The sequence below is a fragment of the Acomys minous genome (assembly GCF_964271855.1).
Source record: "Acomys minous genome assembly, chromosome: 15".
In the NCBI taxonomy this organism is placed as follows: domain Eukaryota; kingdom Metazoa; phylum Chordata; class Mammalia; order Rodentia; family Muridae; genus Acomys; species Acomys minous.
The window spans coordinates 14,416,717-14,488,481 of record NC_140497.1 but is presented as its reverse complement, the minus strand read 5'-3'; the positions used below and the strand labels follow the sequence as shown (position 1 = coordinate 14,488,481).

General features: G+C 47.4%; 1 protein-coding gene across 1 annotated transcript; it reads right to left on the bottom strand.

The window, feature by feature from the left end:
• Window positions 1-29,443: 29,443 nt before the first annotated feature.
• Window positions 29,444-70,492, bottom strand: SFRP1 (secreted frizzled related protein 1). The gene is made up of 3 exons (XM_084760035.1): window positions 69,627-70,492; window positions 64,707-64,784; window positions 29,444-32,873 (listed from the first exon to the last, which is right to left on the bottom strand). The coding sequence occupies exons 1-3, from the start codon at window positions 70,168-70,170 to the stop codon at window positions 32,551-32,553; spliced, it is 945 nt and encodes a 314-aa protein (XP_084616161.1). The 5' UTR covers window positions 70,171-70,492; the 3' UTR covers window positions 29,444-32,550.
• Window positions 70,493-71,765: the final 1,273 nt, after the last annotated feature.

The window sequence follows — 71,765 nt, the reverse complement described above, 5'->3', positions numbered from 1 at the left end:
AGATATGGCCACCACAGCAGGCTGTGCCATTTCCTCTGCTTATAAACTCATTCTGCGTTCCTGGACTTTTTGCCACCTCCACCCCAGGAGTAACCCCCAGGCTCCCCATTAAACAACTCAGAAGTGGCTGCCAGCACCCACACTGCCCTTCTGTTAGACTTTAGAGTCAGCCAGCATCCTGCACTTTGCTCCCTCTCCATCATCCTTTGCCAAGCTCCAGCTTTTCTCCCCCAAGATGACCTTTGCAAGCCATCCCACCCTTTAATGCTCTTTTCCACTCCTGTCTTGCCCTCTCCAGGCCCAGGGAATATCTGTCCCCTGAATCCTTCCAGCATTTTCAAGTCTACAGCTTGACTTCATCCTCTTGTGCCAAGTCAGATTCATTACTTAGACCCTTGGTCCCGGATACAGAGACCACAGCTGTTCTTCTTTGCCACCTGGCACACAGTGTGTTAGCTTGCCAGGAAGGGAACATGTGGCCTTTGAAAATAAAGTCAGACAAACAGAAATCATTACCAGTGGGCTGGCAGTGGTTGACTCTTTCTGGAAAGGGCTGTTCCAAAGATGCAGTGAACCAGAGGCCCAGAGACTTCATCCAAACCCCAGCACCTGCCCGAACCTGCAACTGATTCAAGCCCAACCTCAGAAGTCAGATTGACCTTCCTGTGTTGTGCTGAGGTAAATTCTAGGGACATAGGAAAAAGGAAAGAGAAATTAGTAAGACTTTGTTGCTACATACTGAACCAGTTAGGAACTTCCACAAACAAGGCTCAGTCTTCTCCACATTGAAGCTATTTTTATAGTATAGTCTAAAAAAAAAAAAATCACCATTTGTGCAATTGCAAGTGCTGGCAGGTCCTATCTGAAGCCTCCAGCGTGTGGATTTACTTACATGAGCTAAGATTTTTAACTTTGTTTTGTTGTAATTTCGCATTTTATGTGTATGCCTTCTTTCTCAATAGTCAGAAGTTCTTGTGTGGAGAAATGAGTTCCAAAAAGCACCAGAGAGCACAAAGAAAGAGGACACAACAGATAGGGAGGCCACGCATCTGACGTACTCCCATCCCCCACTGGGTTCTGCAGGCAGCAGGTGGCCCTACAGCAAGAGGTGGAAGCTCCAGGCCTGTCACCACGTTAAGTCAGCTTAGTGTTGCGATAACAAAATATCAGAGGTAACTTGAAAAGACCGTCTTAGTTAAGGCTCCTATTGCTGGGATGAAACACCATGACTAAAATAGCAAGCTGGGGACGAAAGGACTGTTCATCAGCAAAGACAGTCAGAAACAGGGGCCCTTTGTAAAGTCCCCCACTACTTCACAATAGTGCCACCCTGAGAACCGATCCAAACTACAGCAAGTGCCCAGATGTGTGAGCCATTAGGCATGTGACTGGCTTTGTGGAGGAGGGCCTATGTGTTTTAGCTGATGCACACAGAGAGTCAGTTTCCAGAGATCCATGTTAATACATGCACAGATCATGGAATGCTTAAATTGGGCGGGACACGTCTATCTTCTCACCATTTCCTTACAGTGGAAACATCCATAATCTTTTCCTCTGGCTCTTTGAAACACACAGGCAAAATTTGGAGAACATGCTCTCAATTTGGGAGATGACTTAGTTGCTGGTCCTGTCAGCCATGCAAAAACCAGGTCCAGTGGCAAGTGATGGTGGGAAATCTGGCAGGCCTGTCCATTTTCCACTGCTGCCCCCATGCCTACAGTGCAAGCCCAACAGCAATTCTGCTGCTAAATTCTGTCTTCAGAAGAGCCAAGTTATTCCTGGAGCTGAACCTACTGTCATGGCATCAAGAATGCGACGGTCCTGGTTTCAGCTGATGGGCAGAGCGCAGTTTGTTGTCCAGAGTCCAACAGGAGCTTAGCTTTAAATACATAGTAGAGTGGCCCCCACTTTAATATCACCACACAGTTTAAGTCTATTTATCTTGACTTAATGCTGGCATGTTATGACAAGTACATGGTGTGTCAGCTGGGCAAAGGCGAGTGGTAGAGTAGCTACCTCCTGGGACCGTTGAATCCCACAGAGAAACAGTCCCTTTTCACAGGGGACAGTGAGAATTAGCACTTGTATACCACCCCACCCTTTCCCACCTCAAAAACCCATGTCTAGAGACAGAGCAAAGCTCTCTCCAGCAATCGTGTTCAAGTAGTCCCTCGGTCGCTTGTTGGAGAGCCTCAGGGTTTGTGAGGTTGTTGGTTTCCAAGCCACTGAGGAAATATGCTATATGAGCTGGTTGCCGGTTCTGCATGTTATAGATCAAGCTACCAAGTACATAAGGCATAATAGTAAAATGGCTATTATTCCTAATAAAGGGTCTCTGAAAGAAAACAAAACAGAACAATAAGCCAGAGTCCCCGAATCAAATCTGCCATGTGCCTTTGCCCCTTTGGGTCAGAATTTGCACTACTCTAAGCCCCATCACCTTTAGTGTCTGTGAGAACCTAGTGAGACAAAACAAGTGAAGCCATTACATGTTTGCAGCACTGGGGGTTGAACACGGAGCTTTGCTAACCGTGGGTGAATACGCTGTCACCAAGCTAGCTTTGCTAACCGTGGGTGAGTACGCTGTCACCAAGCTAAGTGCTCAGCCCTGTCAAGGCCCTTTCTGAAGTCTTCACAACTGGACCAATGAGATGAAGCATCAGGTAAAGGCGCTTGCCTAGCAAACCTGGTAGTCTGATTTGGATCCCTGTAACACAAATAAGGCTAGAAGGAGACAAGCAAACAATTGTTTGTTCTCTGACCTCCACATGTGTTCTGTTCTGTAAGCCCACACACACACACACACACACACACACACACACACACACACACACACACATACAAATAATAATAATAGTAGTAGTAGCAATAACAATAATAAACAAAATATTTAAAGTCTTTAAAGTTTAAACAAATATCACAGAATTTTTATGTGGTCTGATAGTTCATCTTTATTGTCAACTGGACTGATTTACATTGCGGGGTGGGACAAGGTTTCTCTGTGTAGCCCTGGCTGTAAACCAGGCTGGCTTCAACCTGCCTCTGCCTCCCAGCAGTGGGATTAAAGGTGTACACCACCACCATTATCCAGTTTGGATTGATTTAAAATCCCATAGGAGATTAGTAAAATATACCTGAGATAGAGGAATTTTATAGAAAGAATTGACTGAAGATGGAAGCCACACCCTGAAAACAGCATCATCCTGTGGGTTGGAGACAAGGACAGAATAAAAAGAGAGAAGGAAAAGACCCCTAATGCCAGAACCGCCCCTTTCTGTATACCTTGCTTACAGAGATGCTTACAGAGATGCTTCTGCCACACTCACCCATTACCCTAGTCTGTGCAAGCACAGGGAGTGGAGGCAGAGCAAGTGCTTTGTCAGAGTTCCTATTGCTGTGATGAAATACCGTGACTGAAAATTCAAGCTGCGGAGGAAAGGGTTTATTTGGCTTACAACTTCTCAGCCTGCTTTCTTATAGAACCCAGGACCGCAGCCCAGGGATAACACCACCCACAATAGGTGAGTCCTCCCCCCACCAATCACTAATTAAGCAAATGCCCTATAGCTGGATCCTGAAATACTAAATTGGAAGGTGACATAAAACCAGCCAGCATATCACTCTGGTTTTGGAGTCTTCAGCACTGATGTGCTGGCTGGTTTTATGTCACCTTCCAATTTAGTATTTCAGGAGGCATCTGAAACTAGAGCCATCTGAAAAGAGGGAAACTCAATTGAGAAGATGCCTCCATAAGATCCAGTATGTGTGGTACAGGGGGTTGAACCTGCAGCCTTTTGCATGCTAGGCAAACAGGGTTCCTTTAAACAACAGAAAGTCATCTCACAGTTCTGGAAGCTACACATTTACACCCAACAGCATCACACTCTCAGAGGCCCATGGGAGAGACACCTTCTTGCCCCTCCTCGCCTGCAAGGCTGTTTTCTGGGCCTCTAGACATATCATTCTAATCCAGTGGTTCTCAACTTTCCTAATGCTGTGACCCTCTAATACAGATCCTCATGTTGTGGTGACCCCCCAACCATAAAATTATTTCATTGCCACTTTATAATTGTAATGTTGCTACTGTTGTGAACTGTAATGTACATATCTGATATGCAACCCTAGCGGGGTTGTGGACTCACAGGTTGAAAACCACTGGTCCAGTCTCTACTGCCACTTTCACTCACCACTCTCTCCTGTGTCTCTATGTTTGTGTCTTATTCATTGTAAGCCTTATCTACTGGCCAAGATGGTAAATTGTGGTATAAGGTAGAACCTGGTTAGAGGAAGTGGGCCTTGGAGACCTTGGACTCTTCCCTTTTTTTCACCTCCTCTCATGTGTTTCTTCTCTAGTGTGAGGTGATGAGCTTGGCTTGGCCGTGATGCTGCTCCACAAACAATGCAGCCAACAGGCCATGGACTGAAGCCTCTCAAAACATAAGCCAAAGTAACTCTTCCCCAGACGTTTAATTTCCTCATGTACTGTCACGGTCACATACTTTACACACTTCACTTAAATAAAGTCATATTCTGACAGTAATTGTTCAAGAGGCTGAAGGTGATTTTCAGGATAGAGATTTGCAAACGATGTGGACTGCCAAATTGGTGGCAACGCAGTCCAAGAAAGAGAGACATACAATCACTAGAGCCACCCTGATGAACACTGAATGTGAAGACACGTGTCCTTTGTGAAGGCTTTTGATAGAAAAGGGGCTTCCTAACACCATAGAATGTCCCTCCCCTGGGTAAAATGAGTTGGCGTCATCTCCCCAAACCTCGGTCCTTACTCAATGGCCTCAAGAGCAAAGTTCCCATGGAAGCCTGGACAGAAGATGTTTGCAGTCTTGGTTGGAACCATGGCAACTGGAAGCCCACCATGGGTGACTGAGTTGTGTTCCCTTTGCCCACCATAGAGTCCAGCAACGAGCTCTCAGTAAGGCACCGCTCCCCGGGGGCTCAGCCACTTCCATCATGGAAAGAGCAGCCAGTGTGCTTTCACTGAATTATCAATGACTCCATAGTTCTGTTTTCCCCACCATCAGTAGATTTTGCCTGGTTGTCACTGTATGTCGCCAGCATTGTGCTTTAGCATGTGTCATGGTTAACTGTGGCTGCCAACTTGACTGGGTTGAAAGATATTTAGAAAATGGGTCGAGTACACTTCTAGGCATGTCTTTTTGGTGTTTGTAGAGAGACTGGCTTGTGGGCCAGCAAATGGGTGAGAAAGCTTGGGCTAGGAAGTAGGATAAAGTGAAAAAAGGTAGGAGCAGAGCTAGAGAAATGGCTCAGTGGTTATAAGCACGTCCCTATTCTTGCAGAGGACCCAGGTTCAAGTTCCTAGCACCCACATAGAGCCTCAAAAACGCCAACACCCCAGCTCCATGGGCATATGCATACATGTGATGCCCAAGCAGACAAGCAGGCACACATAAAATAGGAGAGGAAAGAAGGGGAAGAAAAAGGAAGGGAGAAGAGGGAAGGGGAGGGAATAGTAAGGGAAGAAAAAGAGAAAGAGGAAGAAAGAGAAAGGAAAAAAAGAAAAGGCGGAAGCTCATAGGCACAGGCCCGATCTTTACTGAATAGGTGAGTTTCTTTGTGAAAGTCACCTGTGGATATCAGACTCCAGACTCAGCCTTTGCACTGGCCTTGCATCAGCAACTCTCAGATTACTCCCAGGTTTTCAGCTTTGCTGTGGACTGCATCATTAGCCTCTCCTTTTGGGGGATTCCTGCTTCTCAACTGAACAGTTACTGGTTTCCCAGCTCTCCAGCCTGCAGACGCCATTTGGGGGATTATTCTGATCACATGATAATCTAGCAAATCTAACTCTGTAATAGTATCTATATTCTATTTGTTCTGCTCTCTAGAGAACCTTGAGTGGAGCCCAGGAACTAAGCTGGCAGCAAATCCCACGCCTTGCTGCGCTCAGGCTCATGCAATCCAGTCATCATTCATCCCCAAAGTGCTGCAGAAGCTAACCCTGACACATAATGGAGTAGCCTTCTTCAAGCTTAGGGACCAATGGCAGCTGGAAGTAACACCAAAGAGAAAAGCATTCTCCAAGTAGATGGTGGTGCCAGAGTCAGGTAGGAAGACAATGGTGTGAGATTAAGTATAAGGGTAGATCCTCTCTCTATGAGCTCTAATAGTCCCCTAGAGAAAGTCTACATACTGTTCCTGTCTTTTGGGGGGACAGCTGGTCTAGTAGTCTTAATCCCCTGGAGTGAAGAAGGCCAGAGTACAGAACCTCAGTGAACTGCTAATAGGTGTAGACACCTAGCTTTGCAGCCTCCTCCTGACAGTAGATCAGTAGACCAAGGAAGAGTTAATAACTTGATGTAGAGGTCCTCAGAGGCAGGTGGTCAGTGCAGGAGGCAGCTGGCACACGTGGCTTCCAGTTTGCTCTAACAGGCTCTGGTGTCTTTACCTCTTCTGTATCATGAACATTGTCTCAGTTCTGCAGCCTGCACCATGACTTCAGGCTGCGCGCTAAGGTAGCTACAACCTTCCTCAACCCCACCAACCAGTGCTTATGAGTGCTTAGTTCCATGACACCACGGCCCAGAGCTTATTACACACCCTGGCAATCCTGCCACTCTGGCAGATGTTTGCTCTGATACTGCTGCCCGAGACCTTTGACCTTGTCAGCCCAAAATAGGCACAACAGGCAGTCCTGAAAGATCTGGTTGGCATCAAACCTGCAAGCATCAGCAAGTTGGATCTGAAACAGCGTGGTCCACAATATATTCGTGCCAAAACGTGTCTGCTAATGTTACCTCCCTTGGATAAGATCGTTATGTGTACCCAGGCATGTTTCATTAAGAGCCCATTGGCTTTTTCCCCATGGCCTGTGACTAGCAAATAATCAGAATTGTTCATCAGCCAAGAAAGCCAAAACTTCCATCCAGCCATGAAACAATCCATCAAAACGCAAAGAAAGTTGGCCTGCAATTCAAAGTCACAAAAGAAGAATAATTGTCACATCTTTAAATTTCCCTCAGACACAACAGGGAATCAGCCAGGTGTGGTACTTCTTGCCTGTAATCCCAGCATTCTGGGAGGCAGAGGTAGATCTCTGTGAGTTCGGAGGCTAGCCTGGTCTACAAAGTGAGTCCAAGACAGTCAAGGCTACACAGAGAAACCCTGTATCAAAAAACAAAGAACAAAATAAAACAAAAGGTCAGGGAATTATGGTGACCTGCAGGTGAAGATTCATGACAAATGTCTCCTGTGTGTGCCATGAAGAAATGGACTAGTGAGGGGATGATGTGGGAGGAAAATGAAGGCAGGCATAAGCAAGGAATGAAATACATGCACATGGAAATGCCATAGTGAAACAAACCAAAAATTAGAAATGAGGGGCCTGGAGAGATGGCTCAACAGTTAAGAACACCACTCGCTCTTCCAGAGGACCTGAGTTCAATTCCCAGCAATCACATGGTGGCTCCCAACCATCTATAGTGAGATCTGGCACCCTCTTCTGGCCTCCCGCTGTATATGCAGGCAGAGCACTGTACACATAATAATAAATACATTTTTTTAAAATTAGAAATGAAGATTCTGCTATTGTTAAGTTTGCCTAAATAAATAGACTCGCCATTCTTGAGTCAGTTTTGTCTCTAAACAGAAGGACAATGAACCCAGAGAGTCTTTTGGGAGTAATGTCACATGTCCATCGGGGACCTGGATGACAAATGGAAGTTGCCTGGGCAACCTTGAAAGACAAATAACCAGAGCGTCATCCAGCATGCCTACGTGGTCACCTACAGCACTTGGCTTGAGTGAAAAATAATCTTTATTGTGTCCAACCAGTGAAATGATACGATCTGTCCATCAACATAGCTAGAACCAATGGCAAGCAAACCTCAAACCCTGTGTTTATACCCAAGTCCTCAATCCTTTCTTTACATTTTTTCCTGTTTGCTTAAATTTGTCTTTAAAAATGATACCATGTAAAATGGATTGGTTTGATATTTTCCTCACCTTATAAATGAAGACTGGGAATTTTGAAAGGAAAGAGAGAAGGAGGGAAGGAAGGATGGAGGGAGGGAGGGAGGAAGGGAAAAGGGAGGGGGAATATCACACTGGTTTTGACCAAGTACAACTACTAGACCCCATCAGACTGTCCCAGCTGGTCACCGAAGTAGCACCCACAACAAGACTGTTGAACTTGAGAAAACTGGACTGGGGTCACACTAGCTACATTCTAAATCCAGAGTCATGAAAGTTATGGTTAGCAGTCTGCACCCCAATCAATAGCAGAGTGGAGGGGTGCAAGCTATGCATAGGTTCTCAAGGGGCCTTGGTTTACATACACTCATGTCCTTCCCTTTTCAACCCTACGCTCCAATCTAGAAGTACATATAGGTATGTCTTGGTCAAATACAAGGGAGCCTCAGCCTTCTACTGGGGACAGCCAACTTCAGAACTCTGTCTAGGACACTGGTAACATTTCCTGGCTGGCCAGTGGAGTGTGTCAGCAACAGACAGGGCTGCACCTGGCAGGGCTGCCAGGAAAGAGTAAGGCCACAGCCCCACTAGTTGGTTTCATATAAGCTTCTTGTAGCCAGAATGGGTGGGAGTGAGGAGGAGAGAGCGATAATTATCTTGTTCTTTGTCTATGCAAGTAATGATAGCTCTTCACTAAAACTGTTCGTGTTATTGTAGAAAATTTAGAGGTAGAAGTAGTCTTAGAAATTTAAAAGAGCCAGGTGTGGTGCACGCCTTTAATCCCAGCACTCAGTGAGGCAGAGGCAGGCAGATCTATGTGAGTTCAAGGGTAGCCTGGTCTACAAATCAAGTCCAAGACAGCCAAGGGTACATAGAGAAAAGAGAAGCCTTGTCTCAAAAAGCCAAAAAAGAAAAGAGAAAACTATTGACTCCCAAGATTTCTTCTTTCCCCAGATATGCTCTAAGCCTTTTTGAATGTCGCTTTCTACGTATAGATCCCTTTGGATCTATAAATGTAAGTTGTATTTTTAAATAAAGCCAGATCATGTGTTATGTTTATCAGTCTGATTTGTTCTCTGAACATTTTGCAATAAACTTTTTTGTCTCAAATGCTCCTTCCAAGCTCTATATTTATAGATGGGTGATTATCTTTTGGATATTTGAGCCATTTGTAGCATCTCATCATGATAATACCACAATAGACATGCATAAGTGTCACTCTCTAGGGTCCAGATAGCTCAGTCAACAGACATGAGACTCTTTCATAGAACTTTTTTAAATCATATTTTGGATTTGTTGGGTTTTTTTAAAAACATGATTTCTTTAAATGTAAGATCATTGTGATAAATGATATAAACATTCTAAAGAAAATTCTTACTAATGAATTATTTACAGAAGTATTGGACAAAGTTGTGGTTCTATCAACAGTATGCTGGGTAAAGCACTGCAAAAAACAGCCCATGTTTTAAAGTATTTTTCTGATTAATGGGAGCAAGTGGCATCTGGTGATTTTGGCTCACGTCTCTTGGCTGACAGTTCCGTTGGCCAGTTTTTGGGTCTCCCGGTCATGAACAGCTTTTCATTTTAGTTGGTCTTTTTTTCAGCTGAGATATTAGTATACTCATTAGCTTCACACAATTAAGGCTGTGTGTTCTTTGCCATGTTTTACTTTCAGGTAACAGTTTTATCAGAAGAGAATCTCAAAATGCAGATGTTTGGGGGATTGCTCATTTGTGTTGTATTCCTAAGTCTAAGGAAGAACAGCTGCCTTTGCAATCCACCCCTGGCTTCCGGGTTGTTCTAATTACTGTCAAGTAGTCAATTCAGAAATTTATTATATTGAAAACTGCCAGGAGGCCTCCATTTCCCGGTCCCTATGAGGCGATGGTCATCCGTTAAGGCGAAAGTCTACTCCTATCTACAAAGTGAGCTGGGGACGATGACACGTCACTTTCTGAATACCTATACCTGTGACCTAAAAAGTCCTGGCTGCCTCTGGGTCCAGGATTGCCGGGCTCAGCATACACCACTATCTAATATCTGGCCTCAGCCTGTCTGTCCTCGTCTTGGGTGTCAACCAAATTGACCAAGACGCCATTAGCAGAGCCACTCCCTGATGCTCCAGCCTGCATACAATTTAAGGTGTGGCTTCAGAGTGCTGCTGGAGAAACACCTTCCCAGCCTCAAGTAGTGTGAACACATGTAGGTATAGTTGTGTGGGAAATACTAAAGCGAGATGTGGGCTGACTGACTTGGGACCAAGTTATGTGGAAACATTGTCTATAGCGGAGCCGCAACTGCCTTCATCGGAGCAGGAATTTGGGGAGGTTTATCCATCCGATATTTACCAGAGCCACTCTGTCAGACCCTATTAGAGACACTGTGGATGCATTTGTGCACAGACAAACCCTTGTGTCACTTGAGTTCTTGTTACACTGCACCCCTGTGAGGCAGAAGAGCTTGTTTTCCAGCAGCCCAGCCAACAGCTGGCCACGGCCCAGGGCCTATGGTACAGGGGGAGACTGTGGGACAGGTTGTATCAAACACATGAACTAAGCCCAAAGACTGGGGTCCCCTACCTGGAAATGAGATGTAGGACAAGGAAGCAAAAAAAAAAAAAAAAACCAAAACAAAACAAAAAAAAACCAACTCTTGCTCTATGCCCAACTCCAGGGCACAGCCCAAACTCTGTGAAAGAGACAGCATGTTCCCTGCCCCCAAGGAGCTCACAAATGAGTTCTGACAACCATTCACCCAGTGGCTCACTCAGCAAACACTCCCTGAATGGGTGTGTGGAAATCGCAGCAGCTAGCTTTTCATCCTAGCAAGCTGGTGCAAATGGGATGCCCAGGCTCAGCAGGAGCAGAGCAGGAGGAGGCCTGGTGCGCAGCCAAGGCGCCCTGCCTAGGCTGGCCTGGATAAACCGGGAGAGTTACGACCACACTTGTCTCTCCTTCAGCCCAAGTTCTGCACTGTCTCCTCTTAAACACTGTTAATTCCCCCCCAGTTCCTGGCCTCCTGGCTGGCCCAAAGCCCCGGCCCAGCAGGCTTTAGCCATAACTTTCCAAATTCAAAACATCCACTCAAGGCAGATAAATCTCTGCTGCAGAAGCAGGGAAAGGAGTAGTTGGAAGGTACACATGACTCATCCTGTGGATGGGGATGGCTTGATGAAGCAGAAAGTGCCTGTCAGTGAGTCAGAAACCCGGGTATATTAGTTCCACCACTAATCGGTGGGTGAGCTCGTGAAGCCACCTGCCCCGTGGGACTCCCTTGCTTTGCTGGTATGTGTGCAGGCCTGAATCTCCTACGAGGGGCTCCAGCTGTCCCTATCACATTCAGTTTCCTAGAGCTGGAAGATTTAGTACCCAGAACTATTGTCTTAGACAACGGGAGTGTATTACATCACATCTCTGGAGGGTGACAGCCTGCAGTCAAGGTGTCTACTCTATGGGCCATGGGGAAGAGTCTGGTGCAGGCCTCTCCAGCGTCCACTGGTTGCCTGGCAACCTGTGATAGTCTTTGGCTTAGGAACACATCACTTGGCTCTCTGGCTGGCTTCAGGGTCAGTGCTATCATGTCTCCCATAAAAGCTGTTCACGCTCTCTGGTGAAGCCATTTGAGCCTTGGTTATTCTTTATAGAAAAAGTTTGAATTCTAAATGTAGTATTTTATTTTTTTAAAATTACTTCCATAATTTTAATCTCTCGAGTCAGTTTTGGGTGATTTTTTTATTATTTAGTGGCACTTTTGGCTTAGTTTTTCCCATACCTATAATGTACCATTAATGCTCTGTGATTCATGACTTCTTTTGTTTCGTCCTAGATAGTGGTAATGCTTGTCTTTTTTTCTTATGTTCTCGCTTGACCCAGACAAGAGCATATCAGCATCCACTGTGCTGGGCAAAGAACTAAGCCTGGGAATCATTGGCAGTTCACCAAATTTCATCCTCCTAGTTCACCAATAAGCTTTAACATTTTTCCCTTTTATGTTCTTTAAATTTAATTTTCTCTTTTACAGATTCACAAAGTAGGAATTTAGATCACGGATTTTTCTTTCTTTATATAAATACTTAAAACTATAGCCTTTCCCTCTTAACTACATACTATAGCTGCACACTTGAACTCCTGGTTTCCCATGGCTTATGAATTCAGTTCTCTCTCTCTCTCTCTCTCTCTCTCTCTCTCTCTCTCTCTCTCTCTCTCTCTCTCACACACACACACACACACACACACACACACACACACACACACACACACACCCTCCTCGGTTTACCATGGAGTTCCTTTCAGGTGCATCTCTGATGTACAGCGTCGCTGGTTCACACCCTCTGACCACATCGGCATTTTCATCCATGTCTTTGCACAGTGCACGCTGCCTGCAATGAGAAGACTCACTACCAGGCAGACAATCCTCTTGTCTGTCTGTTTCTCCGTGTCGCACTCTGTGTTTTGGACCTTTGTTCGTCCTCATTTCCTGCTTTCTTTTTAGACGGCTAGTAGCTTTATGCATCCTCCCTTTGCTTATGGTTTAAGTGGTCCACCTTCACGTGACACAGTGCATTACTAAAGGTTCAGGCTTTACAAGGCACGCTTGAGTTTTTTTTTTTTTTTTTTTGCTATTGTGGTCACACACATTCCACTTACATATGTACTGTAGATTTCACAATGCATGATTATGAAAGCGCCCATAATTTTTAAAGAATGAAAGCAATGGCTTTTGTGTGTAATCATGCATTTCCGCTCCTGGCACTTCCTAACTCCAGGCACATCTGAACCCAGTCGGCTATCAGATTCCTTCTGCCTGACAGGGCAGGTCTCTTACAGAAAACTACTCTGTGGTTTTGTCTGGAAGGTTTGGTTTCACTTTCCAGGGGACAACACTTTCACCTAGGCTAACATGCTTCTGTACACCTCGCAACTCTGACAGTGAAATAGCCTAACGTTCCTCCACATGTCATCTTGCCTTGATGTATAGAGATGTATTTTGATCACACTCACTCTATTATATTCTCTTGTTCACTTCTGACTCCTACTCTCTCCATCCCCAATTAGTTTTCCTTCTACTTTTACTGTGCGTGTGTATGTGTGTGTGCGTGCACAAACACACACGTGCACCCTAATGAGTTTAATTAGGAACATTGGTAAGGGTTTATTTATAGGTACGTCAAAAACGTACTAGTACCTACCCATGGAAGAAAATGCCATCCCCTCTCTTAGCAAACATTAGCTACCTAAAGGTGCCCAGGAAGGGGCACATGGATGATTTCCATTATCCATGAGTCAGTGGCCATCTAGGCTGACTTCATCTCCTAGCTATTGTGACTAGAACAGCAATGAATGAGTATGTGCATGCGTTATTGTAAGAGGATGTGGACTCTGGAGTCCTTCGGGTATAGCTGGGTCACATAATACTTCTATTCTCAGCTCTTTCTTTTTTGGAACCTTGTTATGAATCACTGAGTCAAATGACCAACATCTTGGATAGTTCGGCTGCCCACCTCCTTGCAACAAATGGGCCTGTTAACACTTTACACTGCTTCTTAGAAGCAAGGAGTAGGGCACCAGATTATTATTTCATTATCCAACTGCTCCTTACCACCTGGCAACTCTGCAAGTGATTGTGGGGGGGTGGGGTGGGGTGGGGTGGGGTGGGGTGGAGTGGGGTGGGCTAAAGTATTCAGAGGCTGGGAGGACTAGGGTATGGGTAAGGCTTTTCAGGTGCACCTGACTGGGGAGGAGTACCCACACCCCTGTAAGCAACCGCTCACCTATGCTCTGCATGGAAGCCTGATAAATTAATTGGTTCCCCCAGAGTGAACTTTGGTGAACATGTGCCTCAGTTTGTCCTTAGGACCTCGGGAGGAGGGAACGATGTCGCTCCCATAGATGTGCCTTAAGATTGTTTTTTTTTTTCTGTTTCTATGGAGAATAGTATTGGGATCCTGACTGCACTGGATCTATAGACTGCTTTTGGGAACACAGACATTTTCACAATACTAATTCTTCCAGCCCACAAGCAGAGGAGATTTTTTTCTGGTGTGTTCTCTTTCTCTCTTGAGTGTTATAAAGTTTTCATTATAGTGCTCTTCAACTTCCCTAGGTTTATTCTGAGGTTGATTTTGCTTTTTGTGCCAATTTTCAATGAGATTATTTCTCTAACATTTTCTCAGTTGGTTTGTCATTGACTTTTTGTTTGTTTGTTTTTCTTTTTGTTGGTTTTTTTTCTGTCCTTGAGTCCATTTTTGTGATGAATTACAGTAATTTATTTGCATCCTATATATCTGGAATTAAACTAAATTGATCTCAGGGAATAATCATATTGGTGCATTTTTAAACTCTAGTTTGAAAGTATTTTGTTGACATTTTTTGCATCTATGTTTATCAGGAATATTGGTCTACATTTGTTGCTGTTGTTGTGTGTTGATCTGATTTGGGTATCAAGGTAATACTATCTTCATAAAAAGAGTTTTTACAGTATTCCTTCTCTTTCTACTTAATGGAGTATCTTGAGAAGAATTGGTGTTAGTTCCCTAAAGGTCTGAGAAAATCACCAGTGAATCCATCTGTGCCTGGGGATTTTTTTAGGCAGAACTTTGTTTATTACCGATTCAATCTCTCTGCTTGCCAAAGGTCTGCTAAGATTATTTATGTCATTTTGTTTTAATTTTGTTAGGTCACATGTGCCTAGAAATCCACCCGTTTCTTTTAGGTTTTCAGATTTGCTAGGCTTTCTGTTGCTAGTGTATGCCCTGCTGACTTCCTGAATTCTATTGGCATCCTTAGTGGTCTTTTCCCTTTCACCTCTACTTACACTAAGTTGGGTTGTCTGTCTCTTTCACGGTTAGTCTGTCTAAGGATTTGTTTTTAATGTCTTCAAAGAACCAGTCCTTTGTTTTGTTGGTGCTTGTATTTCATGTTTCCATTTCATTAATTCCTGTCCTTCTCTTAATTATTTTTCCAACCACTAATTTTGATTTTGGCTTCTTCTTGTTTTTCCATGGCCTTAAGGTGTATCATTAGTTATTTATTTAGCTTTTTTTTTAATGATTTCTTAATGTAGGCACTTAGAATGATAGACTCCTCCCTTGGGACTAATTTCATTGTGTTCCATATGGGTTGGTTTTGAGTTTTCATTTTCATTGAATTCTAGGAACTTATTTTTCTACTTTCCGGATTTTCTCAATGGCCTTCAATGATTTTTTTTTTCAATCTATAGTATTACTCTCCATGTGTTTTTACACACACTATAGCTTCTCTTGCTGTTAAGTTGTAGCTTTATACTGTTGTGATCAGATAGGAAGGACGCAAGGAACTATTCCACTTTTCCTATGTTTGTTAGGATCTGCTTTGCGCCCAAATACATGACTGACTGACGAGACCATTTCATGGAAGTATAAGAAGGATACATATTCTGTAGTGCCATTTAACCCAGATGTTTCTTTACCTGGAGTTAATACTGAAAGGTATATGTTAATTCCTATAAATTTTGTTGGCTTAAGTTTTTGGTTTTTTTCTGATTTTCTCTTTCTTGAGTACCTACTACCATGGACAGTTTACATAGCCTTTTCTGTGGCCTCATGATTAGGTATTTTTGCTTTCTTTTTTCTTTCTTTCTTTCTTTCTTTCTTTCTTTCTTTCTTTCTTTCTTTCTTTCAGTCCTAAGTTTTCCTTCAAGTATGTTCTGTAGAAGTAGATGAGTGGTCATAATTTGGAACACTTTCCTTTCTCCTATTATGACAGATAGCTTTGCCCTGATATAGTTAGTAGTCTGGGTTGGAGGTTGTTGCTTTTAGAACTTGAAGTTCATCATTCCAAGGCCCTGTGGCCTTCAAAGTTGAATCTGTTACTGATCCGATGGACCTGCCTTTATGTGTGGCTTGGTGCTTCCCTCCTGCTCTTTTCAGTATACTTTCTTTGTTCTCTGTGTTTGGTGGCTTAATTATTATTTAACCAACGGGAAAGTCTTCTCTTGTTTTCTGTTTGATCTTCTAAATGGCTCTTGTATCTGTGCTAGTGTTTTCCCTCTGATTTGGGGGAATTTCTTCTATGACTTTATTGATTTGGTTTTCCATACCTGTAGAATAATACTCTATGCTTATTCCTCTGTTCACAGTTTATAGAGTCCATCCATAGTGTCCCCCATACGTCTTGAAAGGTCACGCTCTACAGGACAGCAGGATGTGTCTCTTCACCCCTCAGCTTTTGGACATTAGATGAGGGATGGAGGAGCTGGACCTGGAATTTCCCTCCATCCACTGGGAAGTACAGGACTGAGGAGGGTCAGTTGTTCCTTTTCTCCAGTCCACGGCAGCTCCAATACGATCCTGGAAGGAGAGTCCGTCCCTCCCAAGTTTCTCCTGAGAAGAAAACCTTGTTAAGGGAGCTGCTCCGTATTTCACAAGGTTTTCTTCTCTCCTTATTTTTGCCACATCTTGTTGCTGCTGCTGCTGCTGTAGCAAAACACCCTATAGAAACAAGGAGGGTTGACTTCTTTCACCCAGGGGTAGACCTGCCCATCTCACCCAGGGCAGAGATAGAAACCGGAAGTCACACTTTTTCAGATACATTTTTTTTTTCAGTTGTACAAGTTTGGTTTAGTCCCTTTTTGTATCTTCTGTTTACCTCTTCATTATCTTCACTTTTGCCAAGGTCTCTGAGAATATTTAGCACACTCTGAGAATATTTAGGTGGATCCTCCTTCCTTATCTTTATTGTTTAAGAATTTCACAGATACATATCATGTATTTCGATCAAATCCACCCCCATTTCTTCCGCTACAGTTTTCCTCTGTCACTCCCACCATTTTTCTCTCTCAACTTCATGTTCTATTTTTTTTTTTTAATCCACTGAGTCCACTTAGTGCTGCAATTATGTGAATGGATAGATGACCCTGGATTGGAGCCTGGGTGGCATCTCGTGTCTACATTCCTAAGGAAAGCTGACTCTCTCTCCCTCAACAGCCATCAACTGGGATAGGACTTGATGGCACCTTCTCCCTTCACTCTAGGACTGTGTGTGGCCTTAATCGTATGTGTGTCTTGTACATGCTATCACATGTACATGGGTTCATCTAGCTCAACTGCTCCGCTGTGCCCAGAGAATACTGTTTCTCTGTAAATGGGTTCTCTAATAAATTTTTATATTCAGGTTTATAGAAAAGTTGCCAGCTGACACACACATTCTGATAATGATTCTCCTCCTGTCATTGTGTCTAACTATGCCACATTTCCTAAAAGCAAGTGTTGTGGGTTGAACGAAAATTTCCCCCAAAGAGACACACTCAAGTCCTAACTGTTGGTGCTTGTAAACATGACCCTGTTTGGAAATGGAATCTCTGCCGATGTAATTGGGTTGCGATGAAGTCACACTGGAATGCAGTAGACCCTAACTCCAGAATAGCTGGACTCCTTATACAAGAACCAGAAAAGAATGTCACATTGTAAGGGAGGAAAAGATGGTGTCTCCGCACCTACATGACTTCCTGGTGGCCACCAGCAGGTACAGGGAGGGGTGGGGAGAGTTTCTCCCTTACACATTCCCTAAGAAGCATATCCCTGACAGCATCTTGCTTTCAAGACGGCTAGCTTTCAAAGTCATGAGTCAACAGATTTCTAGTGGGATAAGTGGTGTAAACCATGCAGACTGTGGTACTTCATACCACAGCCTTAGACAATCAGTACACTCCGGGCTAGATTCAAACTTCACCACTTTTTCCATCAATTCCCTTTTATTGTCCCAGACTCTAAACCAGGACATTCATTGCCTGGCAATTAGGCCTTGCATTTCTCCCCAGTCTTTTCTGCATAGTAGCCCAGTCCAAGTTTTTCCTGTTTTTTCGTGATCTTGAAAGTACTACTGCACCTTTTATAAACGTTCATCAGCGAGTTTTTCCTCTATCATTTTCCTTCACCATAGTCCTGGACTGATGTGAGACATTGACCATTCAAATGAAATGTGGGCCGGGCATGGTGGCACACGCCTTTAATCCCAGCACTTGGGAGGCAGAGGCAGGTGGATCGCTGTGAGTTCGAGGCCAGCCTGGTCTACAAAGTGAGTCTAGGACAGCCAAGGTTACACAGAGAAACCCTGGAAAAAAAAAGAAGAAGAAGAAGAAGAAAGAAAGAAAAGAAAATGAAATGTGGTCTCATCGTACGGTTTTGATGGATAATTGAGGCTAATGTCCTGGTGGTACCCTGCTGAGGGAGTCTGTGAATGTCTTTCTCTACAGGTCCCATTGTGTCCCTGCATATCCTGTCCCCTGCAAGCTACTGAATCCAGATAGCATCAAAGAGGAGAGAAAGAAGATGATGTTAAGGTTTTCTGATTTTGTCGTGTATGTCATTTCTGGGTAAGTTTTTCTAAGTCACATTTCCTTGCTTTGTAAATCCAATAATGTTGTGAATTTTATCACCCTGGGTGTTAAAGCTTGTGTTGCATTTCTCTGAAGAGTACTGAATTTTTATTCTGTCACTGGGTGAGATTTTTTTTTTTTTTTTTTTTTTTTTTTTGCTTACCAACAAAGTTTAATCTTTGTGACTTTTTTTTATCTTTTTTTTTTTTCTTGGCTGTTTTGGAGAAGTTGCCAAGCATTGTTCATGTAAGCACTTCACAGTGTGGATCTGAGCTCCTCTACATCGTCTGCCGGAATCATGTGTGAGAGTTACTTTTCTGTTGCTGCGATGAAACGCTGTGACCAAGCCAACTTAAGGAAAAGAGTTTATTTTGGTTCCACAGGGACGTGAGTCTGTGCTGGCGTTGTGGAGGAGGCATGGCATCTGGAACAGCAAACTGACAGCTCACATCTTGAACTGCAAGCAGGAAGCAGAGAGCAACTGGAAACAGCACAGGCCTTTAAGCTCTCAAGCCCACCTCCAATGGCATATGTCTTCCAACAAGGCCACACCTCCTAATCCTTCCTAAACAGTGCCACTAGCCAGAAGAGCAAGTATTCAAATGAATGAGCTTCCGAGAGACAGTTTCATTCAAACCACAATAAATGAGATGGTTCCTCGGCCTGCATGAGTCAGCAGCTCCTCAGTGTTGCTATTTTTCCTTTGAGTTACTTTTTGCTCAGTTTCAGTTGTCATCCGACACAATCAACCATTTAAGGTGACTTCTAAACACACTCCTGGGGCTTCTTCCCAGTGTAGCTCATGTTCAATCCCCCTCGAAAAAAAATCCCAGCTACATCAGCCTCCAGAATCCCAGTCGCTTCTCCTGAACCCCTGGGGCCAGCTGGGGTCTGCCTGCCTCCATTCACTCTGCTTGTACATGGTTTTGAAATTCATACCTTGCCAACAGCCAGAGCAACCAGGCAGTCTTTTCTTCTTTCTTGGGCTTCCGATACCACATGTCTGACAATACTTACTGCACATGTTTTCTCCCTATTTTGGTTATTTGTGGCAGAAGAGCAATCGCAGACACTGTTAGCACTTGCTGGGCAGGAGTCCAAGGTTTCCTAAGCCTAGCTTTCCTCTGCTCTTTGAGAGAGCACCCACTCGCTATAATTCCTAGTCAATCAGACTTAGGCAGCCTGTTGTGTCTTCTCAGTTCCCCCACATGGTTGTTGGGAGGCTTGTAGTGTTCACAATTATTTAGATTGTCCCTATTAAGATAACATGTGTTTTCTATCTCCTGTCAGGACTGGTCATTTTTTTTGTTGTTGTTGCTTAAAAGAGGTGAAAAAGAAAGCTGAATAGAGAGGGATATGAGGAAGTCCTTCTTAGAAAGAGGTTGGGAGTTAGTAGAAGTCTGTATACATGTCTCTCTTCCTTGATTCATCAAGGAAAAGGGGCCCTGGGACCAGGGCAGAAGCAAGGAAGAGACTTCCTAGTGGATCCTAAAAGACATTCCACAGCTGGAAGATGAGTACCTCCAAGCAAGACAACCAGAGGCCAGAGTGTAGACAGTTGCTTAGAAGGCCCAAGGGGGACAGCTGCTCTGGGAGGGCTCTGGAGTGGCCATGGGGCCAGAAACAGCAGCTAGACTAAACCAACCTGAAAAGCCACACTCTTAGACATGGGTACCAGAGCAAAACAAAAGGGGCACCTCTATGTCCCCTGGAGTATGGGAAATCTGCCCAGGCAGGGGAGGGGTGTTTAGAATTCACGCACATCCCAAAGACAAGAAGCAATGAGTTTTAGCACATCTGCGGGTATCCATCAGGATGAATTTAAGGCAGATACAGTTAAGGGGGAGAGTTTCAGATACCCCCCCACACACAAACCTTCCCATCATCCGCTCAACCCTACCCCCACCAGCAAGTAGGAGAACCAGTGAGAGAAGCTGCAGGAATGTTCACTTGCTCTTGCCCATTGGCTGGGGAGGGGAAATTTGCCTTTAGTGAGAGCTGGTTTTGTGTGTTTGTTGTTTGTTTGTTTGTTTTTAATCTTTTCAAAAGATTAGCTGAAGTATTTGGTCCACAAACATGAGAGAGTACCTACTGACTGGAAGGGACCATAAAGCTGTGGAAAACACAACATCCTCCCACTATTTCAGCCCAGTTCATGCAATAAGCCAGTTGCACAGTACACATGTGTGAATAGTTGTTCTAGAAAGAGATGGGACCCACCATGGTCACAAAAGCAGGCTGCTGCTTGGCCTCTCCTAAGTCCACCTATGGCTTTATCTCAAGGCTGGTGCCCAAATACAGCTCTGGATCTCTCTACTGCCCAAGGAGGTTCAACAAGGTGTTGTAGTCCAGAAGAATCCTTCCTCCAACACCCTTGCCTGCCTCTATCCCAGAATCCTTTGTGCCTGCTGGATGTCCCACTTTCTATTCTACCCTTTCCTATAGGCCAAGGTTTTGTTTTGTTTTTTTTTTTAATTGACAGGCAATGCATCCATATAATACACAAAACATTCTCTCTACAAGAATCTATTCCCATAGGCACCGTATAAGATCTGTGTCCTTGCGCCACCAAAAAAACATGACAGAGGCATGAAGACAGATTAGGTGGAACGTAGCCCTCAGCAAAAGATGTCACTTGATCACGTCACTGGGGCGAGGGTGGGGTGGGGGCAACAACAAGAGTGAAATCTTTCTGGGGTGACTGTGGATCCTCAAATTACCCTTCATGAGAAACTCGAATTTTTTCTTTAAAAATGTATTTGTTTGTTTGTTCGTTTAATTCTACGGGTATTTTGTCTATGTATATCTACGTACCACATGAATGCCTGGTACCTGAAGAGACCAGGAGAGGACATCAAACTCCATAGGACCTTAAAGATGGTCCTTCACTATTTAGGAAGATCTTTTCTCTTTGGAGGAGTCAAAAATCAACTCTGGGTCTCTCTACTGCCCAAGGGTGTTCAACAAGGTGGATCTTAGAGTATTTTTTAACTATGGCAGTGGTAAGGCCTCAGGGGAAGGAATCAAACCCAGGTCCTCTGAAAGAGCAATTGGTGTTCTTAGCTACTCTCCTCAGTCTCCTCTCCAGCTCCTCAGTCTGGATTTACACTTCCCTAGTGACTCCTGATGCAGGGCAGCTTTCTGCATGTCCATTTGTATGTCTTTTTTGGAGGAATGTCTATTCAAGTCCTTTGCCCATTTTCTAATCAAGTTATTCAATTATTTCTGTTGCTAAGTTGTTGAAATTCTTTATACAGTTTGAACAATAACTTCTTACCAGGCATATATGGCTTCCAATTCTCTTTCCCATTCCGTGGGGTGCCTCTTTTTCTTTTTTTTCTAGAAACTTCTCCCTTAGATTCACAGAAGTTTGACATTTTTTTGCTGTAATTCAATTTTGTATTTTCTTCTGTCACTTAAAAGAAATAATACTTCAAGCCAATTCTGTGACTTTCTGAAAGTTGTTCCTGAGAGAAAAAGGAGATAAAGTCCTGTCATGGTTATCATGCTAGGTGTGCCTCAGTTTCTCAGTTGTCCCCACTGAGAACACCCCAGCAAACTAGGAGTTAGCCCTCTATTGAGTTATTTGCCCTGGCAGAATCAGCACATGAAGCTAACAGGAAGAAAGCTAACCTTTCTTTGCATATCTGTGGAAAAAAAGGTGGGGGGAGTTCTTTCTATATTTTTGTTTATCTTATTGCTGTCTTGTTTGACCTCATTTTCACTGTGATCACCTTGGTTTGTTTGTTTCCCACCTTCTGGGTATTGTAGTTTTTCAAGTCATATACTGAGAACCCTTGGAAAATTCGTATCACATAAAATATCTGCAATTAATCAATAAGCTGCTTATCAAGAAGAAAGCCTCCCAGCTTTGCCAGACAGCTCAGATTTTTGACTCCTGCAATAAGAAAAGATCTTCCTAACAAATGAATAACTGGGCTGAGGGAGGGAGCTAAGTGTAGACATTTGTCTTTTTACAGACAAGCAGGTGCGAGCACCTTCTAAGAAACAACTGCATCCAGAGTCCTGACTCGGTTTTATAAGCCAAATTCTGGTCCAGTGTCATCCACTGAGACTCCTGCCAAAGAAATGCTGGGAAAACAACTTCCCTCTAATTTCATTGGCAAATCAGCAGCTGATGGACATCGCCTGTGAAACAGACTAATCTTCAGAGGTACTTGTCTACCATTTTCCTTTTGTAATGGAAAAAACAGATCTAGCTTAATGGAAGATGACATCAGCGGATGACTTCAGACACTAGGATGTGAGGAAGAGCTCCCAGGCAGGCATAGAAAAGCAATTGGATGCTGTCCAAGTTCTCCACCCTTCTATAAAAATTTTCCTTCCCCTGAGGCCTTACCAATGCCATGGTTCAAAAACACTCTAAGATCCACTAGCTTCAACCCTTTCCTTCATATATGTCAGGTACCAGGTGAAAAGCAATGGCAGTGATGGGGATATTATTACTGTATTTTGATTGTGGCAAGCCAAAGTAATTGCGAGACATGCAGAGACAAGGGTGATCAATACATGGTAGACTTAATACCACATAACTTAATACCCCACGTAAGATAAGTACTCCCAGAAGAGGTGTCTAGGAGGTAAGATCCAAGTCATCCACTTTGCACAGATGCCAACATAAAGCAAGGAATTTCCATAGCAATGCCTATGCACACTAACACAGGTATTCATCAACAGCTCACACATACACACACACACACACACACACACACCATGCTGGCTGATTTTATGCCAAGCTAGAGTCATCTGGGAAGAAGGATTCTCAATAGAGAAAATGCCTCCAACAGATTGACCTGTAGGAAAATCTGTAGTGAAAATATCAACAACAATAGAAACAGTGATCGATGCGGGAGAGCTCAGTCCATTATGTGTGGTGCCACCCATGAGCTGTTGGTCCTGGGTACTTAAAACAACAGGCTAAGCAAGCCAGGAGAGAACAAGTCGGTAAACCATGCTCCTCCATGCTCTCTGCTCCTATTCCTGCCTCCAGGTTCCTGGCGTGCTGTCCCTCAGTGGTGACTTACAAGCTGTAAGGTGGAGTAAACCTTTTCTTTCCCAGGTTGCTTTTGATCACAGTGTTTTATCATAGCAATCGAAACATAATGAAGACACACAAACAAACACCCTGATACCAACACATGCTCTGATGCCACACACAAACACCCTGATACTAACACACACACACACACACACACACACACACACACACACCTGATAATACCACTTGTCCACCCACCCACATTAACACATGTTTTGATGACACATACACCTGGATACCTCCCACCCCACCCCACATTCCCATATATCCTGATCACACACCACACACACACACACACACACACACACACACACACACCTGATACTACCACTTGTCCACCCACCCACATTCACACATGTTTTGATGACACATACACCTGGATACCTCCCACCCCACCTCGCATTCCCATATATCCTGATCACACACACACCCTGATAATACCATCCACTCATAATAACAACAGATCCGTGGCCCATTTTTTTTTTAACATTCTCCTCCTTAAAAATAGAAATAAGAAATGGGGCAAAAATCCCAAGCTCCCTAAAAAAAATTAAGCGGTCATCTGTTGGGTTTATGATCTACCACCATTCTCTGTCCCATTACAAACAAGTTTCATATGCACTGTGCAAGCAAACGCACCCTAAGTTCCCAGGAGGAAACCGGTGCTCTCTCTCAGGGAGCCGCTGATGGGATCTTTAGCTGCAGGGCAGCCAAGGCGGGCTTGGCATGCTTATTGCAGAATCCTTGTGCTTCCAAGACCTTACATTCATTCCCGAAAGTAGATACGGGTCTTCCTTTTTCATGTAGCCTGGCTCATGTTCAGCATAGGTCAAGTTCAAATGCTTCCTACAGCACGGACAATGACTGGGCCTTGAAGAACACCAGGTGGTTCTGATTAGGTCTTCTCCAGCAGAGAACCCAATCAATCCCAAGGTCGAAGTTCCCGTCCCTGCCTGCCAGGCCCAAGTTCCAGTACGGATGGAATGCAACCGCCCTGGTTGGGAAACAAAACCTTGATTTCTTCTTCCCACCTAACCCTTCCCACAGAAAGTCACTACGGAGAGGGAGGGGGGCAGGGAGGGGGAGGGAAGAAAGAAAAAAAAAAAAAGAAAAGGAAAAAAAAAAACTGGCTTGAAAAAGAGGCCCCAGAGATTAGTTTGGACATCGCAACCGTCTATAAATCAGCATTTTAATGAGTTAAAAGCTCATGAATCAGAAACACAAGGGTCACATTTCCTCTCAAATACTTGAGGGTGGGGGGGGGGGTGTACAACACACTCCAAATTTGGCCTAATCCGAAATCAGGAAGCAGGCCAGACCCTTGTCAAGCCTCCCCTGTCCTGATGTTTGGCTCAGCCACCAGAACGGCTTCCCTAGCAGCCGGTAAGCCTGCAATTCTGCAGGAGAGAGGTGCACGTGATAAACCCCAGCAGCCCAGATCAACCAACCCACAGCCAGAATACCAATGGCCACAGCCGGACAGAGCTGGGCCAAGCAAAAGCGAGCACAGTGTAAGGGTCCGCCGATGTGGAATTTCAGTAGGAAACAGACAACTACAGGAGAGCGCAGAGCTACTCAGAATCGAGCCCACGGGTGGTCACTTCAGGGTAGCAGAGAGTAAAAAGCTGGAGCAGCTTTTTTTTTGTGGGCAGGTGTGTGGGGGCTGCGGGGGGGGGGCGGGTGCGAGGAAGAAAGAAGGCGGGAGGTTCTGGGGACAGAGCCCAAGCATGACGGTCTGAGTGTGTTTCTTGACGTTATTTTAGAAGCTGACCCCAACCCGTGCGGCTGAATCTACCTTCTCTTGCAAAAACTCCTTTCCATCTGCCAGGCAGAGAGGACGTCGGACAAGGAGTCGTGCTTACCTTCCCTGGAGCCACTGGCTTGAGGACCACAAAAATGTGCAGGTTGAGAGGGAGAGAAGTGCCCTGGGGGCAGGGAGGGTGGGGCGCGGGGCCGGGGAGATCTCTGCCCTCCAGCTCAGGATGAAGGAGTCACAGTGAAGGAACCAAAGTTCCTGCGGGAGCCGGCCTGCCGCACACCAGCTACCCTTTTCCCTCATGGAGTCACAGCCCAGCCAAACTAATGCTACTTCCTCGCCTGGAAGACGAATTCCTTCCCTCCAATTAGCTATGGGAACCAACGCAAGTGTCCTGGGGAACATCCAAGCTGCCCTTCTTTAGTCTCCCTCAGGGAACGTCATCCTCACCGGTTTCCAGCCTCCTACTCATTAATAACTACCAGTTCTGGCACAGCAGAGAGGAGGTAGCAGCAAAGCTCTCGGTCTACAGAGGAGGCCAAGTTGGAGACAGGACTAAGGAGGCTTTGTGCTGACCTGAGCTGCAATTTCTTGAGTGGTGCTTTATGTTTTTTCCTCTCTAGCCAACAATGCGCCACCTTTTCCTACTCCTTCTCCTCAGGAGCCCGGCCCAAGTCAAAGGCTGATTTGCAGCAGCTGTCGCCGTTGAGTATCTTGGAATCGTAGTTGCTAAGCTAGGCTCCCAGTAGCCTCAGGTGCTCAGCCTTGGGGGAGATGTCCTTACCCCTGAGGAACCTCATGTGACATCGTGAACCCCTGGGGGTTGGGCAATTGCTAGTTCTCTTCATTCATTCAGAGGATGAACTTATGATCCAGGTAAAGAGACAGAACTACCCATATCTGTAGGGCGTCTTCAGAGCCTGGAGCAGCAAAATGGAAACCAAGGCCTTTAAACCGTCTCCCCCCTTTCTCACCATCCTTCCCCAAGTCTGAGCAGTGACAACATCATCCAAAAGGGCAGCCGAGACGGGGCTGTGTACAAAGGTCTCTGTGAGGGCCCCGATTCTTCCTGTCTTCGGGAAGAAGAAAATAGAACATGCAGCTTTACGTCTGGATTGGTTTCTGTACGTCCTGACACCCAGGAGTTCTCGGAGAAGCTCTGGCCTTGGGTACCGCCAGCACCAGATACACAGGCTTCCTGAAGGAATAGACACTGAAGGCCCTGACTCAGGCATTTGCAGAGAGAGAGAGAGGCAGCAACTTTCCCCACAGCTCCCTTGACACCCCCCACCCCCACCCCCAGGACCAGGCCATGTGAATTCGCATCCTTTCCCAACACCCAGACTGGCTCATTTTGGTACTCAGGTGATGGGAAGGTCATCCTAATTAAAACCACGTGGTGGTGGTGGAGGTGGTGGTGATGGTGGGGGTACTGTTTAAAACTCCTGGCTCCTCTCTCCTTCTTCCCACCTCCTTTCTCTCCTTAAACACACACATGCAACGCTCCCTCCCTCTGTTTAAGCAAACAACTCTCTCCATGATAAAGTGCAGCCCCCTTCTTATCTAAATACCGCACAGATGTATGAAGACACGGGAGCTTTCTGCTCCTATGCAGAGCCTGCTCTGATACCCCCATCTTCTCCAAACCTACAAAGAGCAGCCTTCCTTGGCCTTTGCTGACAGAAAGGCTAATGCCTGCGCCCCCCCCCCCACAATCCACCCCTAGTAAATCAGCCCTGCTTGGCAGACTGTCCTCAGTTTGTCAGAGGTGGGATTTTCCCCTGCAAGGGCTTCAGTCCCTCTTCCCATCCTGGCTTCCCCCACAACAAAAATTTGAAACTGCCCAGATGTGAACAAATGGAAGGGGAAAAGTCCCACCTCTGTTGGCAACTTCCTGTATTCCTTCAGGCTGTCCAGATAACACCTTCAGTTGGTTCTCTCTGACAGCCACTGCAGTGGGAATCAGTACTGTTAAGGGACACAGCTTGAAATGCTAGTAGAGTGCCAAGGGGGCAACAAAAAACGGGATCTTTGAGGGGCCTAGGAAGTAGAGGAGAGAGTCTACCCTCAAAGGGATGGCAGTCTAGGGCTGAGAGTGTAATTCGAAAGTGGAGAGCCACTTGCCTCATATATGCAAGGCCTTGGGTTTGGATCTCAGGATTGCAAGCAATTTATTTAAAAATGTAACGAAGATAAACCCCAGCTAATCTGGGTTTATAATCAGCTCTTACGCCAGTTGCTTTTGCTCTCAATTCAAAGCACTGCTCATATCTTGAGTTGTGAGGCAGATGGCTTCCGTATCCTTCCCCAGACAGGGTTGTCCCAACACGAGCAAGGACGCTCTGGAGCCGCTGAGGGTATCCTTGCACAAAGAGCTCTCTGCAGACCTCAGATCCCACTGCCCTTAGAGGTATGACATCCTCAGAGACATAGAGGTGTTCCATCTCAGCTCAATCTGGACTTGTCCTATGTGGCTCGTGCTCAGGAAATCTTTGAAGCACTCTTCGAAGAGCCAGATATACCCCACTGTAATGGAAAATATAAAGCCTCAACCCCTCCCTCAGAACCACTTTTATTAACTAATAGTAACTTAAGCCACAGTACTTCAGGAAGACCTGCAGCAATATGTGTGGAAGCCATGTTTGTGCTACCAAAATGTTTTACAAAGATACAATAAATCAGGCTCTTGAAATGGTTAGCATACCACTTGCAAGTTCTAAATCTAGTGCTATCTAGGTTGTCAACTTGATTCAACTGTAATATGTCCAGGAGAAATAACGAGATCATGAAGACTTTGACCCAATGGATAGTTCAACCCATTGATGAATTAAATTTGTGAGTGAACTGTTAGAAAGTGAACGGCAAGAGGTGAGATCCGGTTGGAGGAAGTTAGGTCATTGGGGTAGTGTCCTTGGGAGCCACATCTTGCCCTGGCCTCTTCTTATTAAGACTCTTCTATGTTTACTGTATGTCATGGGCATCTGTCACAGTGAAGAGAAGGCAAACTAATATATGAGACCCCACAACTACCCTTCCTTATCAAGATTTCTGGGGGTGAGAGCCAGGAACAGGATATGGGCATGCCACTCCCCAGGACCACCACACACAGTAAAGGTGAAAAATGTTCCCTTCTTTCCTGTGATTTTCATCAGATGACTGGCCCCAATCACTCTTCCTCAGAAGATAGTGTAGATTAGCTGGTGTGGCTAGATCCCGTGTGGGAAGACAATGAAGCAAGCCAGCCTAAGCGGGAGCCATCTCTTGCTGTCCTTTGATAGGAGGTCTGGATTGCTCCTCGAAGAGAGGTGTTTGCTCTGCAGAACGAGGTCAAGCAAGACCGTAGTTCTTAGAATACCCAACATGCCTAAGCCGGCCCCCACACTCATGGTCCTGGGGAACCCTGAATTCCCCAGTGCCTCCCAAAAGTAAAAAGTAGACTTCTGCACACATGTCATCATCATTGTGCTAATGTGTTAGAAAGAAGACCATTTGAAACATCATGAGATGGTTATGGGTCAGGGCAATATGGCTTCTGTAGGAGTGATGCCAAGCCTAAATGAAAATCTCTCCTTAAACCACAGGAGAACTACAAGGAAGTGCCAATACCCTACTCGCCAGTGATTGCATTTCACTACTTCACCAGAGTAGAGGCGTATGTGAAAACCCAGTTTCTTGTCTTAAAAATAGTGTTGTTCTGCCTGGGTGAAGTTGTGATGCCTTGAGCACATTTGGAGAAAAACTACTAGTTGTTCTAGTGTAGAGGTGCTTTTTAATCAGGGTGTATCATCCAACGGAGCTATCGCTACAGTGGAAGAATTCCTTGGGCAAGAAGCCCAACCCCAAAATAAACAGCCTGGGCTCAGCAAAGTGTGTCACTCTGGGTACAAAGGCCCAGCAGATTATTCAGCCTACACAGCTGGGATTCGGGGACTGTGCCAGTGACCCAAAGTCTTCTGGGAAGTCCACGCCACTCTTCATCTGCAAAGTTCCAAATGGGACACAACACCAAGTATAAACCCTCCTTAAGTTCTAGCCGGTAATGTGACTGTGAGCATTAAGATAGGCCAGTGTGGGGGAGGGGACATCTGAAGCCTGGAGCACAAATGCACACCGCTAGCCAGACATCGGGCTCTTTAACAGAGATGGCCAGTGGAGAAGGAGGCAGGGAACGGCCATGGTCCTTCCCAGATGTCTCCCACCCACCCCACCCAGCTACCGCTTAAAGGTGATGAACTAGGACCAGAAAACACCATCGAGACAGCCTAAGACAATGTGCGGAGCGTGGAGAGCGGATGACAGGGCGCTGGGTCCATCACAACTCACAGTTATTGATTGAGTGATTTTAGTCAAGTGAATACATGGCAGGAAAAGCATGAAAACAAAACACATATGGGAATTACTATTAACATAAGTGATAACATCAAAACATCTGGTCAAATGGAGTTTAAAAAAAAAAAACAACCCAAATGAAATGGAATGTAAAACATCTTCACAGTATTCAACGCTCTTTATAAAAGTTTTAGAGACTTTAAAAGCGGAGTCCAACAGGAATTCCATCCGCATGCTCGGGACCTGCGAGGCCAGGTCAGAGCAGCCAGCGTGCCGTTTTGGAGACGTGGCCTCAGGTGTGCTTCTGAAGCCTGTCTGGAAGGTTCTCCAGCTCACGAAGGTACAACAGAGCATCTAGCTGCACAGAGCCTAACAAGAAAAACAGGTCCTAGCTTTGGGAAATGAGATTGCTGTAATTTACACATTCACACGAAGCCTGGAGCTCTGTTTAGACCGCCCCAGGGAGAACATAGCGCTAACCCACCAACCATGAATGCTGAGTGGCAATGCAGAATGTTTGAAAAGTAAACTATTCCTAACAGTTCTGCCTCCAAGTCTATCTTCTTAAGAGAACTCTTGATAGATTCCAAAAGTTTGCTGGGTTTTGGCCTCATCCGACTCTCCAGAAGGATTATTTTAAAGCTTTACAAATCTGACCCTTTGACTGGTAACAATAGTCAGAACGCCGCGCATGGACCTCCTCCTCCATTGGAGGCCAACGAGTCTGCACATTGGTTTGTTATGCCTTTTGTTGAAAAGAACAAAGGCCACCGATCATGGGGCTTTGGATCCATAGATAGCCTCCCTTTCTGTCCTGAACTGCTGATGCAGTATAGACAAAACCTGGCCTGTGTGTGTGTGTGTTTGTGTGTCTAAAATCCTCACAGGTCCACAGCAGAAGAGGGGGAGGGGGAAGGAGACAGATAGCCACTGCAGTTCACATGACCAACTTCCTGTGAATCCTTTCTGAGAGCTTTGCCTCCTACCTGGGGATTCCTAGTACAGAGCTGCACAACACAGCCCCTGGCCTTCTTTCTGTGAAACTGCTAACACCCTCAGAAAAATTCATGGAGGAAGTCCTCTGCCGCTTGGAGAGGGCCGTGCTGCAGAAAACACTTTGCAAAAATGTGCAGATCCTCCCTCAGCAAGCTCTGAACTAGTGGCTTGAGGCCCAGATCTACACACTCATGAAATACTTTTGCCTTTCAGTTGGGCAATGAGAAAGAAGACTATTTCTAATTACTAATGTACATACACATTTTAAAACCATCCAGAATTATAGGCAAATCATTTAAGTTCCCAAATAACTTTATGATTAAGGTTGAAAGAAATTTTAAATGTGTTAAGATAATAGGATTACTAAACATGAAGTTAATTAGGTTACCACCCCACTCAGTTCAGTAACTAGGTTGACATGGGGATTTTTTTTTTCCAGGCTGGAGTCTTTCGGAAGTTACCAGAATTTTCCTCTGCTTCTGTGTCGATCCAAGGCCACTAGATGACTCCTCACAACCAATGATGCCTCCGGATTGAGTATGCCAGAGGAACAGCCACTGTGATCCTTGGGATGTGGTGGGGAATGAAAAATCAGACTTTGGCGGAAGAATTTAACATTCCTTTTTAAAAGAATTACTCCGGCAATAGGAGTAAGGCTGACTAAAAGAACTGGCTTATTTACATCACTTATTAAGCATACTGACTTTGAGGAATACCTTTGGGCACTTGGGGAAACTACCGATTCTCAGCATTTGAAACCATCTCCTTGGATGGGGCACTTACCCTCAAAAAAAAAAAAAAGTGAGTCGGGGAAGTACAAGAGTAAAGGTGGAGGGGTCAGACAGGCAGCGATTTCGAATTTGTTTGAACTATAGGCAATCAGGTTTAAGGAAAAGGGTCTCCTTGCGGAAAGGCAGTCTGTGTATACTGACTGCTTCCACAGCGGTGCTGGGTGCAGCGCAGCTGAGCGCGGCCATGTTGCCACACCCACCTCCTCCACAGCACATGCGCAGACAGCGTGCTCATTAAGGGGGCAAGCTTGGGCAGTCAGAGAAGTTAGTCTTGGTTATCTTTGAAATGCTCGCTTTATCCAAGCCTTGAAGGATGTGTGGGGTTTTGTCACTAATTATGTTGCTGTTGTTCTTTTGAAATGTGACAGATGGAAAGTACAACCTGAGGCCCTTCAGACAGGCTCCCCGTCCTCCCTGATTTGTGACCTGCTTGATGCTCTCTACATTTGTGTTTCTCTTTCACTGTATTTTTGAATTAGTAACCGCTGGCCTCTCTGCCTGAAGTGTCTCGCGTCTCTTCGTGCCCACAGGTTCCTCCTCATACAAAAAGAGAGCCCTGTAACCTTTGTATCCCAATGCACTGACAGAAGTGTTCATCTGAGACCAACAGTTCCCCATCAAAGGTGGCTGGTTCAAAACTGAGGGTATAACAGGCAGAATCTCCCACCCAGGCCCTGTATCTATCTCATTGCATACTGGGACACACTGGCTACTTTCAGAAGTGTGTGTGTGTGTGTGTGTGTGTGTGTGTGTGTGTGTGTGTGTGTTATTTCTATCTAAAGCAGAAAAAAGGGGGGATTACTACCACTCTAAAAGCAACCTGGCATGGCAATAGTCAAAATCTTCTACCTGTAAAGGCTTAGATTACCCAGAGACTCCGCAAGCAATCCACAATGACGTCCAGAAAAACGTACAAGTTGAGGCAGCTGCCCCTCATGCACTTCTTTACAATCTTTTTTTTTTCCTCCCCAAACTGGCAAACATTTTTTCTTTCTTTTTTTTTCTTTTTGTTTTGTTTTTTGTTTTTGTGCCTGAGACTCCGTGAAAGAATTCTGCCCCCTCCTTTTGCACAGTGACTGCTGGCCCTGCTGCAGCCCTTAAAAAGCCTTCCTAATCTAAAGGGCCCCCGGGGGCCTCAGCTGGACGTGGCTATGTAAAGAGAAAGGAGTGAGATCGCTGTGGGAACCCGGCCAGCTGCAGATGCAAAAGCCACAACTGTACTGGGCGAGAGCAGCACGTGAACCCCAAGAGCCAGGGTCATGCGCTCACCCCCACCCTCGGCCCGGGCCACGCCCCCTCCGCGGTCCACCCCAGCATCACTTAAAAACAGACTGGAAGGTGGGGCACTCGTGGTTCTTCATCTTCTTCATGAAGTTTTTGAACTCCTTGTTTTTCTTGTCCCATTTGTGAATGGCTGTCAGCAGGTACTGGCTCTTCACCTTGCGGCCCATGATGAGAAAGTGGTGGCTGAGGTTGTCCAGCTGGTGGCAGGGACAGTCGGCGCCGTTCTTCAAGAACAGCACCAGCCGCTTCAGCTCTTTCTTCTTGATGGGCCCCAGCTTCAGGGGTTTCTTCTTCTTGGGGACAATCTTCTTGTCACCATTTTCCTTCTTCACTTCTTTGATTTTCATCCTCAGTGCTACGATGAGGAAGGGAGGGAAAGAGAGACAGGGAGGACAAGGAAGAGAAAACTTTAGAACAAAGCTTTTTACTTGAAACAACGCACCCCCCCCCCAACCCCGTCCCATCCCACATAAAAGGGCAACAGGGACAGCCAGGGTCTCCGTCACCCAGCATGCCGAGGTACAAGCAGCAGGAGGCTCTCAAATCGATTTTAGGTTTCATCGTGTTAAGCAGAATAATTCAGAATTGGAAAGATAAATATTGTCATGTTTTCTGTCATGTGCAGAATATACATGTGCGTGTGCATATGTGTGTGCACGCGCATGAGTGCATGTGTGTGTATGCATGTGTGTGCATGCATGTGTGTGCATGCATGAGTGTGTGCACGCCTGTGTGTGTGTGCACGAGAGAGACAGAGAGACAGAGAGAGACAGAAGGAAGCTTGAGGTGGGAGCAAAGGAGGAATAGTCAGGGAAGAGAAGAATGATAGAAAATAATGGTGAGGGATATGAACAAACCACAACTACACACATGCATGAAAATATCATAATGAAGCCCATTCTGTATGTCAGAGAAGAGGTCACAGAGGTCAACTTAATCTATATAATCTAATGTTATTGTGCCAAACATTTAAAGAAAAAAAATTCCAACTTTTTAAAAATAAAGCTAATGGATTTTATTTTTCAATTTTTAATTTTTTTCCAAGACAGGATTTCTCTGTGTAGCCTTGGCTGTCTGGACTCACTTTGTAGACCAGGCTGGCCTCGAACTTACAGAGATCCACCTGCCTCTCTCTGCCTCCGGAGTGCTGGGACTAAAAGCATGCATCACCACCACCCGGTGTAGTTTTATTCCTATACCATCCAAAACATGGCAGACAGAATCTGTGTGCATATTCAACAAGGGAAATTCAGAGAACACTTGAAACTGTTCACCAGGGTGCACGCAATACTAGCTTCCAACTTTAGCATGGGCAAAGTCAGAATTCCTCTGGCGGTACGGTCAGGAAAATGCCATAGTGGGTACTGCCCACTGGTCAATAAGCCACATGCGGCTACCACTGAGGTCTTGTCTATTGAAATGACCTGTGCAGAATAAAACTCTGCTTTGACTCCCTGGCCGCTCAGAGGCAGTCCTCGAGAGCACATCGGGTGAGGACCACCTCTCACATCTATCTTGAAACAAGAGCTGTTTGTGTTCTCAGAACCAGGAGAGAGAAAAGGCCTCCCTTCTCTTTGCTTTGTGTTCATGGATTCTGTGTTACTTTGGTCTTTTCACATGGTGTACGGAACACAGGGCCCCGCTGCATGCTGGGCCAGCACTTTCCCATTGGACCTCTCCCAGAACTCAATAGCATTTTGAATGTATGCTCAGTTCCTTCAGTGATGCTGTACAGGGCCCAGTGATTAAAGATGCTCCCTAAGCACAGATCACGTGCTCCTTTAGAACTAGCACACATCAGATGCTAGAAACTAGGATCCAGTTATCAAGCACCAGATAATCTATCAGAATAGCCTCTGACTTCTTCTGAGTTAAAAGTTACCAAGCCTCCCCACCACCACCACCTCTGTTTTGTTTTGTTTTGGTTTTTGTTGTTGTTGTTTGTTTGCTTTTGTTTTGTGTTCCAGGGTTTTATTTTTGAGACGGGTTTCTCTTCGTAGCCTTGGCTGTTCTGGAACTCACTCTGTAGACCAGGCTGGCCTCGAACTTAGAGATCTACCTGCCTTTGCGTCCCTGAGTGCTGGGAATACAGGTGTGCACCACCATGCCCAGCTCTCCCCCCCACCCCACCCCCCAACACCATTTTTCATAGCTCAAGACGTCCATTGCATTCCATGAAGAAAGCCTCATTTTGGAACCTCGCTCAGTAGCTAATGATTCTGACAGTGTGAGGTCGGCCTGTAATCGCAATGCGTATTTTGCTCTTTTTTCTCCATGGATGATTTTTAGTAACTCCATGAAGAAAGGACAGTTATTTTTCCCCCTCTAAGAAATGAGAAAACTGTCATCAGGCCAGTCAACTGGCTTGCTCATTTGTTCATTTTAAATTCCAGCCTTTGTACATCAACCAAATACCTGAGCTAAATCAACCAATAAAGAGGAAAGGTCCATTTTGGTTGAGCTCCAGTTTTCAATACATCACTATTGTCCCATGGGATCATGACAGGAAAAGGCAGCTAAGCAAGCAAAACGAAAGAAAAGAATAACGGTCCAGGTCTCTGGGTACCCTCAAGACACACCAAAACTAACTCAAGTCTACCAAGTCCCACCAGCTCCCAGAATGCCGCAGGCTGGGGACCGAACCTGTAGCACATAGGCCTCAGGGGGCTATAACCAAACCACACCACCATGACTAACTGCACACCTCCAACCACAGGGCTGTGCTTGCTGCCTCTGGGGCTTCAAAAGTCATTAGAATGAACCCAAAACTTAAGAGTGCTCATTAATTGGATCAAGAAAAGTAAAGGGTTCAGCGGGGTTCCTAATCCCACTTCCATTTTAGGATGGCTTTTTGCATGAGATGGCACAAGATCCCTCTTGCCGAAAAGGACCACGCTAGTAGAGAATTTCCTACTGGTTGTTCTATCGGCTGTGAGGCCACCCCCGCTGGCTGCCTCACAAGTAAGAAGGAAGGGTAGACTCTTGAGAGTAAATTTTTCATGGACACGTCCAAGTTTGTGAATTAAAGCACTCCCCCACCGCCTTCTTTTTTCTGATGAAAGGACATCCAGATCTTGAGGCCTACTTAGGTCTTGTAATACCCCTGGCCTGAGAAATGCCTCAAGCCAAGGCTGGCCAAAGGGTCACAAGTGGACCCTTGTGAGCAGACATCCCTAGCTCTTCTGGAGTTCCCAAGCACTCAAAACCAAGGCTCCCCAGTGAGTTCAAAGGATCAACACCCTCACCCTGGTGGGCTATTGCCCGCTGCTTCGATTTACTTGGGTCTCACACCCATGATGAACCGAGCAAGTGCAAGCCAGCAGGCGGGTGTGTGGTGAACACACAGCAGAGACTACCCCTCCAAGGCCTGCCTCACCCCAGACAGGCCCAAACTGGCCCACACTTACCTCAACTCCCACCGTTGGCTTACAGACCTTGAACCTGGGAGTTCGCTTGTCCCAGTGCAAAATTTGCTGAATAAGAGAAGTTCTCAGCGAGGCTGGGTGAGGAAACCAGCCAGAACAGACTCACCACCCGGGCCACAGCCAAACCAGTCTCATCTCTGCTCCCCTCTGCCAAACAGAGCCAACGGGAATGGGGGGGGGGGAGAAAATTCCTATTGTTTCCTTTTTAGTGCCCTTTCAAGACCTATGAGTTAAAACACTTAGGCCTTAGTGAGGCTTTTAGAAAGTAATGGAATGTCCACAGGGCGGGTGAGATGTGTGCCTTTTGAGAAGGACCGCAAGACCCCTACATAGACCTTCCTCTAGTCTTTGGGGCTTTTTGGCCATGAATTGAGTGGCTTTTGTCCAAGATGCCTTCTAGCTGGTAATGTGCTGCCTCGCATAAGGCAACAGACCAACTGATCACGCACTAGCCTTCAAAACTCTTCGGCTAAGGCCGTTCCTGTATAAGTTGGTTCTATAAGTTGGTATTTTATGGAGTAACAGGAAGCTAACCCACTACTTGCTTTAATAAATGCAAGGCTGCAAAGGATCGCCCAGCAGCAAGGCTACAACTCCATCCCTTCACACGGCATCACCAGCCTAGAGAGTCAGACGATTCCCAAGTCCAATGGGCAGAATCAAACTACACTTCAGAAGTGATTGGGTACCACGTGTATCGCCAGGAGAGAGGAAGGTACATGCCAGCAAACAACAGGGGACCTTCCTTTTCTGCAGTGGAATGTATCATCACCATTTGCTGAATACCCACCACGCACCATGCTCTCGAGACAAGCACAACCCAGGTGCTCCATCTCCTACAGCAGTTCTCAACCTGTGGGTTGCAACACCCCCCCCCCCATATCAGACATCCTGTATATCGGAGAGTTACATCACAGTTCACAACTAGCAAAACTACAGTTATGAAGTAGTGACAAAACAATGTTATAGTTGGAGGTCACCACAACATGCAGAACTGCATTAAAGGACCGCAGCGTTAGGATGCTAGCGTGCCACTAATCTACTAGCTCTTGTTTACAACTCACAATGGCAGTTAAGCAGGCATGCTGAGAGTTTTTATTACAATCAAGAAAAACCCGGGCTACACAATGATAGCACAAGGATGCAATTTGTAAGAGGGGCAATCAGGATTAGAACCCGCAGCCAAGACCACAGACTTCTCTCTCTCTCTCTCTCTCTCTCTCTCTCTCTCTCTCTCTCTCTCTCTCTCTCTCTCTCTCTCTCTGTCCTCATCCCCCCCCCCTCCATCCATTATTAAGCTCAAGACGCTATTGCTTTAGTGGAAACTATTTCTTGATTGTGCTGCTTTTAATCACAACTCAAAAAAAAAAAAGTTCCTTTGTCATGACCATGTAAAGGAATTTAGTTTACATAGGTGGGGGAGCAGTGGAGGGAGGGGGGAATTGATGATGGAAATATGGTATGCATTAGGCTCTCCAGTTCTTGGCTATTTGGCTCGCTTTCTTTTTCAAGGTGGAGAAAGTAGGGAAGAAGGCACATATGGCCAGAATTGCTAACATCTTTCCACCTTCCCAGGGTTTGCTTTAAGCATGCAGATTACCAGCAGTGCTGGATAAGCAGTTACCTGTCCAAAGTTGATTTCTTCACATCGGTGGGTGCCTGGTGGTGGACCATCACCACCATGCCATACCCATGGCACCAAGGCAGAAGTTGGTAAGGGCCCAGAAGAGCCAGGAATCGGTCACCACTGCTCTCTCTAAAGCCACCGTGTTTACTGCCAAGGCTTTAGGAAATTGACCCATGGATGAGTTTGCCATGCAAATGCTGGTGGAGTCAAAGACCCAGGAGACAGCTGCTGAGACAGCAGCTACAGGGCACAGTGCTGTATGTGTATAGACTTAAAGTTGGCTGTGAGTGTCTTGGGTCTCAGTTTCCTTTCTGTAAGATGCAAGGCACAGTCTAGTTGCTGGCACAGCTTAAGTCACCCCCAGCATTCACACTGCTCACCTGCCCTGTTAGACAAACAGTGCATGGAAACTGACCCTCCAACTCCAGATTGAAGCCACCTTAAAACAAAAGAAGGGGAAAGGGGGCTGGGGATGATTCTTTTTTTTCTTTCTTAGCAAGAATTTAACATGCCCCAAGGGTAAAGTATGACTCTTATCTATGCATTACTGCCAGCCAATAATTCAGACACTCAGAAACTTTGAAAGACTCCAAACTTGAGGTTGCAATTTGTACTGTTTGAGTCTTTCTCAGAAATCTTAAAACAAACCATCTCTTCGGTTTGAGCCCATCTGAGTACATTTCAGTAGACCATGAAAACTTCATTCCCCTTTCAGTCACTCAAACCATATTTTCTGCACACAAATTATACTTCCTTGACAGCCTCCCCACAAGCCTCGGCCATATTTCTGAGACCAAAAATGAGAATCAGAAAAGTCCCAATGCTCATCCCGAGCCTGCACTTCCTTCCAAATCATCTCCTTCCCGCCCCCGCCCCCTTGACATGCCGAGTCTAGTAAAGGCATCCATCTTCCGGCCTTGACCAGGACAGCCATGGATGCAAGGCAGCTACCAGCCCAGGACCATGCGGTTAAAGAGCCAGTAATCTTGAATTACCCTAGGAATCTAAGAGAGCAAAGAATAACCCAGGAAAGATAGGGGTGTGCCTGGCTCAGAAAACACACTTGAGGCTCAACTAACAGGGACAAGAAAGGAAAAGAAGGAAGTAGGAGGACAGAAGAAATGGGAGAGCCCTAAAGGAAAGTATCAGAGGCAAAGATTAAAAATAAACAAACAACTGAGGCAGCTGCTTGCGATGGACGAGCCACCTCCCCATCCCAAATGCTGAAGACTGTGTCTAAAACTGGATTGCTTGGGCATACAGGTCAGCGATGATCTGGGGGGGGGGCGGGCAGGATCTGAGCCAATGGTGGATATTCCAGAGATCCGACAGCCAAGGGGAAGGAGCGGCCAAAGTGCTCCCTGCAGACAGGCTCTGAATTTCTGGAATGTCTGAGAAGAGCACCAAACGCTGAGGCCCACTAGTTAGACACACGAGATGGAGCACAGGCAAGTGGGCTACTTCTTCCTGAAGTCAACTGAAAATTAGTTAAAACAACAAAAGAGATAGATGCTCCGTGGTTAAGAGGACTTACTGCTCTTGCACAGGACCTGGCTTTTATTCCCAGCACCCACATGGTGGCTCACAATGATACATTAACTGTAATTCCAAGGGATCCAACATCCCCTTCTCTGTGGGCACCAGGCACAATGTGGGCACAATGCACATATGTATTTATTCCCATATGCATAAAATAAATCAATCTTTAAAATGTAAAAATAAACCAAACACATGCAAGAAAATGGTAAAGACAACAAGAACGCATCAAGAGCATTGTGGGTCACAGGAAGCAAATAGGAGGTCAGAGTTGGCTTGACAGAGAAGACAAGCTGAAACCTGCTGCTTCCGGAGAGAGATGCCTCGTGCTGATAAGGAGAAGCTGGTCCCCATAGCTAGGCCGACAGGTGCTAATGGCCTGGGCCACAGGATGCAGCTATGAATTCAAGCGACTGACCTCACCCTTACCCGCAGCAACAGCCAAGAGGTTGGTTCTAGACGGCAGGCTTGTATCAGATAGAGGGAGGGAGTAATGTCCTGGAGATGTCACATCATAGATGACAAACTGTGGTAAAAAGTGGGACCCTCAGATCTTGGAACATAGAACTTCTGGGCTGGTGAGATGGCTCAGCAGGTAAATGTGCTTGATGCCTAATAACTTGAGTTCAGTACCTGGAACCCATGTGGCGAAAAGAAAGAACTCCCACGAGTTGTCTCCTGACCTCCACTCATACAAATAAATACACACATAATGTAATGAAATGCTTCAAAGAACACTGATTTCTATTTCCAAGTCAGAGGGTTGAATGTTCCCCCCCCCTCCTCCTTCTTCTTCTTCTTCTCTCTCTCTCTCTCTCTCTCTCTCTCTCTCTCTCTCTCTCTCTCTCTCCCTATCTGAAAAGTCTAGTTTCTCAAAAGAAAAGATCATGTTTTCTTTTGTTTTCCCTCCTTAAAAGTCTCAAATGAGACCCAAGGAAGAAGAGATTTGAAATACAAAGAGCTTCCAACTCCATGCCTCTCAAATTCAAATGTCCGGGCAAGGACTGACAGGGTTTTAAGGTAAGTCTAAATGTGAATGAGAGAGACCAAAATATAAATACATAAATAAATACATAAATAATTTCAGAGAAAACAGAGACAATACAGAAACACATAAGTAATCTTTAAAACATGATAATATTAGGCATATTACCATACTGCATAACAAGAATGGAAAACTATTAAAGGGAAAGCTTGGAGAATAGGACTGTGTTCAACCCATCTGTTTTAAAACAGTTTAAAGACATTCCCTGAGATCATAAACAAAGTGATAGAGAGAGGGGGCAGGTACAGGAAAAAGATAAAAATTGACTATCAGCCCAAAAGTCTCTATGTCAGAATAAAGGGAGTTACAGACAGCATAACAAAATGGTGCGTGGGGCGGAGGGGAGCTGGGTCAAGGGAGTAACACAGGCCAGCTTTCCAGAGATGAAGACCATAAACTCTCAGGTTACACAGTTCCCAGCTCAAAGAATCCTGACACTTAAAACATAAGGAATGAAAAGACATTTTTAAAAACACAGAAAGGCATATCCACTTAAGCCGAGGAGGATCCGGTGCCAGGATGGTACTGGACTTTGCAATAGCAACCCCAGGAGCCGTAAGACAATGAAGGAAAGCATTCAAAATCCCCAAATGGGATGCCGAGCCAAGCCACCAGTCAGCACTTGTCAACAGGATATAGACTGCCTTAGACATTAAAGGGTTAAATACTAATTCCTATGTGTCTTTCATGAGGAATCTTTTTTTTTTTTAATGCAGCAGTTAATGGAAAGAAGAATAAGATTCAGGAAAATGAAGTGTTAACATCAAGAAACCCAAAAGAAGGCTTAAAACACTTGGCACCACAGCATGGTTTCAGTCCTTGCAGGCTCAGGAGACAGACTGATGTACAGCTAACCAGAAATAAGGAACCAAGAGAATGAAACGAGGCAATTACTATCTCAAAGGAAAATGGAAAAAAAAAAAAAAGGAAGCAAATGAAAGGGGACACAGTGGTGGCACAGTTCTTTGCTGGGTTGCAAATAATGTCTTCATAACGGCAAGAAATTACACTGCACACACACTACATGCTGTGTTACGCCGGTGATGTAAGACAGGCTGTCTTCATCTTTAATTGCAGAGACACCAACAAGTACTCTGAGCAAGGAGACAAGGAAACCAAGCCTGCAGCTCCCGCACCCGCTGCAGGCTGCTAAGGTGCTCCAGAAGCTGCTCCGAGGGAGACCGATCACTTCTGGTTTGTGACACTGGGGTGGGAGCACATGGAAGAGAGAGCTGCAGTTTGGGTTTGTTGTTTCTTTAAATTAAAGGGGAAAAAGAAACCTTTCTTTTCGTTCCTACTTGATTTTTAAACCATATTTTGAGGTGCAAAATGTGTAAATTTTAGAAAGATTATGGTCTCGCGTAGAACGCGGAAAGGTCACGAAGTGTGAGATTTGTAAAGGAAATCGATTGATTATACATTTCCAACTTAAATGAAGCAACTTCATTTTAACAGGGGGCTCCTTGGATAAAAACTTTGCTTTTCAATGTTTATTTTCTTTCTTTCTCTTTTTTTTTGGGGGGGTGGGGTGGGGTGGGGGCAGGCACTGACTTGCTGTCGTGAAGAAGGACCCCCACACATCTTGTCAGCTCTCGCCACCTTCCTGAAGAGAAATCCACTGGGTCAGGATGAGCTTGGTTTTCTTTGAGGTGGAAAGGATGCTAGACCTAGTTTAACTGCTACTCTTCAGTCTTGGAGCTGGAAACCCTCGCAGCCGTGACTTCTGCCTGCTCCTGGCTCTGCCCAGAGCTGCAGCGGCTTCTGGAGCAAGAATGCCTGGATGGAGACCACTGGCCCAATGGCTGCACACACTCTTTCTAGCAGCACAAAGAACAGCCTATCAGGACCAGACGCCAGAGTCCACAGCCTGATTCCCGCGAGACCCGCTTTATCCTGTATGACTTTCTCCTTCAGAGAGGTCTGAGAGAGGTTTGACGTTTCCAAGTAAGATGACTTGGGGAGCAGGGGGTAAGCTGGTTCCAAAAGCTGACACCCTCACTGCACCACAGCCCTTCATTTGCCCGAGTCAGCTAACCAATGCTTTAGGAGGATGGGTACAGATGGGCATCCCCCTGCAGCAGCTGTACTGCCAGCTCACACAGTTCCTGCCACGTGGATCCCCCATGTAAAAGACCGTCCCTGTTCCCATAACACAGCTCCATTCAGCTATGAAAACGGGAGGGCCAGCTTTCCTCATCCCAGTTTATAAACCTCCCAAGGCCTGAGGCACGAAGCACCTTCCCCGAACTCAAATGTGCAAATGTGATTTGGTAACTGCTTGGGCAAGGAAGGGCCTTTGGTGGTAAGAGTGTTGCAGCCCGCTTCCAGGATGCAGCTGAGGGCCCAGTCAACATGGGGGGGATGGAAGGGGGGCTGACTTTGAGACACTGGGGCCCAAATGTGTCCTGCTAACAAAGGCCACCCAACAACAGCTTGACAGTGGTCACTGTTCCCACCAGGAGCCAGGGTTTAGTGTCATTAATCTGTTTAGCAAAGGAAAGAGATGGCACAACTCAAGCACAAGACCCCGACTCCAACCATCCCCTGACCACAAAGCACACACTACATACTTCCAGGCATCTCCTGGAATACTACAGGACATACAAGACAGCAGTAAATACATAAACAGTAAATAAATAAGATTGAAGGCCCTGCCCGGCTACAAAGAGCAACAGGTTTGGAGCCAATTATTTAATTGAAGTTGTCTTGTTTTCTGGATCCCAGATAATCTAGAATTTATGGGACTGGTCATTGAATAGAAGTTTACCCCACCCCCTCCCCCCTCCCCGCATACCCCCCCCCACACACACACAAACACACCAGCAGTTTCAGAGTTAGCCATCTGGTCTCCCATTGCTGCTGGCCCTGTGACTTCATAGGCTGCACCACTCGCCCACTAATTTAGGCTGCTGCAGCAAAGTGAACTCTCACCTGGAGAACAAAGTCGTTGATGGTGTGGGCTTTTTTTGTTTGTTTGTTTGTTTTGTTTTGTTTTAATCTCAGAAACGTGCCTCTGGCACCAAGAATGTGAACCCCTAAGGAGAACCAAGAATTTGGGGCTGTCTCCTCCCGAAGTCACTAGAACCTCACCCTCATCTCCTTAGCCCTCAGGAGGTTGAGAGGTTTCACTTAAAGTCCATCACGAGGGCTGACCGAACCTTGGCTCCAATCCAGGCACTCCTGCCAAAGTCAACAGCTATCCCTACCGTGAGGTCACTGAACTTCCAGCACTTTCCATTCCACCTCCTGGTGTTCTCACACATGGCCAAGTTGCAGTGCCTCGTGGTCTCTTGGAAGGAAAATGATGACGGATGGGAAATGGGATTCAAGGCTCATGGGCCGGCTAAGCCACGAGCTCTCAACGGTGACAGCAAACACAGGTCTCAACCCTGGGCACTGGAAGCCCTCAGAAGGCAAGTCAGGGTGGAGGCTCCTGAGACACCCCCCCCACTCGCTCCCCTCCCCTTCCCCAGCCCTCCTCCCACAGTTTCAGATTTGGTAGCAATGGGTTAGGACCCAGTAATTCACACTCCTGGGCAAGTTCTACAAGAGTGCTGATGCTACTGGGCCCCAGGGACCAGCTTGAAAACACCCAAGGGGTTTGCAAGCAAGGACTGTTTGGACCTAGCTACACTTTCCAGTCCCTGAGGCCCTTAGGGCCTCAGTCCCCTCAGCCATGGCACTTTCAAAGACAGAAAACAAAAGCCTTTCTAGCAAGAGGCAGTACATTCTGGAAGAAAGTGGGCCCATGCCCAGAGTTAGATCTCTGCGAACTCCACCGGTGGCTTTCCGTATGAACACCTCACTTCTCTGGCTCGCTCTCGATAGACACCTGCAGAAGGAGGGAGCGAGAGACAGTTCTGTGTTCCGGGGCTACGATCTTGATCTTGATCTTCTGGATTCCCTCCACCATCTTGGGAAATCTGGTTCGGAATCCCTGGCCACGCAAGAAGTAAACACCTCACTGCTCGTAGCACCCTGGAACTTTGCCTGCATTCACCCCCGACCCAGCCTTACACGGACAAACAATAGCCCAAGAGTAGGACCCACAGGACCCACTCCAACCATGGTGACTAGCGGGCCTTCATGCTATCCCTTTTAAAAGATGGCAAGATGGAGGCCCAGGACAGGTGCTGTGCTGCTGATCTCTGAAGGAGCCATGGATCCAGTGCCGCTGAGCAACGACGGCCACAGACACACTTCCGCTTTCTTGCCTCTATTAGTTTCATACGGAGTCATTTAGAGGCAACACACAGGCTTTCCCTATTGAAGTTGAAGCGTCATTCAGCTGTAGGAGACTCTCAGCCGGGCAGCTCCAACCCTGCCTTCTGGTGCCTTCAAGGTCTGAACCTTGAATGGACGCTGCTCTGCATGAGGACGGCCCGTGAGGATGTCGGCAGACTACTGCCATGCCTCAGCCACCAGTGTGGTCAGTTACACACGTCTTCGAGCACAGGAGCGAATGAAAACACAGTCACATATGAAGTTCAGAATTGAATTTTCAATGTCTTTAAAAAATTGTGTAGGTATTTTGATATGAATAAATTAATAAAATATATTTAAAAACAGAAAGAAAGAAAAAAGAAAACACAGTCACTGCCCTGAGGCTCTTAGTCTCATTCGTGAGACTGATTCTTTACACAAACACAATCCTCAGTCTTTCTCCATGTACTCCACAAGCCCGGAACTTCCTGAAGGAGACACTCAGCTTTGGCGAAGTTTCCAGACGATACACAACGGAAGTCAACTTACTTGTCCAGGTTCCAATCAGACGATAATAAAGCTGGAATTTGAACCCAGGAAGTCAAGCTCACAAAAGACGCTGTATATCCAGGATCCCTGGGTCCCGGATGTCTTTCATGTCTATGGTAGAATGCTGCTTCCCAGGCCTGGAGTCAGGACAGACCTCCCGAGTCTCCCTGGCCCCTTTTCCTTCCAAGGGCATTATATATCTCAAAGGGTTTAGAGGATAACATTCCTCCTGTTCAACACAAACTTGTGCTGAGAAGACTAAGAATAAAGATGGTGTCCCCGGTCCTCCATTCGATCCATCATTAATTCTGTCCCCAGACCCATGCCCATCTCCTCAGGAACACGTTAAGCTCCACCCTCATTGCTATTCTGTACCCTGCCTCCTAAGGGTTTCTGCTCGCAGCAGGGAGATCCTGGTCGACTGCCTGGCTCTGGCCTTCAGCCAGTGCTTAGGGCCGATCTGAGCCCAGGCCCTCAAAACACACCTTCTCCATCCATGAGACCACTGCCCTACAACATCTACGGGGAGGAGCTTGGTAAGAAGTGGAGAGAGCACATGTGGGTTCAAGAGGGATGCACACAGACCCGGGAAGATGACAGTGCACACCCAATAGGAACGCTGGTCTCTCCGAGGCAAAATTGGTCTTGACCTGATATGGGTTATGTTGAAGGCAAGAAGATTGGTGTGCAAATCAGAGTTGGCACCAGGCCTATCTCAGAGCTGGCCTCATCTCTATTCCCAAGAGTTCCCCGTGACGTTTCAGCTGTTTCTAAGCTGCCCTTCACTCAAAGTAGCAACAGATGTCAGCCTGGAGCCGAGGATCCTGGTCCCTGGCCTGCAGTGCTGACCTCAGTCTCTTTGCTGTCGGAACAAACAGCAGAAGGGAAGTTCTAAGAACCCAGGGGAGGCGGGTAGCTAAGAGTGAGTGCTGCTCAGCAGGAGTTCTTGCTTTTCGTGACATAATCTTCCTCCCTTTTGGCCACAGAGATTTCTACGCTGTATTTATTGAGTTTCGAGATATTTTCCTTTGGCTATGACTAAAAGTTAAGTTCCCTTAGGAGCTGCCCAGAGAGATGCTAAGAAGATGTCACGTGATCCCTCCTATGCCTGGGGAGACCCCTATGCAATGGGCATGTGTGGTACCAAGCCTTTTCCTATGACTCTTAAGTCCCCTACACTAAATAGACCTGAAGGTTGTGTGGGAAACCCAGAGAAACCACACTTGGAAAGACATACGTATCATCTTTGTAGCTTACATGTAGCTGGCATGCATACTGTTTGTGTAGCTATTCCCAAGATGTACTGAAAGATGTCCAATTCACTAAGCATGACACAACATAAACAGGAGATGAGCTGACAAAAGCCTCTCAGGTGTGTATGTGTACAGTGTGCCTGTAATATGAGTATTCACGTGTGTGGACACATGTGTGTGTAGGAATGTGTATGTGCAAGTGTGTGCAGGTATGCAAAGGCCCAAGGTTGATGTGCAGGGGGAATACCTTTGGCAATCACTCTTGACCTTATATATCAAGGCCAGGCCCCTCACTGAATCGAGAGCTTGCGGGTTCAGCTGGTTCAGCTAAGCTAGCTAGACGGTTTGCTCCCAGGGTTTCTCAGCTCCGCATGCACATGCTAAGATTACAGGTGGGCTGCCACGGTCACCCAGATTTGCGTGAGTTCTAGGGATCTGAATGCAGTCCTGAATGCATACGCAGCAACCACTTTATCCACAGGGCCATCTCCCAAGCCCCAACACTCATCTCTGTAGAAGTGAAAATAAAAATTATTCCCTCCAGTGTCCTTGTGCCTGTACAGTAGTTCAAGCAGCCCATGGTGCTGACTAAAGAGAGTTTGTTCCTTTGCTTAGAATAACAGCTCCCCTGAATCCAGCACTATATGTCTGTCTCAGCAGAGCCAGAGTACAGGATGAGCAACTGCGCAACAGACCTCATCCCTTATGTTTGCAACTCAGAGTGTGAGTAATGAAGCAAACCAACTCCTTGGGCTACCAGGAAATGGGATGAACACATACACACACACACACACACACACACACACACACACACACACACACATCTAGACAAAGACAGAAGCCACTGGAAAAATCTGAGACTGAGTACACCTCTGGCTTATTAGCCTAGACTTGGAAACAGGGGCTGATGGGAAGAGGGAGCTGTGGCTCCAGGCCCAGCTCAGATGAGCTCTAACGCAGACAAGGCCACTCGATGGGAGAAAGCGCTGTCTTCCCAGAGGTGGAAACACCACAAGACAATGCAAATTGCCGATGTCCTTCCATAGCAATCGCATCCAGGCTCCAGGCGTGGCATCTGTGACAGCCAAGTATGAATAAGGACCTTCAGCCTGGCAGTGTGGCTGTGGCTGTGGCTGCTAGCTAAGCTAGCAAGGGACACAGATAGGTAGGGTGACAGACAGCCAAGTGGGCAACCAACCCCAGGAGCTAAGGTCAACTGCAGAGTACAGGGGCACAGGAAGCAATCGTCACCCTGCAGGCCAAAGACCCCTTGGCGAGCAGCTGGAGGGCTCATGTGAACACAGGGGTGCATATCCCTGATGTGACTGGGTGTCTTATCCTCACTGTGGGTAAGGCAGGGGCCTCTGTGACAAGCCCTGAGGTCCAAGCCCATGAAGGAAGCAGAATTTCTCACTGACCAGTCTCTCTTCTTTCATGCATCCCATAGATGTCACAAAGTAGCCATGGCTTTATCACTGGCCTTGGGTCCTCTTCTACCTAGCCAGTGGCACACACTGATTGGCCCTCTGTAATTTCCCTTGAAGGAAAAGATGCTACTTCATGGCAGGTGAGTGTGTTTTGGGAGTGTTCTTCCTTCTCATTGTGCTGGGAGTGGAACCTCGGACGTTACACACATTAGGCATGTACTCTACAACTGAACTGCCCCGCCAACCCTCGCATGTGTTTTAGGAGGAAGACGGGACACAGGCACAAGCCCTTAGAGCAAAATGAGACCTAAGAGGTCATGTCACCAGGCCTCATTGGGCCGCTGCTATGGCTACCACTGTCCGACTCCCCTCAGTCTCCATGCACTTCCGTCTCATTCCCCCTCTATATATCCAGGCTTAGAAGCCCCACAGGTTCTAGCCCCGTAAGTCCGAGCCACCTCCCCACACACGAACAGCCCTCTATTGGAGATCTAGCGCCAAAACAAAATGCCAACCCAGAAACTAACGCCTAGTCTCCGCTAAAGAAGTAAACCTAAATTCAATATAAAGTCATTTCCTGAAAATGGTATGGCTGCATCAGAGAGGAAAACCCAGGCCAGGGCCCCTCTACAAGCCCTCCACTCTCTGAGTGTGGGAAGACCCTGGCAGACTTGTCTCCTCCCATTCCAGGGCCACTGAGCAAATAGATAACAGCAAGGCCCATATCCCATAGTCCCTCCTGTCTGACACAGTTACGTCCCTGGGCTCTCTTGTGGCTCGTCCAGGTGTGTCCTGGCCTTGTCTTTTGGCCAGGCAATATAGGGACCTAGGTCAGCCAGGGCTAACTCCTGATGACCTGAGGCTGGTGTCCTTGCTGGAGATTTTGGGTGTGGGTCCTCGTGACCTTCCAAGCTGAAAGACCTTGTGAGCCCTGGCCTGGCTTCCGTATTTTAAGGAATCTAGGTGGCACGGGAGAGTCCAGAGCAGTGTCTCCACATCACATGACCATCAAAGAGCATGGGAAAAGGGGGACCCTGATGGGTCCAGGGAGGGAAAAGTTTCCCCAACCCCCACTCGCCTACTCTTGCTGTGGAGCAATCACTGCAAACAAGAAAATGTGCCAGGAGATACATTAAGTCTGTAAGGAAAGAAGGCTCTAGGCAAATAGCTGTCAGTCAAGGCAAAAAGCAAAACAATATATTGATTCTACTCTTTGCTCAATGAAGGGCAGCCTCATGCATAGCTCCCCTTCCCGTTTCCCCACCACATACACAGCAGTGCAACCATAAAAACAAAGACACACACACAAAATCAAGGCTTTTAAAAAATTACCAGGGAAAACTGATACCAAGAGGGGCCTTGGGAGAGGGAGACAAGACCAGATACTCTGGCTTACAAGGAGGCGGGCTGGAAGAAGGGAGAGGCTCCCCAAGGCCTGAGCTTCATCGCATGCCTGCGGGAATCTCCTTGCTGGCAACTGGACAACTGTTTCACGGTCTGGCTACGGACAGCCTGAGCTATCTGGTCTCCATCTGCAAGACTCGGGACTCGGGATGCTTGCAGCTGCCCCTTTTGCCCAGCTAACATCACCTCACGTCTATCAGTGAGGGCAGGGACTAGAGAGAAACGTGGTTTGGGGCAGAATTCTCGACTGTTGGTAGGATCTACTCAACTCGTTAGTAAAATCATTGTTGTAGTTTTAATGAGATGCCCCTCCAAAGTCCTGGGCATTGCAGTACTTGGTCCCCAGCTGGTGCCCCTTTGGAGGCGATTAGGGGGTGTGGCCTTGGTAGAGGAAGTACGTCACTGGGGTCAGGGCTTCATCTTGAACTTCCTTTCTGTGTTTACTGTTCTCAGCTACTGCTCCAGCCATCGGCTGCTGGCTCCCTCTTCTCTAACCCTCCGGAACCTTAAGCCCCAAACAAACCCTTCCTTCTATAAGTTGCCTTCGTCATGGTGCTTTATTACAGCAATAAAAAGGAAAATCATCTTCAGTCTCCAGGAAAATCGAAGCAGGCTCATCTAGGCTGCCACCCTGCATCCTCCACCTGCTGGAAGATACACAGCAGGTGGTCCCAGAATTACTATCCTGGAATTTGAAGGGCTGGAAAGGACCACGTGGTTAGTACGTTCAGATTTCTGCCAAGTCAGGTCCTAGAGGTCCTAGAGGGACGTTGCCTCTGGATGCTTCCAGTAGTCAGGTGCACACTCCTTAACACAGCAACCTGTCCCAAGTTTGCTTTCAGTAAGTCTTCCCCATGCGGGGTGAGGCAGCCATGGGTCCTCATCAAGCTTATAACCGTCAGGAGCAGACACACTAGTCCATTTTAAGGAAAGATTTGGGGAAGGTAATTTCTAGGCCCTTAGGAAAAGGCACAGTTACCCCAACACAGCAGATTGCTGCTCACAGAACCTCCCCGACAAAACATCCTCATCAGCCTCCATGGACCACAGGTATGCCAAACACTAGGGCCACATTAGATCAGAGTGTAAAAACAACCCAACCAAACCAAGCACAGCCACTTGTTACAGATGGTCCTCAGACATGTCCAGTCTGTTTGTGTGTCTGAAGACTCTGTGCCTTCTTTGGGGACAATGGTTAGCACAGAGTCTCAAACCTGAGTTTCTGAGCATTGCTACCCACCCGTTGCTTCAGCACTCAGGATCATAGGCTAATAGCCCTCTTTGTGAGCCCAGAGATGTTTAGGAGCAGGCTACGCTGTGTTTTAATAACCTTGAAAATTCCTTTTAGGCTTTCTCTAAGAAAAACATTAGCCTGAGTACCTTGGTTTAGATTTGACACATCTGTAAAATACACTCATTTTTTTTTCTTTTTTAAAGGAAGGTCTAGCTTACATCATGAGTGCTTTAGGGGAAGGTGGCACTGCAGGGCATGCCACCAGCTCCCAAACTGAGAAGGAACCCTCCTGGGGGAGTTACTACAAAGAGCTATCCCACGACACCTGTTTTGTAGTTTCCAGGATACTAAAGCAATGCCCCAAGCTACAAGCACTATCTCAACAAGGGATGGATGACTAGTCCTGCAATGCAAATGAGAAAACTATGGCTCAGAGGAGGTAGCCTTGGGCAAAGCCGTGTGTGTGTGTGTGTGTGTGTGTGTGTGTGTGTGTGTGTGTGTGTGTGTGTGTGTTAAACTGTGAAGCACAAACACTCAGTTTTACACAGCAACTGCTTGTTAGTAGGTACCCTGATACTTATCCTGAGCCAGGCACAGTGGAGCGTCCCTGTAACCCCAGCTCTGGGATGCAGACTCAGAAGGGTTACTACAGGTTCGAAGCCAGCTTGGTTTATGGAGACTGCCTCAGACAAGCCAGAGTTACACAGCACACTGCTGTCTCAAAAAGCACAAAAAATGGTTGGGGAAGTTGTAACTAACCCGGTGATGTCAGCAGAGGACCTGGCTAGCATGCAAGGAGTTCACTCCCCAGCACTGGACAGAGTGGACACGGTGCTTACGTGCCTGTGATCAAATCACAGGAGAGGTCAAGGCAAGAGGATCAACAGTTTAAGGACATCCTCAGCTACACAGCAAATTTGAGGCAGCCCAGTCTGGGACACATGAGATCTGGTCACAAAAGAAAGAAAGAAAGAAAGAAAGAGAAAGAAAGAAAGAGAAAGAAAGAAAGAAAGAAAGAAAGAGAAAGAAAGAAAGAGAAAGAAAGAAAGAAAGAAAGAAAAGAAAGAGAGAAAGAAAAAGAGGAGGAGGTGGGGGGGTAGGAGGAGGAGAAGAAGAAGAAGAGGTCGGGGAGGAACAACTTAGTCTATGCTTTCAGAGCATTTTCATATGCAGGTGACATAGATGGCTGGTGTCTGATAACAAACAGCAAAGAGCAGGAGGGGACCCATACATGAGGATGGCTCAAAGAATGGTCCAAGGACGCCAGCAGCCAGCAGCCAGCCACCCATGTGGTGCTAGATGATGCTGGTCTCCAAATGCTCTGCCCTTGCTATGGTCCAACCCTCCCCACTCCAATGCTAGCCAGCCAGGCTTCTGCCTTATTCGGCCTCTGTTCCAACCTCTGACACTGGCCTCTCTCCCTTACAAGCCTAGCACAAAGCCAGTGTTCTCAGGGGATTTGCCTAGGGGACAGGGAGGTATCAACCAAGCTACTATATATGACAACAACAACAAAAAAATGTCAGAGTTTTGGCAGAACAGAATCTGCATAATTTCCAAAATGAAAATTATGAGATGCTTCAGTTTGCTTAAGGAAATAAGTGAAGAGGTTTTAACTGGCTAGTTCAAGCCATAGTTACTCAATACCAATCTAGAAATAGCTCCGATGACCCCAAAATTTATGTTGCTTTTCTGTCACATCTTATTTTATCTTTTAACACTGAAATGCTTAATTGGGGTTTTTGACAGTTGAGTAAACTAAGGCACAGACAGAGCAAACGCAGCCTGCATGAACCTGTTAAGCAAGCGGACTAGCCAGACATTGAATTCAGGCTTATCGACTTCTAGCCCTACGAACGTTTTCCAACACACTCTGCGTGACCATCCCTGTCAACAGCTGGAATCTGCTCAAAGGGACCTTGCCCACAGAATCAGCAAGCACTAAATTATCCTGCACATGATGTCCTGGCACTTGAGTAAATCTGGCTTACACAAAGGCAGCATGGTAGAGAAGTCCCTCAGAAGATCCACTAACCACCCCCCCACCCCCACCCCCCGCCCAGTCCTTCCAACCCCTTTACCCCCCCCCCCCAGCCTTGCCAAGAGGAGGAAAGCATGCGCTCCACAGCTCCCCTTCAAAACAGTGAGGCAACAAGAAAGGCCTGGGTCTCAGGGGTGGACTCTATGCACAGGGCAGAGCCAGGCAGGCTACAAGAGGCAGACTGCCATTACTTAGCCACATGATTTGCTTTGCTGGGCCCACACTCACAACCACACAAAAGCCACAAGCACAGAGCCTCTCTCAACATAAATGCTGCAGGTGCTTGAGACATACCCAGCAGAAACACTCATGTGCCGAGAATGCACATGCGCGCGCGCGCGCGCACACACACACACACACACACACACACACCATACATGCATCCCATTCTCACCCTTTATTATAGCTATGACCAAGGTCATTTCCAGTCCAGGTTGCCATAGTAACTCCAGAAACTCTGCTGCCCTACAAGAGCAACTCGTGTGCTCAGGAGAGAAAGGACACAGCCCTTTGACAGCTTCTAATGACACCTGCTGTTGGTAAGGCCCAGCTCTGTGGTGGCTCATGTATGAGCTGATTTTAGGCTCTGGTCTGCCCAGAACAGCCACAGTGGTTTCCCTGGGCTCAACTGTAGCAGGTGATTCATCCCTGAGCCTGTGGTTCATGCGATAAGTTCTAACACTGCCCTGCGCGCCACTCTGTGGTTCTTCGCCTTCCTTGCAAGAATGTTTCCTCCCTCCTCTACGGCATGGCCCCAACTCTTGGCTGCTGCTACAAACACTAGCATTTAAGAAGGCATTGTCCTTTATGCCCTCGGATCTCTGGGTAAGGAGGCTGCAGAGGGGGCAGGAATTGCATCTCAGTCACACCGAACAAACACATCCTGTGACTAACCAGGGCAAGTCCTGTTTTACAATACACCATCGATTCAATCCCACAGACCCCATGGAGTCTCCATCAAGGTGCTTTCTTCCCCCAAACAGAACTAGCATAAGGAGTCACAGTGGTACAGGCGCTATGGCCTGGGAAGCAGAACAGAGGTGAGGGGCCCTGAAGGGAGGGAGTCAAAGCCTCAAGCTGGCCCCAGGGGCACAGAGAGAGAGGTGTTCCAGTCCTGACAGGAGCCCCTTCCTTGCAAGATTGCTTCCTCCCTCCTCTAAGGCAAGGCCCAAACTCTTGGCTGCTGTTAGAATGCTAGCATTTAAGGAGGCATTGTCCTCTGTGCCCTCTGACCTCTGGATAATGAGATTGCAGTGGGAACAAGTATTGCCCCAAGCTGGCCTCAGGGGCAAATAGAGAGGCGCCCCAGTCCTGGCGTGAGCCCACACCTTGCAAGATTCTACCTCACTTCCTAGTCTCACCAGTGCCTATCTGCCCAGTGCCCTTCCTCTAGTCAAGACAGATCTCCCTGGGGCTTCTCAATCCTTGCACAGAGGACACATAACCTGAAAGAACTATCTCGCTGAAATCTCCCCAATCCGTACTCATTTACAAAGGCGAGAGCTAGCTTTTGGTCAACAGAGATTTCACCTCCCTCAGCAAGAATTTGACTGGGGCTGCTTTCAGAGGCCCCGGAGAAAGGAAAAGACTTGGGCCTTTTCAATCAGCAAGACCAGCTTTCTAGCTGCCCTACATGGCTGCTCTCCCCACATCCTCCAAGGAAGCAAACACTTCCATTTGCACAACTAGAGCTCTTTAGAGGATGACTCCAAACGCGGTATGTGTGGAAAGCTCTTCGAAGGAGACTCTTGTGCAGGTCCAGCAACTGGCAAATGAATTCAGTCCACACAGGAGTGGCCTCCCTCCACGGATGGTTAGACTTGCAGAAGAAATGCACGCCCTGTGCCAACATTTTAACGGACACTTGCAATCTGAAGAACTTATGATAGAAAGGCAACCTGCTAGCCAACACTTGGTACCTGGAAGAGCCTCCTTGCGCCTCTGTACTAGGTGCAGGGGTGTGGGGGGGCGGGGCAGAACTCTCTTCAGTCAGAGATGCTTCCCGGGTCGCTTGGAGGTGAGAGGCTACCTGCAGAGTGTCAGTCTTGTCCTGTTACACCTCTGGACCCTGCCCAGAGCCCAGCAAGGACCTGTTTGATGCCCCCCCTCCATCTCCAAGCCTCACCTGGGTGGTATATCCACTTGGGTCATGACTACAATCAAATCGGTGACTCCACGTGGCTCGCATTCCAGCTGCTATTTCCCAAAACAATACGCAGTGTTGTGGGAACCACACCACCCTTTGAGCCAGAGGCAAATCCCAAGGGCAAAGTCCTTGTCGCTATCAGTCCCGGAGTCTCCAAGCTTCCATTAGACTTAGCTCTAATTGAGGGCGCTAAGTTCACTGCTAGACTTTAAAAAAATAAAATAAAATGGCGGACATTCTTCACATTCTCTATGTGATCTCAACTTTGCCCTGTAGAAAACCCTCAGGCCTGAAAGATGAAACTGTGTATCAGAAGTGACCAGAGCGCAGAGCCCCTGGTGGCCTGGCTGGTCTCACCGGCCAGAGCCTCCAAGGTGTTGAGGCTAAAAATGAAGCCTCAGTGTGGAACCCAGACCAAAGGAAGTGGGCACGGAGTCTGTGAGTCCGGGGTGGCACACGTGACAGACAGGCTGGTGAGACTGAGAGGGATGGAAGTCGCTGCCTGGAAGTTTGTGGAGCTGAAGTACATTTTACCCAGGCCACTCTCATTCTGAGGCCCCAGACACTGAGGTTTCCTTCGCTGACAAGTCACGTCCCCAAACTGCATGGACATACAATGGGGAAGACTGTAGGAATGGATTCCAAAGTGCACACAAAAAGAAAGACGCCCCTGAGCCAGTCCCAAGGTAGAAAGACTGGGGTTAGCAAGAGAAATCCCCTAATCCTGCCTGAGTGAGAAAGAATGCAGCTTAGGAAAACCGGCTCCTCACTTTTCACCAGGACCAAAGTACTCTTTGGCACCCCTTCCCAGCTCACAACATCCTTTCAGAATTTGTAAATAATTTCCCTTAATTCCTATCCCAAAGAAAATGATCCTTTATTCACTTAAATGGAAACACCTCCTACCTGAGAGTCAGACCTAAGGACGGTTAGAACAAGCTTGTCTCACACGGTCTGTAGCCTTGCTATGGCCCCCTCCCCCAGGGACCGACGCCGTACTGTCTCCGCGTGAGCATGCACGTTGTGCATCTGAGCCTAGACCTTGCCCCCCAACGTCCTCATCAAACAGGCACAGATGTCAACTCTTCTCAAGCCTCTTGAAGAAGGAGTTACAGGAGGTACCGCGCCACCCCCCTCCACTTCCCAAATTGGCCCTTACTAGGAGCCCCGTGTGATTGATCCTAAGGCTCCAGCAGCTTAGACTGTCACAGAACCAGCAGCTACTATCATCTCGGGGCCCCTCAATAAGCTACTGCTACCATTTGGACACCACATAGCTCCTGCAGACCTAGGTATGAAAGCGAGGTCCTTGCTAGTTAGTGACGCTACTTGGGAGGTCGTGGGAACTCCCGGAGGTAGGACCTAGCAAGAAAAATAGGTCACGAGGTGCAGGTCCTTGGGGATACTTCGGTCATAGGTCCTTCTTCTTTTATTCTTTGGTTCCTGTCTGCCATGGAGTATCATCTTCTTTTGCCTCACATTCCGACCACGATGCTCTGCCCACGCACATGGACCCAAGTACTCACAGACTAAAAGCCCCTGATACCACCAGGCAAAACAGACCCTTCTTTTCCCTCCCTTACATTGTTTCTGTCAGGCATTTAATCACAGCAAAACAGCTAACACAACTACAATAAGCAGTTAAGATGACATCTTCCTTGGAAAGAACTTCTAGGCTTTTCTTCATTTTTTTTCCCCATCACTACAATCACTCGCTCACTCACTGTCACCTCAACATATCTTGGGCACCTGCTTCTGTACCTCTATATCCCCAAGCAGACCCCTTAAAACCTGCAGGGAGCAAAGGGAGAAACCTCAGTGTCTGCACTGGGCTCTCCCACTACCTTCCCCACTGGAATCCAAACTCAGCAGAAGGCAGTAAGTGTTTTCAACACTTATCCCCATGCACAGGCCCCAGCCCCCAAAGCATTCAATACAACCAGCCCCCTGCTCGTTTGACTCAACAAATGCCTATTCTCAAAGAAACCTAAGCTGCCCTGCCTCTGGTTCACTTCCCTCAAAGGAGGCCATCCTGAGGCCTGCCCCTCCCAGAACCGGGAAGTCCCCAAGTGCCAGCACTAAGTGGCACTCAGACCAGGAAAACCCATGCGGCTGAGGCAGCTTCCACAGGCAGCAAGACAACCACAGTGCCAGATCCTCTCAGGCAGGCTGGACTGACAGCACTAGTGACAGGCAGGGCCTCTTACATGGCAAAGCCATAGTTCAAATATTTATCGTATGTGTCTGGCTTTCACACAGAACGCGCAACCTGCCAGTTACCACTGTTTACCTTGGTAGAAATTCACGGGAAATCTTAGTCTGAACAGGCCCAGAGTTTATTTTACTGCCAGAGAAACAACTTTCTTTGATAAATCATCCGTGTGACAGTGTTCCTGAAAGACCAAACAAAGATCTCAAGCCTAATCTACGGCCTTTGAGAAGCCTTGCAAAGCTAATGCGTGTTTAATTGGCTGCTCTAAGCAGGTTGGGGCAGGGCAAGGGTCTGACATTTCTTTGGCCATTTGTTCTCCTTTAAAAAAAAAAATACAGATTGAAGCTTTTGGCTCATTTCTGCAAAACTGGATGAAACCTCCCAATATCCCAAGGCCCTTTTCTTCTGAATATAGCCCATTTGTGGGGCTGAGTGTCACAAGGAAGCCATTTGAAAAGAAACTCCGGCCTGGAATACTGCTTGAGAAAAAAAGGGGAGGGAGAGGGAGGTGCACCGACACAAAGGGGGCTCTCAAATCTCTCTGAAACAGACCCCAATAAATTATGAGCGGAATATATTACGGATAAGATTTCTCAAAAGCACGCTGACACAAAAGAGAACGTCAGTGGGCGTGTCCTGGGACTGGTGTAGATTGGGTTATAATTGTCTGGCGGCTTCCAGCTGCATGACTGAAAAGTGTCACCTAATGCAAGTCCGGTCTCCTTCACTTCTACAACAGACAGGGCCTGAGGCTTGGGGGAGGGGCAGCTGCGTGCTTGCCTTTGGTTTCGTTAACTGCACAACCTTGAAGCAACACAAACATTCAAGTTTTTCCAAACTACCTCATAAAAACCTTCTCCTAATCAGAAATATTCCATCCTACTTCTGTTATTATTATTATTTAGTTTAGTTTAGTTTAGTTTAGTTTTCTCTTTTTGCTCAATAAGATGGTTTTACAAGGGACAGAATTCTCCTTGCTAGACTGAGTTCCACCCTAAAATAGTTCTTCGAAGTAAGCGAACATTACTATGGGTTAAATAAGCTTCCATAGTCCAGGAAATGGAATTAATTAATCTACTTGATTAATTCAGTTCTCTGAACAACATAATGTTGGAATTACCATTTGAGAAGCAGGCCCAGGGAGGCTGAGAGACTTTCTTGTGGTGGCCCAGCTTAAAGGGTTTGGATTTAGTCCAAGTCTATCTGGTTCTGTCAGCTCAGCCTCTCTACCGAGAAGAAGCCCAACAATGGTGGAGCGAGCACCTTCTATGCATAAGGCACAGGGCATTTCAGTTCCACATTCTGAGAGCAAAGGGCACTCCTGCCCCCTGCCTAGGAGCTCCTCTACCTACTGGGCAGGACAGGAGGGTAATGGGCACACAAGAAGGAGAAGGGAAGACCAGAAGGTATGGTCTAGCCTGCTGCCAAGCAGGGACACTCCAGGTCGGGAAGCCGTGACCTAACTCCTTTCTCTTGCTTTATCGGGCTATAAAGGGAAGGCATGGACTGGCCGGTCTTGAGGTTCCGCCCAACTCGGCATATCTCTGCCAAGACAAACTAGTGCAGGTAAGTAAGCAAGCTTGGGCTGTCACCAGCCCCACGTTCCAGCTTACTCCATCTGCCCTCGTCCACCACCCACCCACCAGGAAGGCTTCAAAAGGGTGACAGTTGAGGGCAAATCCTCTTTGGCTACCTCATCCATGACGCTTATAACCATCATATACCAAAAGGACAGAGAATGCCAAGCCTTAGAAGGTAGGGCAAAGGCACCAGCACTGTCGGGTCCCCTCCTGGGAGGTCCCTCGAATAGCCACCTTCTTCATCAAGAGGGAACGGAGAATGGTGTTAGCCGGGGGCTGAGTGGAAAGGGGAGGGATTATTATTTAATTGAAGTTTCAGTGCAGGTAATTCCAGAGGCAGGCCTGGCGACGTCCTTGCCACAAGGCGAATGTACTTAACCCCACTGCCTGAACTTTCAGAAATGGCTGAACCGGGTGAGGTTTCTGTTAGGTAGTTATCACAATGGAAGGAGGAAGTTAGGCAAGGGGTTGGACTGGCCCAGCCAGGGGAATCTCAGCAGTCAGAGGGGAGGGTACTTCGAAGGCTTCTAAAGGACACTGCACGGCAAGTGCTGGTCCCAAGGGATAACCCAGTCAGAAGGAGACTTAACTACAGGACAGGCGTCAGCCAGTTCAAAATCATCTGAGCACATACCTAAATCTGTAAGACAAACAAATGCAGCCATACATCCCAGCATGAAGAGGGTAAAAGGTTGAAGAGAGAATTGGGTTTGGTTTTTTAAAAAATGGCAGAAGTGAAAAGGGTTCTAAAAATCACTTCTTACTTCCTTGGGGGAAAGTGGTGAAAGTTCTACTCAAGACATGTCTGTTTTAAGAAAGAAAGAAAGAAAGAAAGAAAGAAAGAAAGAAAGAAAGAAAGAAAGAAAAGAAAATGAGCATTCCTGATTTAGGCTGGTAGGATACTATTTCATCTTCTCTACTTCTCACCAAATCTGTACCCAGATAACAGCTACCATCTTGCTAGGGGAAACTGAGGCATGGGGAGTTTGAGAGGCCTGCTCAGCATGGCAAGGCACACATACAGCAAAGAGATAGTCAAAAGATGCATTCTGCCCCATCCTGCGGTTCACTATTTTGAAGGTGCAGGCACGATGCTCAGCGACATTTGCCTAACTTAACATCTTCCTGCCAGCCACAAGTCAGCGACAGGGGGAGGGTTCACCACACTCACTGGAGGGGAACATTGATTCTTTACACCTTTTCCTCCTTGTTCCAGCTGTCCTCTCAGACCCTGCTTCCTTGGGCCCGTCCTTTAGGTCTGAAGCCTTTACTGGCACTCTCTGATTAGTGACTACGACATAGACATTATATTAGCTATAGGACCCTGGAAGGCTTTCCAGGTTTTGAGCTTAGCGTGGTCCTCCATAAGTTCCTAACTCGTGCATAGGAAGCCAGGTTAAGATGAGACGCAGGCTAGGAGGTGTCTTACGCCATCGAAGGGCTGAACTCACAATTCCCTACACTTGGAACACTTGACAGAACTGTTCCGAGCTCAGAGAGCATGCATGAGACACTAGGTGCTGTCAGTTGACTGCTGTCTTCTAACACCCCCGTCAGCCGTGTCTACTGGATTTTACTTTGAGTGAGCTGGACTAGGTCCCTCCAAACTAAGCATGTTGCTTCCCTCAAATTTAATAACAAATTGCACATATCCACTTGGAAGGGATACTCTCCTTCACTTTGTGCCTGCTGTGTATGAGACGTTGTCCAAGGACTAGTTCAAGTATAAATGGGCCTTTTTTTGTTTTAAGACTAGGGGTTTTCTTCACATTTTAGCAATAAAGTTATGCTTTCTTTGTCAGTGGTACAGGAAGGGAGAGCCATCTATTAATCACACGGAAGGTAAATACGGCCCCAGACACAGAGCCTGCTCTCAAGCAGCTACCGAGCTACAACTGCCGCGCTGCCAGCTGGTTCCCCCATTTCCAAGAGGAAACTGAAAGTTTAGTTTGGAAAGTCTGAGCTGACTTTTTGCAAGAGCGCAAACTGCCTTTTAGTGGCGCTCGGCCCAACAGCCGCTCAGCTCAGCCGACACACCTTGAGAGAGTCCTGAGGCAGAGCAAGAACAGACTCACGCAGGAGCAGGAGCCACAGGGAACCCTTCTAGGAAACACTCCCCGCATCGACTCTGAGCTTGATTCCTGTTCCTCTCTGACTAATGTTCCTTAGTGCCAAGTACAGTTTTTTTTTCACTTTGAGGAAACATAGGAAACAAACAAAGGGAAGATATTCTCTCAAAGGGAAAGGAAAACTTCAGGGGCAAAGAAACCTTTTTCCATGAGAAGAAAACACGAGGCTGGATGAGAACTGGTGGGCCCCAAAAGAAGCTAGACAAAGTGGCTAGAAGTAGGTTAACAACCCCAGGCAACTATGAATCCAACTGACAGAGAGACAGACAGACAGACAGACAGACAGACAGACAGAGACAGAGAGACAGAGACAGAGAGAGACAGAGGGAGAGAGGGCTATGGGAACAAGCCATTAACACTAAGGCTGTCAGTGTGGAAGCTTGCACACTGGCCTCTTTAAGAACAGAACACACACCCTGTCATCCTGCAGTGGGAGGTGCTGGGAAAACTAGAGCAGAGCTGTGAGTCCTAACTGCCATGTAGCGGGCAGGGCGACCGCCATTTTGAGTCTGAAGGCTTTGCATCAGCTAACCATGGATTCCCTACATCTGCTGCTTGATCCTGGCGGATCTAGTGGCATTCCTGAGCATCAGCACACAGACTTTCTACTGTTGCTTTTGCCTGCTGAGGGGGAAGGAAAAACGTGCTCTGCTCTAAGAGGGTAGAGTGCAAGAGTAGAGACTACAGCGAGGCCGAATTACCATGGGGTTGGAAACACATCTTTCTGGGGAAAGGCAGCAGGCTCGGCATGGCTGGCTCCACGCTGGCTGTGGGAGTGCTGGCTAAGCTGACAGAAGAGCAAAGAGAGAGGAGAGCCACTGAGTGTGTGTGCTCACCCCTGAGGAGCACACTCCTCACACAGTGCTCTGCAGCAACTGATGTCTTCCCACTGGGGACACCGGGGCCACTTAATACAAAGCTTGATCCCTGCAGTGGGGAGTCAAACACTCTTTGCCGTGTGTTAGCTTGCATTGTCAAAGGCCTTTGTCTTCTAAGCGAATCCTATCAGCGTGGCTGACTGCCTCTCTTCCTCGAGTTGGACCAAGGGAGGCGACAAGTTTCTCAGCAAGGCTGCATTCTGTAGGGCACTGGGAAGAGCAGGGCTAAGCTCGGTCCCCACAGAGAGACAGGGAGAAGGAGGAAGAGAGCGTATTTATCATTCTTTCTGAAACCTTTACAAACAAAAAGCCAAGAAACTCTCCCCTGTCCCTCGGAAAGCCTGCCGCGCCAATCTTCACTGGGCACATTCGGGCACCTACAAACCACAGTCATGGTCCCGTACATCTGACAGGAGTGCAGGAAGCCCACCCCACCCCCACTGAGTCTGCATACTCCAAGAGAGAAAAGCAACTCCCTGCACATCATTGTTAGCATTTGGTAAAAGGAACCATAAGGTCTTAGAAGACCTCATGAACCCCAGAAGAAAATACTCTTAGGGTTACAGGAAGGCAGTCTTAAACAGCCCATTCCTCCGGTCCACCAAGCCCTCCTGGTTATTTATAAGAGGCACTCCATTAAGTAGCAGTGGCCTGGGAGCTTGCAGCCCCAGCAGCGACCTTCTGCGGTGAGGGAACGCCCAACAGAGATGAGTCATAGCACATCCAGTGGACTTCTGCCTTCATTAGAAAGCCAACCGTAGCATATCAGGTTCTTTTGGAGGCTTGCTTGCCTCTTTAAACCTTGATTTCAAAGTGCATCTACTGTAGCTGCCACAAAACCCTCAGGGACAGAATTTGGGTAAAGAATTGAGAGAAAGGGAAGAGAACTAATAATTTGGGGTTGGTAAGTGCCACGCAAAGATCCTGGACCTATGTACCCTTTCTCCACACGACTGCGCTGATTTGGGGCTCTTTCAATTCCTATAACCTAAATGAAACCCACCACTCTCTGGAAAGCCAGTGTCTGGTCAGGATTTTAAAATCTAAAGTTAAATTTTAATTATTCCAGGTACATATATTTGGACCAACGTAATTGTTTGTACTCAATAAATGTTGAGTGAAAGGAAACATGCAGATAAAGACTCACACACACACACACACCCTGAGTTGGGAGCTTCCTTAATAGAAAGGCAATCACCCCCATACCTTCAATTCTAGGGGTTTCCATCCCTTTTACCTGACCCCTGAGAAAATTCCATAAATATGTGGCATCCAGCAAAGCATTATTTTCTGGGTTCCATCTGGGATGGTTCCCCAAACTCACACTGTGTCAGGGAAACTGGGAAAAGTGAACAGTGTGATTTGTCATATCTATTATCTCTACGGTGACGGGGTGACATGGGGAACAACAGCCTCCTCTTTAGCCCTGGGGGGGGGGGGAGCCTTTGGGATCTCAGCTCACTCCTCCAGCCCCTCACCATGTAGTAAAAGGCTTCCTGCCAAGGATCTTCTGAGAGTCTGTTACCCTCTTGTTTTCTTTAGTTCCTGGTTTATCTTTGGGAGGGACCCAGTATATCTTTGTTGATCAAAAGCTTGCTGCTGTAGCAATAGGGAGCTATGTACCCACACACTGTATGAGGGAGACTCACCAGAATGAGCCCAGTTTAGGGCACCCTCGAGGCAGGAAAAGAGAGTTAACATCAAGACGGGAATAGAAGAGTAATCGGACTTCGCGGATACCACTGCACATCTATAACATATTGTTTGTTTGTTGATACAGGACCTGGCTATGTAGCCCAGACTGGTCTCAAACTCAAGATTCCCCCTGCCTCCACCCCTCAGTGCTGGACTATAGGCATGCACCACCATACCCAAAGTCTTGATAACATTTTAAATGACTCAAAATAAAATTGTAGAAAATGGTGACCTGAACCTATATTCTCAACAACTGCAAAGTAGATGCAAAAAGATGGAGCATCTGAAGCTAGCCTGTGCTACATAGCCAGTGAAAGGCTAGCCTGGGCTACATCCAAGACTGCTTATAAAAACATCTGCTGTGACTCACACAACCAGCACAATGTAGCAGAGACCAGGTGTTTTTCTTACAGATACTTATTGTCCTCTTGGTAACAAAGGAGACAAATACAACACTTGATAACAGAATGAAAATCATCAGAAATGAATAGAACCTTCTTAAGAATGGGTGGGCAATCAGCTTAGCGTGTGATGATGCTCGTCAACATGGCTGACAACCCAAGTTTATCCCCAGGACCCACATGACAGAAAGAGACAATCAACTCCTGCACGTTGCTCTCTGACCTCCACATGCATGAACATGCACACATAGTTTTAAAAATAAATAAACAAATAAACATCTAGTTTCATTAAGGTTGCTGTGATGTTTGGATGGTTTGGCTTCATCTGCAGACACCCTGAGGTGTCAACTCCTTGGGGCTCAAGCAGGTTCCCACAGGTGAATAGCTCACTGGAGCACAGCACTTTATGGCATCAAGAGTCACCCTGGACTTTGTCATGTCAAGTTAATGAAAACACAGAGGAAGTGGCTCTGAAGAGACGTGAAGACTCACGTTACCTACCTTTATGCTTTCTCCGGTAAAAGCTGTACGGAACTCCTCCCTTGGACTTCAAGCATCAGCCCGAATCTGTCCTACAGCAAAATGGTTCTGGCCCTGGCTGCCGTACTACATCCAGCAATGGAGACCCATGAGAGGTAGGGAGGGGGCTCCAGAAGGACACAGTTCGTATTTATGTTCTCAGAGGTTCAGAGGTCACTGGGTTTCCCTGTTGGCCAGAGAGGCCATCCTAGAAGAGCCTGGATTTGGTCCCCACCCCAGTCTAGGCCCCCCCTCGCTGGCAGCTGCAGGTGCTGACTCAGAATTCTTTTTTAACCCAGAGTAACTTAGGAAGTATGGACAGAAATCACACTCCTGTGGCAACGGCAGTGTTCTCTGCCTGGTACACCCTGACTAGGGCGTCAGGTGACTCCCCAAGGCATAGGAATCTTCCCCTCCTGGGAAGGCACCCCACCCAACCGGGGCCATTTCAGCCCAGGGTAGAGTTGTGCTGACACCTAGGGGCAGATGTAATAATCAAACCAGAAAGAGCCAAGCCAGGGCTGCTACTGCAGCAGGTGGGGAGAACTTTGCCATCCAGCACCTCAGCCCCTGGCTTCATCCCTGTCCCCAAGTCTGCCTCCCTATGGCCATTAGTGAAGGTTCCCCCAAAACCCAAAACATAGAGACACAAACAATCCAACTTTAATAGCAAATGGTCGATGCTCCACTCCACCTAGATAGACTTCCTTTTTTTGCCTGAGAATGAAAATGAGGATGGAGGCAGAAGATGCGATGATCAAACACGATGCCCCCCCCCCAATGAGTTCCATGTCCCCAGGGGTGGGGGAGGGGGGAGGGGCAGACATGAGACAGGGAAAGGCAGGGATCCCAAAGCCCCACTGGAGGCCGGAACTGTATCTTACCAAACTCGCTTGCACAGAGATGCTCAATGATGGCCTCGGATTTCAGCTCGTTGTCACACGGAGGACACACTGTCGTACCTAGCAAAGGAAAGCGAGCAGAAACAGAAGCTGTAAGTCATGGTGATGGGGACCCCCCAGACAAGAGGCCAGACTGGAGCCAGGCTAACAGGAACTTGAGTAGAGGTCTTCTGGGGCGCCTGAGAGGCTTTCCTGTGAGACTCTGGAGAGGCTGGGTTTCCTGTGAACAGCAATGCTGGGCTCTTTCGTGAGCTCAAACACACAAGCAGTTTCCGTCAAACATTCTGGCCTAGATATGTTGAGTGTGATGATTATTTCATCTAGTGCTATCTGAGGTGGGCAGAAGCAGATCCAGGCTGCTGTGAACACCTGAAGGGGTAAAAAAAAAAAAAAAAAAAAGCTGGCAGATCAACAGATCTTCTCATGGACTGTTTAAATCTAGTTCCTCCTCTTCCCCTTTATCCAGCTCCCTTTCACTCCCGCCTCCTTCATATTTGCAAACTCTGAACAAGACAGACAGCCCGTCAATTTGATCAGGTCTCTAGGACCAAAAGACCAGTCATACTCAATTACTCAAGCCCAGGGCCATGAAGTGCCATGGGGACTCCAAAAGCGGGCTATGTAGTGGGGGAGGGGAGGAACCAACAAGAGCCACCAAATGGAGGGACAGAGCTGGTGGGGGGGCGGGGAGGAAACTCTCCGAATGATCTTTCATGAAGTGCTTTGAAGAGGGGTGTGAGTGTGTGTGTGTGTGCGCGCGCGTGTGTGTGTGTGTGACAAGCCACTGGGAGTCAGCCTGTGAGAGGTGGCTTCAGAGACCCCCTTGGAAGGACAGAGAGAATGTGTTTATAGGAGACTCCTCCAAAAGTTGAAGTAGACAGCCATCTCCCTGTAATTCCTCCTCCTCATTACCTAACTTACAGTTTACCAATGACCTAGAAAGCCTAAGTACAGTCCACTCCCGGCACCCTGGATGCTGGAGGCCAGAGGCTGACTGGGGTGGAAAGGAAGTCACCCTGAGAGGGAAGTTAGGTGTGCTGAGCGCCTTGTCTCGCTGGCTTCCCTTTTTTTTTTTTTTTTTTTTTTTTTTGTCTCCTGTGACTTCACCATCGCCATCTCCTCTCCCTCCCTCAGGGCTCAGGCTGTGCAATGGGCACCCTCAGGACCAGCTGCCCCTCCAAGGCAGAGGACACATCCCCAGCCTCCTGTGTCCACCAGTTTCTCTCACACACACCACACCCTGGCAGCCACCTTTCACTTTTTAAGGGCAGAAGGAACCACAGTGCAAGCAGAGGCTAGCAAGACTCTTTGGGCCAGATGTTGCTCCACTCTCAGAGCTTGGGAGTGGGTTCTGGAAGTAATGTGTCTGAGCAAAAACAAACAAACAAAAAACTTTTTCCCCAGAAGTCTCCATCATAGTGTTTGCTTGCATGTAAAGTAAGAAAGAAAAAGGAAAGGAAGTAATGGACAGAATAATTTCCTTTAGGAAGAACACAACCATGTAACCTATAATAGGAAAATGAACTGTATGTTTGGGTTTCCTCTCTGGTTCATGGTTGCTTTTTTTTTTTAAGTAGAAGTTATCACTTTGGAAAGTTGAAGGTATAAAATGTTCAGCAAACCAGTAGTGAACATAAAGACCAAGTCTTACAGGTCTCCTTGGTGCACCCCCAAATTCCACTGGCACTCCGAGGCTCTGCACCCCAACAGGAAGGATGTTTCCATCTGTGGACTCAGCTTGCCCTGCAAGCCCTCTCAGTGGCTTCTGGTGGGGAGGGTGCAGGGTGAGGGGCGCAGCGCTGCTGTGTGTTCAACACAGCTAGCTCTCCCTCCGCTCAGTACTTCCAGCCAGGAGCTGAGCAGCCTTCACTAGAGAGCGAAGAATGTGTAATGCAATATTAGTCTCTGCCCCTCGTGTATCTCTGGGGCCCTGCAAGGCTGCCTCACGGGAGGAATGAAGCACCGAGCCTTCCACTGAACAGGTTAACCAAATCCTGGCTGTAAAGTGTGCGGCAAATGAATCAAAGACTAAAAGGTTTTGTAGTTTGTTAATGTTCATGAGAGAGCAGAGGGGAAAAGCCAACCCTGGGATCGGGATTAAGATGACTTTGTGAAATCAGTGTGCACAGGGAGCAGTGGGTGAGAGAGAGGAGTGGGGAGAGAGATGGGGGAAGGGAGAGGCAGAGGCAGAGAGATTGATTTTTCTCTGGGCCGTTAGCTCACCGAGGAGAGACTGGGAGAAATGAGGGCTCCACGGCCTCTCCAGCCTGTGACAAACAGCCTGGCTGATTTAACCCACACAACCGAACAAGATATGCTCACTCACACAACTCAGTCAAACCTGGCAGGCGAGGAGAATGACAATTTATTAAGTTAGTCTAACGTATGTCCAAGAGTTGGAAGTCAGCTTCCTGGGACGGACAGCACAATTGCCTCTCCTGTGACAGAAAGAAGCCAAGGTGGCGTGAGCAGCCACTGAGAGAGAGAGAGAGAGAGAGAGAGAGAGAGAGAGAGAGAGAGAGAGAGAGAGAGACTGTGTCTATGTGTGTGTGTCTGTGTGTGTGTGTGTGTGTGTGTGTGTGTGTGTGTGTGTGTGTGTGTGTGTGTTTGGCTCATTCCTCATGATCCAGTACTCCTAAAGCTCTATGTGTCAAAGCATATTCACAGATGTAACGCTGGATAGATGAGGAACAGAGTAGGGTACCTGTATGGAACTTACTATCATCCCAAAGTCCCAGGTCTTGTTCCAGAACCTCAGGTCCCGAGGACCAGTAGTGTAATCCGTCTTAACTTTCTCCTATACACATACAGCTTAACACTCAGCTGGCAGTCAGATGACCCTCTGGGGGGAAGGGGGTGCACAGCATGCGGGATACCCTCATAATGAGGGTCTGCCACTCTGGGGAGACACTGGTGCCTTTCACAAAGTCAAAAATCACTTAAGAGAAAAGCAGGCCCAGCCAGAGACGACAACACACACACACACACACACACACACACTATTCTTCACTCAGCAAAGAATCACTCCATCACTCCACCTGAGCACTGGGCATGGAGGAAGCAGATGCCTGGCGGTAGGCAAAGGCATCCAGAAGTAGATAAGAGTGAGTGTGCTGTTGCCCTGCAGGTCTCTTGGAGGTACTGGTTGAGGGGTGCACTCTCCCCTCAGAAGCAGCACCACCCCAATCTGGTCCTCTTCTCTTGCCCCCAAACATCAGCCACTTTACACAAAGCTGTTTTCCACAGGTTTCGACGTTATACCCCCACCGCCCCCCCCCCACCGCCCTGCGGGAAAATGGGCAATCAATCAGCAGCCATGGGGACTAGACAGAGTTGAAGCAAAGCTGGCCACAGGCTCTCCTGGCAGGCAGGAGCTAGGAAGGAAACTGTGGTCTGCAGGGCTCGGTGGAGGCTCAAGGGGGACAGAAGACTCAGTGCTGTAGCCTAGGGAAATAAATGTTCAACTCTCCCCCGGCAGGGAGCCACCTCAAATGGCTGCACATACCATCCCTGAGGACCAGTGTGCCCAGGGCTACCAGCTACCTTCCAGGATGGGGCCCATGCCAGGCAAGGGCAATCACTTTGGACCTACCTTCCTCCCTAGAATGAATAAGAGAGTTCAAACTTCCCTCATTCACGCCTACCCCAGCCCTCACTCTGCAGCGGCTCAACAGGGCACTAAACAAGAAGCCTTTGCACGGAGTGCATGCCTGTAATCCCAGGACGGAGGAGACTGAAACTGGAGGAATTTGTGTTCAAGACCAGCCTGGGCTGTACCCCAAGAGACTAAGACCCTGCCTCAGAAAGCCAAGACACTCAACACTCCAAGATAAGCTAAAGTGTCCTCTTCAGAATGGCTAAGGGGTGGGGTGGGGGCGGACTGGGCGGGGTGTCTGCTTCTGTGACACGGGCCACTGGACGTGAATATCTGCTATTCCTGAGCCTCATCCCGCAGGCAGGAACCCAGTCCCAAGAACCTCAGGGCAGTGGTGCAGCTCTGGGTTCTGTTTCTGTTTGTTTGAGGTTTGTTTGTTTGTTTGTTCTTTGAGTCTCCAGATTATCTTTTCCCCTTCTTACATAAAAATTTCCCTTTAAAAACGGGGTTCCCAGAAGAAATTCTAGTCTCCCCCCCCCCGCAGGGTTCAGACTTTGCAGCGCCCAATTTGCAGGTCCTCACCCCCCCCCCCAGGAGGAGATAAACAATGAGCTAATTACATTTTTATCTTTCTAATTACCTAAGGATTTGTGTGAATGAGAGGCGCGGGGGGTGGGGGTGGGGAGAATGCAAGGATAGTGGACAAGAGATTTTTGCATCCCCTAGATTTGCTAAATTCAAGGTTGTTGCCTGAAGAAACGAAGAAACATAAAGTGGCGCTTTCTAAACTTCCTTACCTCAGCCAGTTCGGCCACACGACTGGAATATAAGCTAAGCGGAGAGGGTTTCTTGTTGTTTGTTTTGTTTCTAGAAAAAAATACTTAACAAACTTATGAAAATAAACAAACGCCTCAGTCTGAGTTTTTCTGCAGTTTGAGTGAGTTGTTTTCCTAGGGAGCAGTCTCTGTTAACAATTTTGGATGGGGACCCCGCGATCTCTCTGAAGGGATGGACGACTTCCTTTTATTTAAAAACCAAGGTTTAGCTTTGTTTCAGGTAGAGAAAACGCCAGAGCGGCTTAGAAAGAACTGCTCCAGGTCTCCCTCGGGCCGAGGCTCCCACAACAAACTCGGGGCACCTGGGGCGGGAGAAGAGCCAAGCAATGCCTGGGCCTCCTAGAAGCTCTCAGAATCGGGTTTGCACACCTTGCGGGCTGCGGTGCGAGGCTCCCCGGCTTTGCCCCTCTGCAGCCCGGGCCAGTGCGGCTGAGCGCCAGGGTTCGTAGGCTTGGGAAGGCACACCCTTACCTTGGGGCTTCGAGGCTTCGGTGGCATTGGGCGGGGTCATGGCGATGCAAACATCGCCCTCGGGGAACTTGTCACACTTGAGCATCTCGGGCCAGTAGAAGCCGAAGAACTGCATGACCGGCTCGCACGAGTCGCGCACGGCCTCGCAGAGCCAGCGACACGGGTAGATGGGCCGGTCCAGACAGACGGGCGCGAAGAGCGAGCAGAGGAAGACCTGGGTGCCCATGTGGCAGTTCTTGTTGAGCAGCGGCACCCAGCTGCTGGCCTGCTGCTTCACCTCTGCCATGGTCTCGTGCTCCAGCAGGTTGGGCAGCACCATCTTCTTGTAGCCCACGTTGTGGCACAGCCGCAGGTCCACCGGGATGTCCACGCACTGCGGAGGCTTGGTGTAGAAGCGCCCACTCTGGTACGAGCCGATGTCCGACTGGAAGCTCACGTAGTCGTACTCGCTGGCCGAACCCGCGGCCAGCAGCGCGGCGGCAAAAGCCAGCAGCACGCCCGAGGCGGCCCCGCCGCGGCCCCGCGCGCTGCGCCCGCTGCCCATGCTGCTCGGTGACGTCGGGGCTGCCCGCGCTGCCTTCACGCGCGCGTCCCGCTGCAAACTTCCCGGAGCCTCCGGGGACAAAGGCGCAGTGCCGGGCCCCGTCCGGCTCGCGGCGGCGCGCTGCTCCCCGGCTCTGGGGCTGATGGGGTCCTCGGCTGCCGCAGGCCGCGGCGGGGCTGGCGCGGAGCAGGGAGTGCGCGGGGCCGAGTGCCGTCCCGGCTCGCGGAGGCGCGGCGGGCTGCGGGCTGCTGCACCTACTTGCGTCGCTGCAGCCCGAGTGTGCGGTGTGCGGGTGGCCGAGCCCTGGATCTCCCGCGCGCAGCCAATCAGCTCTGCGCTGCCGGGAGCCGCTCTCCATACCGCGTCAGTCAGCCGCGCAGTTAACCAATCGCCGCGCCGGCCAGAGGGATCGGTTTACTAAACTAGACGCAGGTCAACACCCCTTAAAAAGCAAAACCAAAAACTAAGCAAGTACTTCGAAGAAGGCATATATGCAAAGAGAAGGGAGTACTTAGAAGTGTGGGATGGATAAAGACAATGTTGGACGCTGTAATTAACCCGAGTCGATTAAAAAAAAAGGAATCTTCATAAGACTTACAATGAATGCGATTGTGAAGATTTTTTTTTTCTACACGTTTTCTTAGTTCCAAGCAACAACTCACCAGACCAGCAGTTTTTCGCTCCGCGGTTTATTCTTATGTACAGAGGCAGGCTGCTTCTCAGCTGCTTGCAAGGGCAGGCTGAACTTAGAAGACCTTTTAAATTCCCAGTGAGTCTGGGCTTTTGCAAAGACTAAAAGAAGGTGCTGTGTGTGCCTGCGTTCAATAACATCTTTCCAGGTGCCTGGAGGCAGAAAGGGAAGGGGGCTCGCTGTAGAGGAAAATACTGTTCACGTAGGTGTTAGCTTCCGAGGACAGTTTACATTTTTAACCGGTATTTTTTTTTAAGACCCCATTCAAGTCCTAGCTCAGCAGACAGCACATCTGTGCGCAAATGTATACACACTGACATGTTTGTGGTTTAGAAAGGCAAAGCATTAAAAACTCGAGCACTTGTTGGCATGACTAGGGGAATGCCAACTCCATCAGTCAGATATACATGCTAATTCAGAGGCAGTTCAGGTCAAAACCAAAGGTGTGGCGTTCCTCCCCACCCCCACCTCCCCTGTAAGGCAGAAAAGCCAAGGAGCAGGAGGAATAGCTGAGCTGTCCTCTAGCCGCCTCCCAACCCCCACTACTCACTTCTTAGGAATTACTTGAGTGTTTCAAATTCTCCCCCCACCCACCCCCCCAAAAATCAGAGAGATAAGGGTGTAACCAAGAATGCACAGAAGGCACAAGGGGTTCGTGAAGTTCTCTGGGTCTCCACATGCTGTGTCCTTGGGGTGGGTGGAGGGGTAGCCAAGGATGCAGTGTGGTGCCACACCAGGCGGCAAATGGGCTGCCACTCTTAGTCACCAGGCAGAACACAGTTGGAAATGCTGCTGGCCCAGGGAGCTTGTTTATAAAGCTCTGAGGACGAAGGCTTGCTTTCAACTCCGTAGACCTAATTTCTTGTTTCCAAGTAAAAGCCCCGGAGCTTGCAAAGATGATGGA

Excerpts from the sequence above, each read along its gene's own strand:
- SFRP1 (XM_084760035.1), bottom strand. The coding sequence starts at position 70,170 with ATGGGCAGCGGGCGCAGCGCGCGGGGCCGCGGCGGGGCCGCCTCGGGC. Across the intron at positions 64,785-69,626 it reads CGAAGCCTCGAAGCCCCAAG|GTACGACAGTGTGTCCTCCG; the intron begins GTAAGGGTGTGC and ends TTCCTTTGCTAG. Across the intron at positions 32,874-64,706 it reads TCTCTGTGCAAGCGAGTTTG|CACTGAGGATGAAAATCAAA; the intron begins GTAAGATACAGT and ends TCCTCATCGTAG.